At 50.2% G+C, this 72,089-nt stretch overlaps 2 protein-coding genes across 2 annotated transcripts in view; both read right to left on the bottom strand.

Annotated features, from left to right (window-relative positions):
- Positions 1-2,180, bottom strand: part of LOC144737210 (cornifelin homolog) — a 6,542-nt gene extending 4,362 nt beyond the window's left edge. The window contains exon 1 of the mRNA XM_078619935.1: positions 2,063-2,180. Within this exon, the coding sequence (XP_078476061.1) occupies positions 2,063-2,180 (118 nt within the window). The remainder of the gene's footprint in view (positions 1-2,062) is intronic.
- A 24,071-nt stretch (positions 2,181-26,251) lies between these two features.
- On the bottom strand, positions 26,252-60,722 carry LOC144737209 (cornifelin-like). Its single transcript, XM_078619934.1, has 4 exons — positions 60,645-60,722; positions 46,323-46,465; positions 30,667-30,803; positions 26,252-28,768 (listed from the first exon to the last, which is right to left on the bottom strand). Exons 2-4 carry the CDS (start codon positions 46,441-46,443, stop codon positions 28,622-28,624), a joined length of 405 nt encoding a protein of 134 aa, XP_078476060.1. The 5' UTR covers positions 46,444-46,465; positions 60,645-60,722; the 3' UTR covers positions 26,252-28,621.
- Positions 60,723-72,089: the final 11,367 nt, after the last annotated feature.

Raw genomic sequence — 72,089 nt, 5'->3', positions numbered from 1 at the left:
AGCCTCCTCCACAGAGGCTGATATTGACACCGCTGGGACCATTCTTCATCTGAAAATCCAATCAGCTCCACATCTCTCTGAACTACATCAGCCCATCGTTTCTCGAGCCTATGCAGTGCCCATTTAGCCCCCTATATCAGGTCAAACAGAAGCTGCTTGGGTATGCGGTGGTTGGGCATGTGGGCTGCATGACCCAGCCATTGCGGCTTCGCCTGTCGGGGCAGCTCAGTGATGGGTCTATGTCGAGATCTTTCAAGGATCTGTGAGCTCCTCACACAATCCAATCTGGTTAAACCCAAAATGGATTGTAGGCAGGCCAGCCTTATTGTTTCAAACCGGTGCAGATGTTGCTTTAAAGGGCTCCACATTTCACAGGCACAGAGAGGGGAGGGGATAACTGTGGCCGAGAAGACTCGGAGCTTTGTGTGAATCGACAGGCCAGGTAGCTTCCACGCAGCGTTACGCAGCTGATGCAAATTTAATGCCGCTCGACTGCTTCGAAGTTAGACTGGAACTACTGCCAAACTAGAGCTGGTCATAAGCACACTGCTCGAAGTATGGGAACATCTCAACTCTATCCATAACTGCCTCATCACTCGTGCAGAGGTTGAGGGGGGTGGAGTATTTGATGACATAAAATACCCAGGCAAGTGTCGTATTTTAGTGGGGCTCATGTGGTGCATCGGCCAGTCATTTCAGTCAGTTAATCCATGGCACCTGGGTCTCTTCCGTGACCTCTTCACGTGGCCTTAACGTGCACATAACCTGGCAAAAGCGCCGTGGTGATGTCACCACCACTTAGTGGCGAATTGGCGGTTGTTGTTGAACTTCTTTCGCACCGGACGCAGCTAATCGGAGGCAGTGGCTGCGAACACGCCATGAAAGTAATGGCTGTTCATTCATAACAACAACTCATTGCTCACAGCAGACCTCGGTGATTGCCAACACAGTCTGTTCTTCTATAATGCGGTAGAAGTTGCGTTCCCAAAGGACACCGCATTATGGAAACATCGCGTTGCAACAAATAATAAAGGGGGTAAAGCACAGCCTGCGATAATGTGTGAGTTGCGTAACGCACGCCAAACAAAGACAGAGGTGTCGTGGTTCGTGTCTAGAAGCATCCAGCAATATCCCGCATTGTGATGCTACGCTGAGGCAGCCGTATGACGCTTATTCCTACTTGCACGATGTAGTTCCGTTCGCTCAATCGCGTTATATCCAATTCGCGATCTGAAACAAGCAGCATTATTGTAGAACAGATTGCACATGTATATGTAACAAACACATACACATGTGCATTGTGTGTAGGTATGTCTGGGGGAACGGTAGTGTAGCGGTTAGTGCACTGTGCTACAATCCCGGCGACCCGAGTTCGATTCCCGCTCACGGCCACCAACACCAGTGACGATTATTTAAACCAGTCCTGGGCCTCCCTTAGGTCGACTCAGCCTCAAATGAGTACCTGGTGTGTTGTGTAAACATTGCCACTAGGGAGACAAAGGCGGTCGGGCGTGCCAGCCTTCATAGGTGCTGTTCGCTAACAGCAATTGCCCAAGGGTCTGTTAAGGCTACACGGGGGATTTTTGTCGCTCTGACGGCAGTGACCCATGGTTCTGGTGGCTTGTGGTGGCCGGGAAACTCACGAATGGAAAAACTAAGAATAGGTTTTACCCTTTCTAGCAACAAAACAGGAGGTGTCATGAAGGTGTTCAAACACCTTTTGCAAGGCATCAAGTCTGCATTGATGCTTTTTATAGATAGTTCCTGCAACTTAGGAGCTAGGATCAACAAGTCACGAAACGAATACTGGATACTCAACACTCCCCCCCACCCCCCATGAACTGGCTTTGGAACCATACAACCACATACAGAATAGCTGAATGAAACAAGATCACAGAGCGATACAACAGGCCTATACAAACATATAATTGCCACGGTTAGCTATGTACGGTGTGAAAGAAGATGCCTTTTACAAGGCATAAAATCTGAAGACCAATTTTTATTTTTCATCATTTTGTATACTGGACAACACCAAAAAAAGATGCCATAGATACAAACTCACAGATCTCCGTATCCTGGAAGCAATCCATCATGTTGGATGACCACTGGGCCTGCCCCTGTGCATTCACCGTGTGCACCACGGGCTGCGCCACCAGCACGGGGTGCTGCGTCACGATCATCTGCAACATAGCAAAGGAGCAGCCGTAACATTACAAACGATGATGACAATAATCATAATGTAGTAGATTCAACTGATTCTCAGACGTCCTCCTTGGAGGCAACACATTTATTGATACAAACACAAAGGGGTAACTGCCCCTTTACCAGATAACAACCTGTGGTGGTGGACCACCAGGCTCGCTACACGAGTTACACTGGGAGTAGCTACAACGGACCGGAGCCCGGCTTGGGTCCAGGTCCACGTGTTGGTGACTCTTCTTGGATGTAGAACGTAGAATGTAGATCTTCAGGATTAACAATAGGAACGCGGAACTCCGGTCCCTCTGGGGACCCGGCTGATATCCTCACTGGTCGTGGCTGGCCCCGCCCTTGGCCACGACCACCTTCTCGAATCCTCTAGCAGGATCTCGCCCCGACACATGACCACCCCTAGCCCCCACTTGGGGCCCCTGTTTAGATCTTACTCGTCACGTGCCTGCCAGGGTCAACCAGAGTGCCATGGACTTTATTCACCCCACTCATGGCCGGCACTCTCACACCCCCTCCTATAGGGGACAGCACTGCACGCCGAGCGGGGTGCCACTCAGCGCTCTCTATCAGCGCTCACCGAGCCCCTCTAGGGCTGGTACTACACCCACATGTACGGGGTGTCCACGATGTCAATACATCGCACGCCGTGCCTCGCTAGAGCCGGCATTACCCAGGGACAGCTAATAATGTCGCTAAATACCTGATGTCCGCGATGTGAGTACATCGCACGCCGTGCCTCTCTAGGGCCGACACCACACAGTGACATCCGCGATGTCACTAAATAATAATACTTATTCTATTAGACCGCACACTCCGGTTAGCACGGTTGGGTACGTACAGTGCGAACATTTTACATACATACACTACACTCTACACTACAATACACTACACTACTATACGCTACATTATACACTACTATGCACTACATTGTACACTACACTATACACTACTATACACAGCATATCTATACAAAACATATCTATACACAACACTATACTCAACACCATTATACTAAATTGAAAACTCGTTTTTTTCGAACTGCTTTTTGTGTTTAGTTTTTGCCCTTCGATTAGCACGGTTGTCTGCGTATGGTGCGAAAGAAGTTCAGCATATGTACTATATATATACGTAGACCAATATCCTCAGCAAGAATGAGAAGAACACCTGCACTCCCAGACTTATATAAGTATTACCCAGCTATTGGAAACAAATTCAATCAAACAAATGGGTGAATGCGGCAGCTCGAGATACCCGAAAAACACTGGGAAGGGGATCCGCTAGGTCAGGGGTCTGCAACCTTTAAGACATAAAGAGCCACTTGGACCCGTTTCCGAAGGAAAAAATAAACTGGGAGCCGCAAAACCATTGCAACATTTAAAACAAATATAACACTGCATATATTGTTTCTTACCTTATTGCTATATACAGGATCGTGCAGTCAGCTGTCAATCTGAATAAAAAAAGGACTTTTTCACTTAACAATGTAAAATATATTTTTGCAAATTAATAGCTAAATTACCTGGTTAATGGGATTTTTGCTCCTGAACCTCAGTGCACAGTGTCTGCACATCAGGGCTGTAAGACGTCACCTTCATTTTCACACAGGCTTGCAAGCTGTCATCTGTGAGGCGTGATCGATGTTTGTTTTTAATATAGTTCATGTTGGAGAAGACCTGCTCACATACATATGTGGAGCCGAAGATCGACAGGACTCCAAATGCATACTTTTTCATGTTTATATAAGTGTTGGGGATGGCATTCCATGTTTCGAATACAAGTTTGTCCTGTTTGGGAAGGTTTTCAATATCACTCCATTTATGATTCTGAGCCAGAATGGCCTTCTGACGGGCAACATCCTCAAGAGTAGCGGTCAAGCATTTGAACTTGGACACCCATATATCTTTGTCGGCTATATCGGCCAGTTCCATCTCAAGATCAGGTTGACTTACACCTGCAAATGCAGTCATATTCAATAGGGATGGATCGATCGCCAGGGGAGTGACAGGGAAGGATAATGTCGTTTTTTCCTCTCTGAACTCACAGAATCGTTTCCCAAACGAACTTTGCATTGTGGTGATTGCAGACTTGAAATATTCCAAATTTATCGTATCATGACTTTGTTTGAACTCTCTCAAAGAGGGAAAGTGAGACAGTGTACCTCTCTGTAAATCTTTGACAAACACTGTCAACTTGCGCTCGAATGCCAAAACCTCCTCCAGCATGTGCAGGGCTGTGCCTCCTTTCCCCTGAAGGGTTGTATTTAGCGTGTTTAGATGTGCTGTCATGTCTACCATAAAATGTAATTTTTCCAGCCACTTTGGCTGTTCCAGCTCAGCAAAGGTGAGCTCTTTGCTGCCCAGGAAGGTTTTTACTTCTTCCAAACATGTGACAAAGCAACGGCAACGTTATTGCCTGTCACCGGGCGGGCAGTGTGGAGCGGAGCGGCGACCTGTCAGCAGCGGCAACGCCAGAGCAGGTGTCACAGTGCGCCTCCTCCCCTCGCTAGCATCCGCCCCGGAGCCGCGGTCAAGGTTCAAAAGAGCCGCATGCGGCTCCGGAGCCGCAGGTTGCCGACCCCTGCGCTAGGTCCATGGCGACTAAGAGGACACAACCTCTTCCTCCTTCCCAGACCCACCAAATGTAAGCAAGAATCACCTGGAGACTGGTGTTGTACCCCCCCCCCCCCTTATGTGTCCGGCCACACTTGGTTTCTAGGGGACCTCGTTCGGTATATAGGAGGTCGTGGGTTCGATACCGACCCTGATGCCTGCTGTATATTTGGGAGTTTGTGGTGTTCCCTCTCTCTTCACGTGGTCGTGTCGATTTTTCCCCGGGTCCTCCGGTATTTCCCTCCACATTTAGAAGATAGCAACTGTGCTAATCAACATACGTTTAGAATATTTGGATGCTATACATTTCCACGTGATGATAATCCACTTCGTCGAGCTATCATTTGTGGTAGCCAGGTCGCTTCTGAAAAAGAGCTATAGTATCGCTCAGTGGTGCCTTAAGCTGGAAAAAAAAATGCTTAATCTAGATTTGAAGTTTTCGTGACTGCAGGGATCCATACTCTTTGGTTCTTTCGGTAAAGTCACGTAGGTATAAAATAAAATAAATTAAATCACGATGTTTCGGGCGCAACACAAGCGACCGTCATCAGGTAGGACAACCACTCTCACTCTACAGACAGGAGGAGAGCATACAAACTCCACTCACTCTCACTCTACAGACAGGGAGACATCATACAAACTCCACTCACTCTCTCTCTACAGACAGGGAGACATCATACAAACTCCACTCACTCTCTCTCTACAGACAGGGAGACATCATACAAACTCCACTCACTCTTCAGAGCAGGAAGGAGAACACAAAAATGCGCCCAGGTCGGGAATCGAACCTCGGTGTTTAGTTTGACTTGCATATTTTGTTAGGTGATTTGTTTACCTTTCCTATACCCTTGCACTGCTATCGTGTTTGTGTGTCGTGTTTGTTGTTGTAACCTTCTCACCCGCCCCTATTGGGCATCTGTGGGGCAAAAAGTGCTTCGTAGCTCATCGGATTCCTGCCGCAGCGCCAATCTACGATTCCCGATTCAGTTCCTTCTCCGTGAGACGCGAAAAAAAAGAGAGAGGGGGAGCAAAGAGAGGGAAGAGGTAAGAAGGAGAGCAGAGCATGAAATCTTTCATTTCAAAAAGGGGGGGGGGGGCACATAAAGCAAAGCATTGGAAATAAAACGCAATGATGAACGAAGCAAAAGTGCCGACTACACCGAGCATCTTCTTGATTACTCTGATCGTAAAAAAAAGAGACGCGACTACTACCACTGCCAGTGACGCCGACGCGCGTCGATGCGACGAGCGGCGTGGCCGCAGAGCCCTCACCTTGGGGACGGCGTTCCGCGTGCAGAGCCTCCTTCACGCGCCCTCCAGCTCGCTGCTGACAAGGCGAGCAGAGGAGCAACGTTGGACGTTATAAACCCACGGACCACAACACGAGAGAGCGAGAGAGAGAGAGCTCAGATTAAACACGCACGGAACAATAGCCACGCGCAATTTTGCTCGTCAAACAGAGTCGCGTGTTCTCGGGCACACGAACGGGATACACGGCAGCAGGGCGTGTCCACTCAGGGCCATTGCTAAGGCGAGGGCCGGGTGTGGCTCTGTATGCACGTGTGTGTGTGATGCACTTCTTTCGCGCCGTACGTAGCCAGCCGTGCTAATCGGAGGTGCGGGGGAAGGACAACAAACTGACACACAAAAAGCAGTTCTAAAGAAAATTAGTTTTCAAATTAGTATAGTGGTGTTGTGTAGTGTATAGTGGTATAGTGTAGTGTATAGTGCAGTGTATAGTTATGTAGTGGATAGTGTAGTGTATAGTAGTGTATAATAGTGTATAGTGTAGTGTATATTGAACTTATTTCGCGTCGTACATAGCCAACCGTCAGTTTAACACGTAGGCTTTCGCGACCAATATTGTTCATAATCAACGATTTTTGGGTTTAGATCGCGTTATTTATAAATGTGTCGTAACCCTCCACCACCCGACACGGCCAATCAGTAAAAAAAGTGTCACGTTGACAAAAGACAAATAGTTCACTGCTTTAGCCCACCGGTGTGTTGAAGCGTGAAACCACAACATTTACAATTTGAGTACGACGTTTCGCTGGTAATTGCATCCAGCATCATCGGGCGAATTGCCCGATGATGCTGGATGCAATTACCAGCGAAACGTCGTACTCAAATTGTAAATGTTGTGGTTTCACGCTTCAACACACCGGTGGGCTAAAGCAGTGAACTATTTGTCTTTTGTCAACGTGACACTTTTTTTACTGATTGGCCGTGTCGGGTGGTGGAGGGTTACGACACATTTATAAATAACGCGATCTAAACCCAAAAATCGTTGATTATGAATAGCCAACCGTGCCAACCAGAGGTATTGGGGGGGACAACAAACGAAGCGCAAAAAGCACTTCTAAAGAAATTAGTTTGTTAACCTATATTATTTAAAAGTGCACAGCTCCAGTGGCTTCATAATATCGATAAGAAAGAGTGTCCCAGACGGCTGCAGAGCGTATCTGAAAACCGCGCGATGTAGTGACCGTCTATCCCAAGGGCGTCGAGGAGGAGCCGTACCCTGCCTCGCCAGGAGAAGGCGGTACGACACACACGTGGACTACATCTGTCCCATTTGTGCGAGATAGAGCGTTTCCCCCCCGCGTGCGTGGGATTTATCCGTATGCTCCGGGTTCAGCTCACCGGCTCTCTCGCTTGTGCGTGGTTCCTCGCACCTCTGAGTCGTCCTCTCGCTTGGTAGAGTGCAGCAAGGTAGGGCCGTGCGCGTTACCCAGTTGGACTTTGTTCGCACCGTACGTAGCCAACCTTGCTAATCGGAGATGCGGCGGAAGTACGAGAAACTTAACACACAAGCAGTTCTGCAGAAGTGGGTGTTCTATCTAGATTTAAAAGTGCATGGCTCCCATTGGCTTCCTAACAACGTGGGCGCCGCGGTGGCTAGGATATGTTAACTCCCTCGCCTGGTATACAGGAGGTCGTGGGTTCAATCCCGACCCTGACCAGCTTTATATTTGGAGTTTGCGTGTCTCTCTCACCCATCGTCGCGTGGATTCACAGTAGGGTGGGGGAGGGTGGCGATGATTGCCACTGTGTGGTCGAGCCTAGGAGCACCCCCAGTGGTAGCTGCCCCTCTGTGACACAAGGCGATCAGCGCGAAGGAAGGCACTGCTGGTGTTGTTTGACTGACACCAGTCTGCGGTGGTTTCATAGAGCAGGGGCGATGTTGCTGCTGTGCGACATACCGAGCGAGTCATTGGCTATGATCCTCTTTTTAAATACCATCACAGACAGGATCTTTAATAAGGGGATGGTTTGCATGGGGAAGAAAGCACGTATTTTACATAAAAAGTACTGGGTTTTTCTACATGGAGAGACCGATTTATGGAGGAAACATTGTCTGCGAATGTATTGTTTGTTTAATACTTAGTAGTGGCAGGCTTTCGTGATGAATATTATCTACAAGAGAGGGTTTTTTTGGGTTAGATCGCGTAAAATTATAAATGCGTCCTTTAAATCCGCCACCACCACCCGACACAGCCAACTAGTAAGGGTTTTTTTACGTAAACAAAACGTGTCCAATCGTTACTAGTCCAGCACTCACCAGTTGTGTGTTGGAGAGTAAACCCACTGCAACATTTACAATTCGAGTACGGCGCCATTGAGGCTGATGGCGAGAGTGAGATGCGGGATCACGAACCTGTGCCTCGGGTTGCGCTCTGCTGATCTCGCTGATGCTGTTGTGGTGGTGGTCGTGGTGGTCCATCCCTTCTCCCCCCCCCCCAACTAGCCCACACCCCCCTCCCCCCCACGAGCCCACACCCTCTGCCATCCCTGCCCCCACTAGCCCTCCAGCCCTACTAGGCCACACCCTCTCGGATCACGTGGATCTCCACGTGAGTCCACCCATGCTTCTCTAAACCGAGTCGAAGAATGTCGATGCGAGCCTCAGGCTGAATTATATCACCACTCTTGGACCCGCGATCAACAGGCGAGGGTCAGACCTGTATAGGCCCAGTCCACCCGAACGGTTGTGACCATCCCCCCAGTGTTGAATGGAACACAGTAACGTGTCCCCATCGGGCATCCCTGTCGACAGAGAGCTCTTGACCGGACGGTGCTTCTATCATCTCCTGACGACAGCACACCGTCCATTGTGGTGTCATGTAATGTATAGTGTAGTCTATGGGTCCCTAAGTAAGTCTTTAGATCTCTTCGTGAGCCTGTGGGTCTCTATGGGAGTCTATGGGTCTCTATGTGAGTCTCTGGGTCTCTAAGTGAGTCGTTAGATCTCTTCGTGAGTCCATGAATCGCTATATGAGTCTATGGGTTTCTTTGTGAATCAATGGGTTTCTAAACTAATCTATACATCTATGTCAGTCTATGGGTCTCTATGTGAGCCTATGGGTCTCTATACGAGCTTATGGCTCTCTATGTCAGTCTATGGGTCTCTATGTGAGCCTATAGGTCTCTATGCGAGTCCATGGTTCTCTATGCGAGCCTATGGGTCTCAATGTAAGCCTATGGGTCTCTATGCGAGCCGTTGTGTCTCTATGCGAGGCTATGGCTCTTTATGTCAGTCTATGGGTTTATATGTGAGCCTATACAGTGAGGGAAAAAAAGTATTTCATCCCCTGCTGATTTTGTACGTTTGCCCACTGACAAAGAAATGATCAGTCTATAATTTTAATGGTAGGTTTATTTGAACAGTGAGAGACAGAATAACAACAAAAAAATCCAGAAAAACGCATGTCAAAAATGTTATAAATTGATTTGCATTTTAATGAGGGAAATAAGTATTTGACCCCTCTGCAAAACATGAATCAGTACTTGGTGGAAAAACCCTTGTTGGCAATCACAGAGGTCAGACGTTTCTTGTAGTTGGCCACCAGGTTTGCACACATCTCAGGAGGGATTTTGTCCCACTCCTCTTTGCAGATCTTCTCCAAGTCATTAAGGTTTCGAGGCTGATGTTTGGCAACTCGAACCTTCAGCTCCCTCCACAGATTTTCTATGGGATTAAGGTCTGGAGACTGGCTAGGCCACTCCAGTACCTTAATGTGCTTCTTCTTGAGCCACTCCTTTGTTGCCTTGGCCATGTGTTTTGTGCCATTGTCATGCTGGAATACCCATCCACGACCCATTTTCAATGCCCTGGCTGAGGGAAGGAGGTTCTCGCCCAAGATTTGACGGTACATGGCTCCGTCTATCGTCACTTTCATGTGGTGAAGTTGTCCTGTCCCCTTAGCAGAAAAACACCCCCAAAGCATAATGTTTCCACCTCCATGTTTGACGGTGGGGATGGTGTTCTTGGGGTCAAAGGCAGCATTCCTCTACCTCCAAACACGGCGAGTTGAGTTGATGTCAAAGAGCTCCATTTTTGTCTCATCTGACCACAACACTTACACCCAGTTGTCCTCTGAATCATTCGGATGTTCATTGGCAAACTTCAGACGGGCATGTATATGTGCTTTCTTGAGCAGGGGGACCTTGCGGGCGCTGCATAATTTCAGTCTTTCACGGCGTAGTGTGTTACCAACTGTTTTCTTGGTGACTATGGTCCCAGCTGCCTTGAGATCATTGACAAGATCCTCCCGTGTAGTTCTGGGCTGATTCCTCACCGTTCTCATGATCATTGCAACTCCACGAGGTGAGATCTTGCATGGAGCCCCAGGCCACGGGAGATTGACAGTTCTTTTGTGTTTCTTCCATTTGCGAATAATCGCACCAACAGTTGTCACCTTCTCACCAAGCTGCTTGGCGATGGTCTTGTAGCCCATTCCAGCCTTGTGTAGATCTACAATCTTGTCCCTGACATCCTTGGAGAGCTCTTTGGTCTTGGCCATGGTGGAGAATTTGGAATCTGATTGCTTCTGTGAACAGGTGTATTTTATACAGGTGTAGGACTCGTACTCGGGTTGTCTTTCCGTTCCGTTTATTCACACTTTAGAGTTCACCTCCTCATCGTCACCGCTCCGGGTCTCCCCGTTCGCTCCGTTCCACCATCCGTCATTAACGACACTCACTGTCTCTCCGTTCGCTCGCTCCGCTCCGCGATTCCGCTCCGCTCTCTCTCCGTCTTTCCCAAGGTCCGTACACTCCGCTGCTACCCTACTCTGCACCCCTCAGATGCATGGCTACAACTGCTACCGCACACCGTGTTCTCTCTATCTACTGCTACCATACTCTCTGTCCTCTCTATCACTGTTACCGTACTCTCTGCTCTCTCTATCACTGGTACCGTACTCTCTGCTCTCTCTATCACTGTTACCGTACTCTCTGCTCTCTTTATGACCGTTACCCCTATCGTATCTCCCTACTTATTCCTGCTCCTCTCTTCCCCGGGCACCATCACTCCAGCACCAACCAAGACCCCTGTCTCTCTGTTACGCTGTGCCTTTTATCCCCGCACCAATTAGTTCCAATCAATTATCTCACACCCCGCTTTACCACTCGCCCCCAGGCCCCCAGCCTCACGTGACCTTGTTATTCCCGCCTGAGCGGCGCCAGTCATTAAGCACTCACCCTCCAAACCAATCACCGGCCTGTGTCCCCGGTTACCCCTAACACCTGTCGCGCCTCTTAACGGCGTCTCCCTCACGCCCCAACAACAAGAACACCGTCCTCAGATACCCCCCACTGTACACTGCTCGCTGGCATAGCAACAGCACAAGAGAACGCGTGGCGCATCATATTTCAAGTCCTACATCACCCCTCCCCTGTTGAAAAAGTTAGCCGTCCCGGCTAAACACAACACACCACGCGGAAATCACAACATACAAGAAAACCACAACAGACAACAAAATGTACACAATCCCCAACTCCCCAAAGTTTTAAGAAAAAGTCAATCTTCTTGAGCGGGTTCCCGCGGCCGGTCCGTCACCCCTACTCGACTGAACAGGGGCCAGGGTATCTCTGTCCGTGGGCGCAGGGCAGCGTCCTGCCCGAAACGTGCGTCCATCTCCGTTACACTGTCCATTCCTCGATGAGACCCCAACGTGGCCTCGTGTGTCCCGGGGTGTCCCCTGACTCAAAAATGGCGATCCTGCAGACACACGGGGGGTAAACTGCTGAGGTGCGTCCTTCCGTCGTCGCACAGCACACTCGTTGGACACATCCAATACAGGCCGTTCTGGGATGGGAGATGACGCATCATAAGGCAGCACATATCTCTTCAAGTGCGACGGGTGAATGTGCCACAATCGGCGACCGTATCGAATCCTTACACTCTGATCCCGACGAACTTCCACAATCTCAACGGGCCCCTGCCAGGGCCGATGGAATTTCGGTGATGTGCCCACCGGCACCATCGGACAATGCAACCAGGCCTTGTCCCCCACCAGCCATGGTTCCCGTGGAGCCTGTGTACCGTGCAGGCGCTCATTAGCAGCCTGTCTTCGTTCCGGATTTCCCAGCGAGGCCTCCCTGGCCTCTTTCAACCGATCCAATGCCTCACGCATGGGGACAGGCACCGTTTGCGACTTATCCTTAGATTTCACACCCAGCCTGACCAGGGTCGGGGCTTCTGGTTCCCGACCATACATCAAATAGAAGGGTGAATACCCTGTTGAAGCGTGTGGGGCTAATCTATAAGCGGCCAGGGCCGCCGGGACATGTAGATCCCAATCTGTCTGAGTCGAATTAACCTGTTGGCACAACATAGATGTCAATGTTCGATGAAGACGTTCGACCATCCCCTCGGTTTGCGGGTTTCCGAATTTTCCTTGTATCCAATGCGTCACACACTTCCTTCAATAGGCGGGACGAATTTTTTTTACCCTGGTCCGTAAGCAGGTGCTCCGGGGCACCTTTGTCAAAAACGTAACCCAGCAGGAAGGCCTCCACGATTGATCCTGCCGATTGGTCCGCTAGCGGCCATGCCATAGGCCACCGAGTGAGGTACTCGACCCCCACAAGCAGGTATTTGTGACCCGTGGGGTAACGAGGAACGGTCCCAGAATATCAAGGGCCACAATCTCGTTGACCCGTGAAACACGTATCGACTGCAATGGTACCCGATATGGCTGTGCCAGCGCCTTCCGCCGTGCGCACTCGTGACAAGCTTTAACATACAAATGAACATCATTCTGTAATCCCGGCCAATAGAAATCGTTACTCAAAGTCAAAGCCGTTTTCTTCTCCCCCAAGTCCATCAATCGCTCGTGTGTGTCGCGAATAAGTTCCCCTCTCAAACATAGTGGTACCACAATACAAAACTTCTGCAGACGACATCCCATCTGACCAGGAGGTCGTCAACGAGTCGAAGAAAGGCCCGATCATCCGACTGTTTGGAACGAGAGGCCCGTAGCCTCATTTTGGTAAGCGAAGGATCGTCCACTTGCAAGCGCACCCAACGATCCCGTGACAATCCCAGCAACCCAGGCTCATTAGCCGGTGCTTCATCAAGCTGGTCCAAATTGGCTGCAGCGGCCATGGCCGGAATGCCCTGCAGAGGCGGCCCACAGCGCAGCGATCCCTCGGAGCATCTACACAAGCCCGATGACTGAGGCAATCGGGACAGAGCATCCGCGTTAACGTGACGCGTACCTTTCCTGTGCTGGACCGTGAATGAGTATCCCTGCAGGACCTCAAGCCAGCGGGCCATTTTTCCTGAGGGTTGATCGATCCACAAGGAGTACTGCAGTGCCGCGTGGTCGGTGCGGACCAAAAATTGTCGCCCGTATAAGTATGGTCGATACAGCTGCACAAAGTGTACAATCGCCAACAATTCCCTGCGTGTTACACAATATCTTTGCTCTGCCGGGGACAGTACCCGGCTGCCATACGCGACAACCCTTTCAACTCCGTCAATTGTTTGCGACAATACAGCGCCGATGCCCATATCACTGGCATCGGTGTCCAAAATAAACATTTCCGCAAAATTTGGATACCCGAGCGGCGGTGCGTCCGCCAAAGCGTCCCGGAGCGTTTCAAACGAACGCTGTTCCTCGTCACCCCACAGAAACTTCTTACCCTTAGCAGACAGCGTGTGCAGCGGCCTCGCAATTGTGACAAAGTTTTTAACAAATCGACGGTAGTATGACGCAAATCCCACGAAGCTACGTACTTCTGACACTGTCGTAGGCACTGGCCACGCACGTACACAACTGGTTTTCTCCGGGTCTGTGGCGACCCCCGCTTCGCTGACCACATGCCCCAAATATTTAACTGACGTTCTCAACAGATGGCATTTTTGGGGTTTAAATTTCAAATTGGCGTCCCGTACCCTGCCAAACACAGCCCGTAGCCGCTGCAAATGTCCCTCAAAATCCTTACTGAACACAATGACGTCGTCAAGGTATATTAAACATGACTCCCACTGCAATCCAGACAAAACAAGTTCCATCAATCTTTGAAAAGTGGCTGGTGCGGAGTGCAGCCCCATCGGTAGTACATTACATTGAAACAACACTTGCGGCGTGCGAAAGGCCTTCTTTGGTTTAGATTCCTCGTCCAAAGGCAATTGCCAAAAGCCAGACAAGAGGTCCAAAGTGGAAAAAAACTTTGCACCGGACAATGCATCCAATGAGTCATCAATGCGCGGGAGCGGGTATGCATCCGCCACTGAAACCTTATTCAATTTACGGTAATCCACACAAAATCGCAGAGAACCATCTCGTTTTTTAACCAACACGATCGGAGCTCCCCATGGGCTGGAAGAAGGGGAGACAATATCCGGTTGCAACATCTCGACAACCGTTTTCCGAATGCAATTCTTCTCCAGCGGGCTCACACGGTGAGGATTCAATCGAATAGGGGGCGCATCCCTAGTATCAATGTGATGTCGCAATAACGTCGTGCGACCAACATCAAACTTCCCTGAGCTAAAAACGTCCTTGAATTCCCAAAGCAACTCCCTTAACCGCGTCCGCTGCTCGGGTGTCAAATCGTCGTTGCATTCATACAACTCGCGAAACCAGCTCGGTTCCTCCTCCGCCCGTGGCAGCGTGTCACCACCCCCAGTTGCCAAACACGCATCTCCTTCCGAACCCCGCGTGACCGACGCGTGCGTCAACGTCGTCCCTTCTTGAATAACAACCGGCTCGTGCCCCGTGTTCACAATCTGAATGAACGGTTCGGCCGTCGCTGGCACCATCGTAAAAGCACCCACCAAGGAGGGCATTCGTGTCACGGCATTTGAGGGCGACAACAGAATGCCTTCCCCCAAGTTACCTACTGACAGCCCTTTTTTCAATCTTAACGGGACAAGCATCTGCGTCGCAAGAGTGTGATCCTAATCTCAGCTCGTTACCTGTGTAGGACTTGAAATATGGCGCGCCATGCGTTCTCTTGTGCTGTTGCTATGCAAGAGAGCAGTGTACAGTGGGGGGTATTTGAGGACGGTGTTGTTGTTGTTGGGCGAGAGGGAGACGCCGTCAAGAGGCGCGACAGGTGTTAGGGGTAACCGGGGGACACAGGCCGGTGATTGGTTAGGAGGGTGAGTGCTTAATGACTAGCGCCGCTCAGGCGGGAATAACAAAGTCACGTGAGGCTGGGGGCCTGGAGGCGAGTGGTAAAGCGGGGGGTGAGATAATTAATGGGGACTAATTGGTGCGGGGATAAAAGCCACAGCGTAACAGAGAGACGGGAATCTTGGTTGGAGCTGGAGTGATGGTGCCTGGGGAAGAGAGGAGCAGGAGTAAGTAGGGAGATACGATAAGGGTAACAGTGATAGAGAGGGCAGAGAGTACGGCAACAGTGATAGGGAGAACACGGCGTAGGGTAGCAGTCATAGCCATGCATCTGTAGGGTCTAGAGTAGGGTAGCAGCGGAGTATACGGACCCTGGGAGAGATGGAGAGAGAGCGGAGCGGAATCGTGGAGCGGAGCGAGCGAACGGAGAGACAGGGAGTGTCGCTAGTGACGGACGGTGGAACGGAGCGAACGTAGAGACACGGAGCGGTGACGATGAGGAGGTGAACTCTAAGTGTGAATAAACGGAACGGAAAGACATCCGGAGTACGAATCCTACACCTGTATAAGACACCTGGGAGCCAGAAATCTTTCTGATTGAGAGGGGGTAAAATACTTATTTCCCTCATTAAAATGCAAATCAATTTATAACATTTTTGACATGCGTTTTTCTGGATTTTGTTGTTATTCTGTCTCTCACTGTTCAAATAAACCTACCATTAAAATTATACACTGATCATTTCTTTGTCAGTGGGCAAACGTACAAAATCAGCAGGGGATCAAATACTTTTTCTCCTCACTGTAGGTCTCGATGTAAGCCTATGCTTCTGTATGTGAGATTTGTGACGTCACATTTGAGGGGGGTCTGACTTTTTGTGGCGTCGTGTGACGAAGGGGGGGGGCGGTCATAAATCATCCAAAATTGCGTGACGTCATTTATGGTTGGCCCCATAGTTCCCAGTGGCTTCCTAACAACGTGGGAGCCGTGGTGGCGAGATGTTAACTGCCTCGCCCGGTATACAGGAGGTCGTGGGTTCGATCCGGACCCTTACGCCTGCTGTATATTTGGAGTTTGTGTGTCTCTCTCTCCGCATGGATTTTCTCCGGGTCCTCCAGTGATTTCCTTCATATTTAGAATCAACGTCACGCTTTTAGAGTATTTCTCTGCTGCTATAAATGTCCACACGATGATAATGATGATGAGCCACTTCGTTGAGCTGTCATTTGTGATCGCCAGGTTGCTTCTGCAGTGGGCCTTAACCTGGTAAAATGAAAATAAAATTATTTCGTTTGTGCTCTGGACCAGAGAGACAGAGAGCTAAGCTTCCCGAGATATTATTCTGCTTCTTTACCCCAGCAATTTAAGCCTCACTGGGTCTCGAGGCTTTTTGTTTCTTGCATGAGGGGGCGATGTTGCTTCTGCTGCTGTGTAATCCCAGTTAAGTTTTCTGCAGGCAAATTTGTTAACGCTGTGGATGTATTGGCGCAAGCCGGTTTACACACTCGCTATGGGGGAGCGACAGAGCAGGGGTTAATGGCGCTGCGCTACGAACCTGGCGACACGAGTTCCAGCCAACACCAGTGACAATTATTTGAACCGGTCCTGGGCCTCCCCTAGGTCGACTCTGCCTCAAATGAGTACCTGGTGTGGTGTGTAAACATCGCCACTGGGGAGACAAAGGCGGCCGGGCGTGGTGTTGGCCACCCACCCCCTCGTGTGCCATGCCGGGCTTCATAGGTACTCGCTAACAGCACTTGCCCCAACAGTCTTTTAAGGCTATAAGGAGGGATCTTTGTCTTTGTTTAGCTATGGGAGGAATCTGTAAAATTGGAGGGGGAATGTACAAGCTCCAAAGACAGTGATCGCCGGTATAGCCTAAACAGACTGTAGGGGCAAGTCCTGTTAGCGAGCGCCTATGAAGGCCGGGACGGCACACGAGGGCGTGGGTGGCCAACACCACGCCCGGCCGCCTTTGTCTCCCCAGTGACGATGTTTGGACATCACATCAGGTACTCACTTGAGGCTGAGTCGACATAGGGGAGGCCCAGGACCGGTTCACATAATCGTCACCGGTGTTGGCCGTGAGCGGGAATCGAACCCCGGGTTTCCAGGTTCTGAACGCAGTGCGCTAACCGCTACACGACCGCTCCCCACTCACTCCACTCACTCATGCACATTCTCGACCTCACAACTCTGTAGAACAAGGGGAAAACATTCGAACTCCATCCACTCAATGTCATACCCACACTCTGCAGAACAGTGGTAGAACGTACAAACAACAACAACAATAACAGCCGCCATTCGCCACGAAGTGGCGGTGACGTCGCCACTTGCGCCTATACCAGGCCAGGTGCATTTTGAGGCCACGTGAAATGTCGAAGGTTTGCTGCTGAAAGAAGTTTACGGGAGCAACCCAGGTGCCAAGGGTTGATCGACTGAGATGACTGGCAGATGCACCATCTGTGCCCCCTATGAGCCGCCTGGCGCTCCGCTCGTTGTTGTGAGCGTCGCTCCTCCGCTCTCCGTTGTTGTTGGAGGGCAACTGCCTTCAACTGCCCAGTAGCAGCGTCCTTCACGAGCCTCCTACATAGAGGCCGATCTTGACGCCGCTGGTACCGGTCATCGGCAAATCCACTCTGCTCTACATCCTCCCGTACCGCATCATCTCCATCTCTTCTCCATCCCGGGTCGTGCCAGTTAGACCCCTCGATCCGGCCAAACAGAAGCTGCATGAGCGTGCTGTGGCTGGGCATGCGGGCTACATGAACAATCAAACTCCACTCGCTCACACTGCAAAACAGGGGGCGGAAGAAATGACTTCCAAACATTCACACTGCAGAACAGGGGACAGAACATATAACCTCCATACACTCACCCACACTCTGCAGAACTGGGGGGAGAACATTGAAAAAACTCAATGCTGAAATGCGCCTTAGTCGGGAATCAAACCCAAGCACGCGGAGGAGAGTGGCCTCCCTGAGAATCGCGAGGAGTCGCCGCTGCGCTCCGTGAAGTCGTCACCCACACGGAGGCTGCCGCACTGATCACAGTGCTCGCTATGCGACCCCTAGTGGGGGGAGGGCGCAGCTGCACACTGGTGGGGGGAGGGCGTGTGGGGAGAACCCCGCCTTCATTCCCATCGCGGGCACCTCGCGTTGACTATGAACCAACGCTCCGTTCTTGAAACATGAATTGTCACATTCATCCTAGGAGACCGTCCATAAATGACGTCACGCACCTGGGGGGGAGGGTCAGACATTTGTGACGATGTGTGACGAGGGGGGGGGGGGGTTTGAGAAATGTGACGTCACATCAAAATGCGCAACTTCAAATAAATATAGACAAGACGTTCTACTTATTTAAATAGACTTAAAAAATGTTTTCTCCTATAACATCAGAGTGCAGCGCCACGTTAAATACGCGCTACATTGGCCATAGTTTAAAGCGATTTGAAGCATGTTTTATTTGGGGGGGGGCAGAGCTTTGTGACGTCATATTTGAGGGGGGGGTCTGACTTTTTGTGACGGCGTGTGACGAAGGGGGGGGGGGGGGGTCCTAGTTAAATTCGTAGTATCACTGCGTGTCTCATCACGTGTCCGTGAATCGTCGACGTGAGATGGAGTGGCCCCAGGGATCGGCAACCAGAGCACCAACCAAGAATAGGCGTTCTTGCTTCGAATTCGGTAACAAAAAACATTGGCTCGGTATTTGACAACAACCCGCAACGCAACCTGGTGGTGGTTCCCTAATAAATATAATTGTCCATAAAGAGCCGAATGCGGGACTCGGGAGCCCCCCCCCCCCGTCACTCAGTGGCCACAGTCCCCTCCTCCTCCTCATTCCACGGGCAGCCGCCACGTAGCGCTGCTGCACGGTCTGTTGCTGGTCCTCCTTCTTCTTGTCGTCGTCGTCGTACAGCCAGTGCCGGATTATTCTAGGAGCTAAAGTAGCTGCATATGTAGTAGCTACTACACGTGTAGTAGCACAGGTGTGTGCCTTTTGGCGTCATCTGGTCGAACACCATATGAGACGAGGCTCCAAAGAAAGCTGTCTCTGGTGTGGACCAATCAGTTTCAAAGACAATGCATAAATTACCAGAGTATTATGTTTTTGTTTGCACTTGACTGCAAGTATTGCGGTTAATGTAGACATGATTCCTTGCAAAAGGTGTCAGTTTTGTTGCCAGAAAAAAGGGGAAAAACCCTATTGGTATATTTTGGTACTGGCAAAGGAGGTCCCATGATGAAGTTGAGTGTGCTGCTGCTTCATGTTGCACGAGATGGCAGCAGCAGCAGAAACAGCAGCAATGAGCTCAGCAACGAGATTATGATGATTACGATATCAGTGTACGAGACATCTGTTAAAAAAGCGCTTGATAGGCTCATTGGATTCCTCCAGTATAAATACATGTTCTGATTCTCAGTGTCGATGTCTGCTGCTGGCCAAGAACAGAGGAAGGGCTTCAACAGAGAAGAGAGTTCGTGTGGTTTGGCGTCACAGTTGATATGAGATGTTAACTACCTCGCCTGGTATATAGGCTCGTGTCTTAAACGTTTCATTCATGGATGCGATGTGCTCATCACGCCTGTTGATGTTCTGATGCGGTTGATGGTTACGCCACCATTATGCCTGAGCAATGTCAATTGCAGGAGGTGCGATGCTTGGGTCTCGAATGAGGTGTTTGTTCTGGATGTCCGCGTTGTTCCACTCTGTCCGCGTTCTTCCGCACTGGTTGAGATTTTAGGAAGGTGACAGTGCGAACCCAGAATCAGAATATGTTTTTATCCTGGACGAAGTTCTTTTTTCACAGATCGGGACTTTGAGTCATCCACACAGCTGGTCACGAAAATACACGTATCCTGGAAGAGTCGGTGGCAAAGTGATATTGCTGAAGGGCTTAACCCCTATTAAACCAATCTAAACTATTAAACAAAATAATTGTTAGAATGTTAACAGATAAGGCCCACACTGAGCTATGTGGCTCTTTTTGAGAAGTGAACTGGCTATCACAATTGATAGCTCAACAAAGTGGCTTATCACGTGGAAATGTATAGCAGCCAAATACTCTAAATCAGGGGTCCTCAAACGTTTTAAACAGGGGGCCAGTTCACTGTCCCTCAGACCGTTGGAGGGCCGGACTATAGTAAAAAAAACTATGAACAAATTCCTATGCACACTGCATATATCTTATTTTGAAGTGAAGAAACAAAACGGGAACAAATACAATATTTAAAATGAAGAACAAGTAAAGTTAAATCAACAAACTTGCCAGTATTTCAATGGGAACTATGGGCCTGCTTTTGGCTAATGAGATGGTCAATGTCCGGTTCCATATTTGTCACTGCTAGTCGTAACAAGTGATGCAAGTGTGCATCCGTTAGTCTAGATCTGGTTGGAGATTTCAAATGTTTCATTCTTGAAAAAGTTTGTTCACAGACATAAGCGCTGCCAAAGATGGTTGCCATTTTGAGTGCATGGTTCCTGAGATGAGGATATGTCTCAGAGGGGAGAAATGCATAGAAATTATGAAGGCTGCTTGACTTGAATGCGTCTTTCAGAGAGTCACAATTCTGCAGTTCAGCCAGTTCCATTTGGTAAATTGTATCCACATTTTCAATGTCAATAGAAAATGGGTTACGGAAAAGCTGTATGTCCTGTTCATGGAGATGAAGCTCTTTAAATCTAAATTGGAACTCCTTTTGCAATTTTTCCAGTGAATTTACACATGTTTTGTTTGGGAATGCAACCAATGGTTTTTCCGCTAACAGATTTTGAGTTGTGGGGAGATGGCAGAAGTTTTCCTCCTTCACTTGTTTGATGAGGAGGCCTAATTTTACTTCAAATGCTTTGACATGTGATTGCACATCACAGATGAGCTTCCCCTTTCCTTGAAGTTGCACATTGAAACTGTTGAGTAGCTCTGTTACATTTGTCAGAAAGGCAAGGTGCCATTTCCATTCTGCATCATTGAGCTCTGGTACTTCTTTGTTTTTTTAAAACAGAAAAGCTGTAATCTGTGGAAGTAAGTCATAGAAACGTTTCAAAACTCTCCCTCGACTCAGCCAACGGACTTCTGTGTGGTACAGAACATCTTCATAGTCATCATTTAGCTCAGACAGAAATTCCTGAAATTGTCTGTGGTTTAGTGCATGAGCTCTAATGAAGTTAACAGAGTCCCACTTCAGTGATGTACTATACAGCGCTTGTTGGTGGATGAGGCAGTGTATGGCTATTGGATGAGAATGGTTATGTGTGTCCATCTCTTGGTTAATGCGAGCAATAACTCCTTTCTTAGACCCCACCATGCTAGGAACACCATCAGATGGAAATTGTCTCCTATTTATTCAATCCTCCGTGTAATTGTAGGTCCTGAAAGACTCACTGTACTAAATAAATCGGCCTTCTCTGGACACATCTCTTTGGCAACAGAAAGAAGGCATTCTTTAACAAATTCTCCCTCAACGAATGGTCTGCCAGTGCACACTATTAGCTTGGCAACTTGAAAACTTGCTCGCAGTGATGAAACATTTAGCTGCTTCTGCTTCACAAAAGTATTTTGCTGAGTTGTTAATGTATTTTTCAGTTTTTATATTTTATCTTTTCTCACTTCTCCGACCAAACAATCATATTTATCTTTATGTTGAGTTTCATAGTGTCGACGTAAATTGTATTCTTTGAACACAGACACTATATTCTGGCATATCAAACACACAGCTCTTTCCTTGTACTGCATGAAAAAGTAATCATAAGTCCACTGTTTTTAATACCCTACACTCCGAGTAAATTTTTCTCTTTCTTGACATCATTGTTTCCTAGGGAGTCAAAATTGCTATTAGTAAAATACCAATATATATACAACGCTACAAAAACAATATACCAGCAATAACTTTGCCCACACAGAGACATACAGACTGCACTGCCCATCAATGCAGTCTGATTGGGGGAACTCCGCTTTTACCCCAGGCTCACACTGGTGCGGGTGCCATTAAAAAGTTAATTACACCTGCAGTTTTGTTCACAGATCGCAGCCCAATGAGTGCTCACCAGCGCAGCCAAATCAGTGCTCGCCACCGCAGCCCAATCAGTGCCCACCACCGCAGCCCAATGAGTGCTCACCAGCGCAGCCCAAACAGTGCCCACCAGCGCAGCCCAATGAGTGCTCACCAGCGCAGCCCAATCAGTGCTCACCAGCGCAGCCCAAACAGTGCCCACCAGCGCAGCCCAATCAGTGCCCACCACCGCAGCCCAATCAGTGCCCACCAGCGCAGCCTAAACAGTGCCCATCAGCGCAGCCCAAACAGTGCCCACCAGCGCAGCCCAATCAGTGCCCACCAGCGCAGCCCAAACAGTGCCCACCAGCGCAGCCCAATCAGTGCCCACCACCGCAGCCCAAACAGTGCCCACCAGCGCAGCCCAATGAGTGCTCACCAGCGCCGCCCAATTAGTGCTCACCAGCGCAGTCCAATTAGTGCTCACAAGCGCAGCCCAATTAGTGACCATGGGCCGGATAAATGCCCTCGGTGGGCCGCATGTGGCCCGCGGGCCGTAGTTTGAGGACCCCTGCTCTAAATGCACGTTGTTTATAAATGTGGCGGGCAAAAACCAGAGGACCCGGAGAAAAAACCACGCGACCACAGTGTTAGAGACATGCCAACTCCAAATATACAGCAGGCATATTCTTAGGTTTTTTTCAGTAAAGTCACGTAGGTAAAAAAATAAAATTAATAAAAGTAAAATAAAAATCACGTTTCGGAGGCAACTAACTAGCGGGGTGGTGGCTTAGCGGTCGTTTACAATGCTCACTTGAAAATTAAAGAGCTCTATCTACCAATGGCTCCCGCCACCTTCGAGGTCCAGTCTGTATCCCTTACTACTAACAATCAGTGCTTTTCCATCATTTACATCTAGCGCCCTCCAGATGGCAGCATCAACACCTTCTTAAATGAGCTTTCAGAATTCCTATATCTGATTCCTAACCCATCTCACAGGCTCGTGCTTACATGTGACTTTAATTGCCCCGGCAATACCCCAGCCTCCATCGATAGTCACCTTGAGTCAACTTTGGCCTGCCAAGAGTTGGTAAGGTGTGGCTGATGTAAAGGTGCGGCCGCTGTAAATGGGACTGAGCCTTTGTTATGTAGAGGTGGTGCGGCTGAAACCGCTGCTAGGAATGAGTCTTTGTTGTGTAGACTGGTTGAACTGGAAGGTTCCAAGAGTTGTTAAGGTGCGGCTGATGTAAAGGTGCGGCTGCTGTAAATGGGACTGAGCCCTTGTTATGTAGATGAAACAGGACTTTGCTACGTTGCTGGGATTAATTCTAGATTTGCCAAATATGTGTGGTAAAACTGTGTGAATAAGAAGAAGCAACTATACGGTAACTGAAGAATAGTGCCTGTCAAATAAGATGGTCTAAATATGTGTAGTTAAATCTTTTTTGCATGGTTAATAACATCTCTCCAATGATTACTCAGTTTGTACCCATCATCACGGTTGAAATTATATCTGTGTTTGTATATTTGGATGGCTTCGTGTACAAACATTTGATGGTAGCCAGGAGGTTTGCAGAGCACCTTGGTCTCGGAAAAGACAATTTCATGAGAGCCCACAGCGTTGTAGCAATGATCGGCAACGGTGGAAGAATCAGTTTTGCCGTGTTTCAGATCTGACTTGTGCTCGCGGACACGATCAGAGATATGACGTTTCGTTTCTTCAATGTAGCAATCACCACAACAGCAACTCAGTTTGTAGACTCCAGGGTATTGTAAGTCAGGAATGATATATTTCACAGATGGAATTAGATCACGGATTTTATGTACTGTACTGAATCGGACTTGGATCTTATGTTTGTTTAGAATTTTGTTCAACCAGTCTACACAACAACCAGTCTACACAACAAAGGCTCATTCCTAGCAGCGTGCTTCAGCCGCACCGAACCTCACAATAATAATATCCGGGTGCCTGCTTTGGCTCCTCCCACCCTCAACCAGTATATATACAAGGACTGCTTTCTTGGAATTTCTCTGACTTGATACAGCAATCGTGCTGTGACGATTCCACCTGAAGACGGAAGCTTGTGTTGCCTCCGAAACGTCGTGATTTTTATTTTATTTTTATTTTACAATTATTAATTTTTAATTTTTACCTACTTGACTTTACCGAAAAAACCTAAGAATATGAATCCTTGCAGTCACGAAAGCTTCAAATCTAGAATTTATATAGCAGGCGTCAGGGTCGGGATGGAGCCCATAATCTCCTGCATACCAAGTGAGGTGCTATAAATGTCACACTGATGAGCCACTTTGTGGCCAGGTCGCTTCTGAAAAATAAGTTAATACCTCAGTGGGTTTTGCCTGGTAGGATGGGGATGGTTTAGTTGTATTTGTATGTGTTTGGGTAATTTGTTTAACTTTCATAATAAAGGTTTTTGGGATAGATCGCGTTATTTATAAATGTGTTGCAATCCTCCACCACCCGACACGCCCAATCAGTAAAAAATGTGTCACGTTGACAAAAGACAAATAGTTCACTACTTTAGCCCACCGGTGTGTTGAAGAGTGAATCCACAACATTTACATTTTTAGTACGACGTTGAGCTGGTAATTACATCTAGAATCATCGGGCAATTTGCTAGAATATTGAAGCCCTCCACGAATTTGTAGTGTTGTAAAGGACGGACTCTAAACTTCTTTATGGCACACACAGTTTATTATCTTAATACACAGTCCCTATCACACTAAGGGGTATATGGTCCCCTCACCCGTTACCCTCAGAAGGTACAGCCTCCGGACCTTGTAGGCTATCTAATCTCCCTGCTATCCCAGCGTCCTCTGGCTGGACCTAGGGGATCTCTCCCCGACCACTGGTTACTCTGAGCCCTAGCCCTGATAAGGGCTGGAGGGCTTGGTCCAGGGTCCTAGATGTCTTCGACCGACTTGGGTCTTCGTGTAGTAGAACTCTCCCAGAGCTCTCAGTGCTCTGGCTTTTATACCTGTTCGTGGCCGGGTTGTCCAATCCCCGGCCACCCTGTGGGACCCTCTGATTGGTCCTTCCCAATCTGGCGTTTGGATCCTACCTCACACCATTTGACCCTGACCGTTTGATTGAGCGGGATAACCTTGTTTACGATCTGCTCTCACAGTTTGCGAACAGCGAGTAGCTAACACCACTACAAATTTATAAATAACGCAATCTAACCCAAAAACCTTTATTATGAATAATATTGGTCGCGAAAGCCTACTGTACATGTTAATTTGTTTACCTTTATTGTACTTTGCACTACTATCATGTTTTGTACTGTCTCTTACCCCCGTGCCCCGTCTTGACATTTATGAAAAAGAGCTTTATAGCTCATCGAATAAACCTCCCACTTCCAACAGATCCAGTGTAGCCTACGGACACTGCTGGGGCAAATGTTGTTGTTATGCCCAGGTACACACACACACAACAAAGATCTCCCATATCGCCTTCAACAGATTGTTGTGGCAAATTCCATTAACGGCCAGCATAGCCGCACCATGAGGTGTTGTGGCAAAGGATCGTGCCCCTGGCTGCCTTTTTCTCTGCAGTATTGGCGATTCATTCTAGATTTGAAGTTTTCGTGACTGCAAGGATCGATATTCTTTCCCCTCCACCCTCCCCTCTCTGACTTATTTAACTGCCATAACCCTGGCATCTCTCCCACTTCAGTAAAACAATTCTTGCTGTGGTTGCTTGTGTTGCAATCGAAACGTCGTGATTGAATTTTATTATTTTATTTTATTATTTTTTCACCTACGTGACTATACCGAAAGAACAAAAGAATATAGTATTGGCGATGTTTAACGCAGAACATTCGGGAGATGTTAGCCGTGCGGCCAGAATTAAATCAAACTGGAGTCACCACTGGCCGCTCCACCCACGTATGAACACTTCAACACGAATCGATGAATAAAAATAATAATACAAAAACTGTATTACAACTTTGATAGGGCTTCTTGTTGCTGGCTGCTTCGCGTTTCTGGCAATTGTGCGCGGTGCAAATCGATTGACAAAACAAAATCGATCCAACACAGGCAAGGTTCAATGTATTTATCAGATCAGAATCTTTTTATTTATTTATGAAATCGTATGCACTCCAAACATCACACAGTAATGAAAGGCAAAGATCCCCCCCTATAGCCCTCAACAGTCTGTTGAGGCAAGTGCAGTTAACGAGTACGGCATGACACACGAGGGCGTGGTTGGCCAACACCATGCCCGGCCGCCTTTGTTTCCCCACACCAGGTACTCATTTGAGGCTGAGTCGACATAGGGGAGGCCCGGGACCGGTTCAGATAATCGCCAACGGTGTTGGCCGCGAGCGGGAATCGAAATCGGGTCGCCGGGTTCGTAGCGCAGCGTAGCGCTGACCACGACACCACCGCTCCCCAAGCACGCACACACAGTCGTCACGCACACAGTCGTCACACACACACACTCGTCACGCACACACACTCGTCACGCACACACACTCGTCATCGCGCAGTCGTCACGCACACAGACGTCACGCACACACACTCGTCATCGCTGAGGCACAGATCTCAACGTGGCGGCCTTCGTAGGCACTCACTGACTGCACGACCCACCTTGTGCTCAATCCACGCCTTCGCCATTTCTCTCTCTTCTCGCCCCCACCCAATCCATTCAATCAAAGTCGTCATGCTCACACATCATCTACTGTCAGAATAATAATGATTGTTCTATTTATACGGATGTAGTGTAGTAGAACGACACTACTGCATTGCCTCGATATGGGGGCTGTAGGCAGGTGTCACGGGGTCGTGTCGGGCCGTGACACACTCTGCGTGAACCCAACAGGACACGTGACTGGATAAAGGGGGGCCAGGGACCCCAGGGGGGTCACGCGGTTGGGACTCGGGCCTTCACGAAGGATCGGGAAGGGGCGCGTGGCCTGGGGCGGAGCTGGCCACGCCGGAGTGGTTATAAGCGGGGTGTGGACAGACAACTGGGCTGTTCTGTGCTGTTCTGATATGCTGCTTTGTCATCTCTAAAAACTTACATATAAATTGTCTTATGGTTGTTATTGTTTGACTTGCATGCCACTGAAATTTTTTCACACAGCATTGATATATGGTGCTTTTTCTGGAAGACTTTGCTGTTTTTCCTGGATTTTTTTGTTTTGCGCGTAGTCACTTTAAGATGTTTCTTGTTCATGTTTTGTTTGTTGCGGTTGCACCCGATTCAAGAGCCGAATGGCTCACAGGGCTATACCAAATACATGAAACTGAAACTCTGGGATGAAGCTCTCCGCTAGTCGACCAGGAAGCGTGGTGGGCGGTCCTGGTCCAGTGATGTAGAACCCCCGTGGGTTAGCTAAGTTAGGAACGGTGGCTACCACTTTAATTCGTGATGTTAAGTGTTAGCTAATCAATAGTGTTGCCTCCAAAGTCCAGTGTGCACCTCAATTTAACCCACGACACGGCTATCACTCATTAACCCAATTCATTCAATCCATTCACCATCGTTATTTACTGTCATCAATTTTGCTTTCATCGAATTGACGAATCATCATCACCACAGATTCGCCCCCATTGCTTCATCTCATCTATTTCATTCACCTCATTTCCCACCATTACATTCACACACGCGTTATTGTTGTTGTATCGTTGTTAATTATCCGTAAAGCACGTTGGTTAATGCGCTATTTAAATCCCGTTAAGATAAAATTCCAAAACGTCTGTTTGGTAAGCCAAATGTAAGTCTATCCGTAACATTCACGCACGCACCACCACCACCACGAGCAGCTTATGCCCCAACGCAAAATCAAAGAGGACAACATACGGTGAGATTCAACTTGGGATGCCAACAACAACAGCAATTCCTTGAACAGAGTTCCCAGATCCATTTTACGGCTCAAAATAATGGTGGGCTACTGCTGTGGCTACTGTGGATGCTGATGTAGCTACTACTGTGGCTATTGCTGTAGTTACTGCTGTAGCGACTGCTGTGGCTGCTGTAGCGACTGCTGTGGTTACTGCTGTGGCTTCTGCTGTAGCTACTACTGTGGTTACTGCTGCTGATACTGCTGTATCTACTACTGTTGCTACTGCTGTGGCTGCTGCTGTATCTACTACTGTGGTTACTGCTGCTGCTAGTGTGGTATCTACTACTGTGGTTACTGCTGTGGCTACTGCTGTATCTACTACTGTGGGTACTGCTGCTGCTACTGCTGTATCTACTACTGTTGATACTGCTGTAGCTACTACTGTGGCTACTGCTGTTGCTACTGTTGTATCTACTACTGTGGCTACTGCTGCTGCTACTGCTGTATCTACTACTGTGGTTACTGCTGCTACTGCTGTATCTACTACTGTTGCTACTGCTGCTGCTACTGCTTGTATCTACTACTGTGTCTGCTGCTGCTACTGCTGTAGCTACTACTCTGGATGCTACTGCTTCTGCTCATCGATGACGGCGGTTCTCACGATCTGCATGGGGCCGGGCTGCTTCGTGTGGAGTTTGATCTCTCGCGCCATCTGACACGAGATGCAGCAGAAGCAGAAGATGTGCATCGCGCAGTCTTCACATATGGAGCCCTGGAACACAAAATTCATGAACAAACATAAAATTAAACGGAGACAAAGATCCCCTGTTATGGCCTTAGGGGCAGTCCATAAATAACGTCACGCACCTAGCGAGGGGGGGGAGTCAGACATTTGTGACGATGTGTGACGAGGGGGGGGGGGGGTTTGAGAAATGTGACGTCACATCAAAATGCGCAACTTTAAATAAATATAGACAATACGTTCTACTTAATTAAATCGACGCTTTAGCAAATGTTTTCTCCAAAAACATCAGAGTGCAGCGCCACATTAAATACGCACTACAATAACAATAGTTTATAGCGATTTGAAGCATGTTATATATTTTTTTTGGGGGGGGGGGCAGAGCTTTGTGACGTCATATTTGAGGGGGGGTCTGACTTTTTGTGATGCCGTGTGACGAAGGGGGGGGGGGTCAAAAATCGTCCAAAATCACGTGACGTTATTTATGGACGGCCCCTTAACAAACCGTCGGGGCAAATGGTGTTAGCGGAGCAACGAAGGGGTGGGTGGCCACCACCACGCCTGGCCGCCTTTGTCTCCCCAGTGCTGATGTGTACGCACTGCGCGTGACGTGGAGCAATCATCCGTGTGTGCGGCTGATTCGATTCGTGAGAAGTACTTTTGAGTTAAATTTTTTTTGTCAATGCGGAGGCAAGAGGGTTGATGCCCCGCTCATCTCTTTCGTTGCATTTTATATCCTCCACAGCAATGATTCCGTCCAATGATTACGACAACAACTAAACAATGGTTGCGCGTGAAGTCCTTCTTTTCTACATTTCCTGGCCGCTGGTTCCCGACGGATGTCGAGTATAACCCCTCTCAACGACCACCCTTGTTAAGGACTAATCGCTTAACGACGGGTCTCCATAGAGCCCAATGTGTAGTGTACAGTGTAGTGTATAGTAGTGTGTGTCTATGTTGTGTCTCTTTCTGTATGTCTCTGTGTTGACTCTCTTTGCTTGTGTGTTTGTCTGTGTGTCTCCGTGTCTATATTCTGTCTCTCTCTCAAATTTAGTTCTACCTGATTACGACTGCTTGTGTTGCAATCGAAACGTCGTGCTCTATTATTGAATTTATTTTCTTTCTACGTGACTTTACCGAAAGAACCAAAGAGCAATTCCTGCAGTCACGACAGCTTCAAATCAAGTTTATAGTAGTGTAGTATATAGTGTAGCACCGCTGCTTACGACGAATCGTTTAGCGACAGGCGCAGGACGCGGCTCGCTCTCGGAGTGAGAGAGAGGGGGGGAGAAGGCAAATCAGGGGCGCAAGGAGGAGGAACCACACACCAGCAGGAAGGCAATAGCAGAAGCCACCAACTATTACTCCAAGCTCTGCGGCCCTCTACATATCACGGTGTTATTGGCCAATTAATGAGTGCTAATGTGTGAGAGGAAACCGGACAGCCTGGAGAAATACCCTCACGTGCCAGGGGGGCAGAGATAAAAAAAAGACTCTATCCACATACATACGGAATACGTGGAGTTGGAACTCCACGTATTCCAATGTGGACATTGTTGCTGTACCGCCTTCTCCTAGAAAATGCCAGGGCACGGCTCCTGCTCGACGCCCATAGACTAACGTTGTTTCCCAAACACCTGTGAGCTTGAGACTCATCACACCCTCGCGTCGATGGTGGCCCGGAACATAGGACACGTGCAATATTCCAGTCGGTGGGTCCTCTTGTAGCACTTTATCCTGGCACACGCAGGCTATGGCTCTCGCTCGAAGATGCCCACGGGAATAAGATAAGTTATTTCCCAACAGCTGTGCACATGCGATCCATCAAATCTTCGCCTCGACAGTAGCCAGATCACAGGACACGTGCAATAAGTCAGTGACAGGGCCCCCGTCGACAAGAGCTCACCGCTGAGCTGGCGTCTCCTCACCTGGATGTGGTAGCGCTCACGTATGGCGGTTCTCAGCGCCACGGAGCTGCCGGGCAGGAGGGGCAAACAGATGCAATCGCCAAAGCCCTTGGCCATCAGGCAGTGGAGGCAGGGCATGCAGAAGGTGCCGCAGAGACCTGGGCACGCAGCAACGGCATCGTCACAGCAGAGTCCACACCAACGCTCGTTAATTGGCCCGACAGTAGAGCCCCTCCTCTTAGCGACGGTAATTGGTTCCATGAAACTGGTCGTTAAGTGAATCGGTCGTTAAGCGACTCAAGAAAATGCAACTTAAAGGCTTTATTCGTTCCGATAGCATCGAGTTACCCTTTTTCACCCAAAAAACGTACTTCATAATATTTAAACAATGGATATTAATACATAAAGATACTAACAACAACATTAACGCATCATACTAAAATAAACGTGGTTAATCAATGCATTATTAAATATTTACCGTACCTACAACAGCCCGTCTTTAACAGGGGAATGATCACTACGTGAACACATTGGGCTATATGAATGCACTATACTATACACTACTATACACTACGCTATACACTACTATACACTACGCTATACACTACACATTAGGCTCTTTGGAGGCACTACACTATACACTACTATACACTACGCTATACACTACACATTAGGCTCTATGGAGGTCCATCTTTAACGATTAGTCGTTAACAGGGGTGCTCGATAAGAAGGGTTCTACTTTACACTACTAAACACTACTCTACTGTATACAACACTACTATACATAATCAACGTTTTTGGGTTAGATCTCGTTATTTATAAATGTGTCGTAACCCTCCACCACCCGACACGGCCAATCAGCAAAAAAAAAGTGTCACGTTGACAAAAGACAAAAAGTTCACTGCATTAGCCCACCGGTGTGTTGAAGCGTGAAACCACAACATTTACAATTTTTTAGTACGACGTTTCGCTGGTAATTGCATTTAGCATCATCGGGCAATTTGCGATTTAACCCAAAAACGTTGATTATGAATAAACTACACTATATACTACATTACTATACACTACTATACACTACACTATACACTACACATTGGGCTCTATAGCAGAGGTGTGGACTCGAGTCATGTGACTTGGACTCGAGTCAGACTCGAGTCATGAATTTGATGACTTGCGACTCGACTTGGACTTGCATAACAATGACTTTGTCCCACCTATGAGAAGTGGACTCGAGTCATGTGACTTGGACTCGAGTCAGACTCGAGTCATGAATTTGATGACTTGCGACTCGACTTGGACTTGCATAACAATGACTTTGTCCCACCTCTGCTCTATAGAGGAACGTTGTTAAGCGATTAGTCCTTAACAGGGGTGCTCGTTTTAATGGGTTCTACTCGACACTACTATACACCACACTACTATACACTACACTATACACTACACTACTATACACTACTATACACTACATTACTATACACTACACTATACACTACACTACTATACACTACACTATACACTACACTATACACTACACTACTATACACAACACTATACACCACACTATACACTACACTACTAAACACTACACTACTATACACTACACTATACACTACACTATACACTCCACGACTATACACTACTAAACACTACACTATACACTCCACTACTATACACTACACTACTATACACTACACGTTACACGACATGACTATATGCTACACTACTATACACTACACTATTATCCACTACACGATACACTACACGACTATACACTACAATATACACTACTAAACACTACGCTATACATTTAAATTTTATACGCGACTATATACTACACTACTATACACTACATTGTGCACTACACTATACACTACATGACTATACACTACACTACTATACACTACACATTAGGCTCTTTCGAGGCCCGTCGTTAAACGATTAGTCGTTAACAGGGGTGCTCGTTGAGATGAGTTCTACTATAACGTCACACGATTTTGGACGATTTTTGGATTCCCCCCCCCCCCCTCTTCATAGGGCGTCACAAAAAGTCATACCCCCCTCAATATGACGTCACTAAGCTCTGCCCCCCCCCCCCAAATAAAACATGCTTCAAATTGCTTTAAACTATTTTCATTGTAGTGCGTATTTAATGTGGCGCTGCACTCTGATGTTGTAGGAAAAAACATTGATTAAAAAGTATATTTAATTAAGGAGAACTTGTTGTCTATATTTATTTAAAGTTGCGCATTTTGATGTGACGTCACATTTCTCAACCTCCCCCCCCCCCCCTCGTCACACATCGTCACAAATGTCTGATACCCCCAAGTGCGTGGCGTCATTTATGGACGGCCCCTAATGAGGGCCCTGCAAAGATTGGGTCATTGTTTGGTGGTGCCCAATGGCGTAATTATTGGGGGAGGGGGTGTGATGTGGCAGCGTTACAAGGGGCCACCCGAATCAACAGATAAACATGTTAAGAACAATTATTCGATTTTTATGTTCAATTAAAATACCCTGCGGTCTACCATGGGCAAAGCCCGATGATTAAGCCACCCTGGCTATCATCGTATCAATAGAGCGGCATCAAGTTGCGCGATCCACCCCGTTTGAGGAAATCCTAGATCGATGGGGCCGGCATGAAAGCAAAGACGCACGATAACTCCTGGACGGGTTATCACGCGTCCTGAACGGAGATCCCAATTCCTGGACTTTTTGGCTGCAAACTCATTACAGGTGGCAACCCAACAAATGGTTGAGAAACCCGATGAGGATGATGACGAAGACGACGATGATGAGGATTGTTATTGTGATGATCGACGGAGTTGATTCCTAGGCGGGATGTGCACTTGCCTCCTTCCGATCAGGAGCCAAGTGCTCCCGATTCAAGAGCCGAATGACTCACAGGGCTATACCAAATAAATGAAACTGAACCACCCGTAGTAGAATGTATCTCTCCAAAGTAAAGCCACTGCAACTTTCGCGTTGCACGCAACTTTGCTACTTTCTTCCAATGTTGCGTGACTGGTCCACCTTTAAACTCCACAGCTTAATTGATTTCCGACTAACCCCGTAACTGGCAAAAGGCTCAAGCCTTACAAAGACCTGGCAAGATAAGATTACATGACAGGTGATCCGTTCTTTGACGCAAACTGAATGATAACACCCTCCCCCCAATATAAAGATAGCAATACTGGACATTAGAGCATGTTAATCGTTTACAGGTTTCACCACTGGCAGCAGGTATTCCGTTCGTGAGCATGCAGCAACGAAGACAATACATGCCTGGAGAAGGCGGCATGCCCACAGCCGCAAAACAGCTCACTTGGCTGTTTTTTATCATCACAATGACGCCAGAGATTATTGGACCAAGGCCAAGTAGGGTGTGAGATAAGAGGCCTACGTTGGATACACTCCTTATCTCGTCGTCCTCGTGCTTACGCCTGGTTTGTCTGATGAGCTGTAACAACTTTGTATTTATCCATAAGAGGTTTTTATGCATAATATAAATAATAAGAGTTTTTTGTGAATCCATAATATAATAAATTATGTATGTTACTACCAGGTAAGGCCCCACTGAGCTGCTATGTAGCTCTTTTTCAGAAGCGACACTGACCATCACACAAAACAAAGTGGTTTACGGATTATGTGTGAAATGTATTCAAGCCAAATGCTCTAAACGCGTGATGTTGATTCTAAATGTGGAAGGAAAACCTGAAGGAACCGAAGAAAAATCCACGAGACCACGGGGAGAGAGACACGCAAACTCCAAATATACACTCTTTGGTTCTTTCGGTAAAGTCACTTATAAAGATAAAATAATTAAATAAATACTAGCATACGACGTTTCGATTGCAACACAAGCAATCATCATCAGGTATAAATGAAACAGAAACACAAATCTAGTATACTTAAAAATGAAATGTAATACAACAGAGAGTTGGATAACATAACAGTCAACACCAAATATACAGCAAACGGTGGCTTCTGGCGTTTGCACCATCTGTGTCCGGGCTGGTAGAGCAACGACGATAAAAGCACCACGCGAGGTCGCGAGTCTTTGGATTGACTGAGTGGGGGATGCAGTGACACCCCACCGCCAACCAAAGTGAGCCTCGGTCATAACGCGACACGAGCCAAACGAGCGTGGGAGACGGGAGAGGAGAGTTCATTGAAGACGAGGTTTTGGGATCATCAAGGATGGTGTTGGAAATTCCACGTTTAGCATGTTGGGGACCAGTCGCTCTTGTGGGCAACTCCTGGTTACTGATTTTTTTTGGTTTTTAGTTCGCTACGCATTTTAGCGGCTCCACAGAGATGATGATGATGTTGTGCATGAGCTAATCCAACGAGGGTTTGACCTCACTAGCTTCCAATTATGCCTCGAGTGTTCTGACCCCGGTAAGTAGAGGGCAGTTTGCTGATGCACATTGATGACATCGCACCACGTGCAGGAGATGATCGATTTTCCGGTTGCTTTAGGGGTGAGGCATGGGGCGCCAGAAAAAAAAAACGTTCTGACCTCGCGCCCCGACAGGATATCTGTGGAATAAAGAGCTTCATAGCTCATCGGATTCCTCCTGCAGAAGAAATATCCTGATTCTAATTCTGATTAAGACAAATATGGCCGAATGCATTTCTCTCCTGAGCATCCCCCAGCCTCAAACACCCTCTTCTTTTCTTTACACGCGGGCTTCCCTTTTGTCTCTTCATATCCCACAGCAAATAACAAAAAAATAATCATAGAGTAGAGCATCGATTATTAAGCAACTTCGGGGGGGAGGTGGCGCCGGATTTTCAAAAACGCAAGATAATCGCCACATCATTAACATTTAAAACAGCTTATTTTTACATATTCTTGGGTGTTTTGTATCGGTTATTTTTTGTTTTAAATTTGTTTACCATATGAAATTTGGATAAATAAACAAATCCACAAAATAAATATCCTCCTTTGAAAAGTGACTATATTACTGTACCAGACTTAAATTCCAATCTCGAAGACTCTGCAGCATAGGGTGATATCTATACGTGCAGTATTTTCATCGTTTAAGTTGTATGTATAGTGTATAATGTACTCTATATCATATTTAACACTGAATTCAACCGTAGCCTCTTTCTTCGTCACGCACGTGGTGCTGCCGATCGCTGGACTGGGTCACAGCCGTTCAGCGGTTTCCTCTGATAGGCGCCAGGGACCGCTGAATAATTTTGGAAGCAGCAGCCGGATGATCGCGCGGTGCCGGATAATCGATTATCTTACCTAATATTTATATAGCGCCTTCATCTAAGGAATGTTACAAGGGTTATGAGTAGTATAATGAGCGTAGCTAAAATGATGTGGTGAATAGGGATGGGGTATGGGGAGGGAGGTTTGTGGGTATGGGAATTACGGGGGTGCCGCGGGATGGTTGTGTAATGTAGTAACTCGGCGGGAGACGACTTCACGGGTAACACACTCTTTATTTTATCAAACTCGTTTACAGGTGACTAACACCTACTTTGTATCTCGGGTGACAAACACCCACTTAGTATCTCGGGTGACAAACACCCACTTAGCTACTTGGCGACTAACGCCCACTGAGCTACTCGGATGACCAACATCCACTTAGTATCTCGGGTGACAAACACCCACTTAGCTACTCGGCGACTAACGCCCACTGAGCTACTCGGATGACCAACATCCACTTAGCTACTCGGCGACTAACGCCACTGAGCTACTCGGGACACTCCCTGCCCGGGGTATCCGTCTCGACTGTGGGTCCCCAGCCCGACCCACGGGGGCGTCGGACCCCGGGTCCCACAGCCTCGCCTCCGAGCCACACAGGGCCCCGGTCCCCACAAGGACGGCGGGACTAGGGGTCTCGTGGCACTAGGCCTTCAGCTCCGTCTTCGGGTCTTCAACTGGGTAACTCTCCCCGAGTGCTCTCGCGCGTCCCCCTTTATACCCCACCTGCGGACGTCGCTGCGAGCACCCACTTATTCGACCAATCGCTGGGCGCTGGCTACGATCCTCTTTTCCCACATCTCATCGTGCCTCACCACCCACGCCGCGCCGCCCTGTCATCTCTCACTCCCGGCGCGCGCGTCCACACCACGCCCACAACGCGTGCCCAACCCCGCACCCCGCGCCGCCCCGTGATCCATCACTGTCACAGTCGGCGCACGTCAATACCACCACTACATCACCCCCTACCACATAGCTCGCAGCCGCCCCGGCTGCTATAAAAATATACAAACCCCCCTGTGTGCCCCGTAACACAACACAACAACAAGAACAACAACTAACCTAACAACACAACACGACGCGAACACTACCATCCGCAACCCTCAACCAATGCCACCGCGACAATAGAACAATATATACAAACCGGCGAGTGACAATAGCAATGTGTATGCAAAAAGGAAAATAAATGGAAAATTTTTTTTTTTTCTTTCGACTCGTGCAGTGTCCCCTTTTTCTTCCGAGCGTCCCTACAACGGGACATTACCCCGGCAGAGGGGAACACCGGGCGAGCTCGGTGTAGAGAAAAAACGTCTTCATGAAAATTGTTGAGACCTAGCCCGAGTCCGCCTTGCCGGTCCGTCGTACGGCACCAGACGCGGTTGAACGTCCGGTGGTGCCGGCGGTTCAGGAAGACATCGGCCAGGCATCGAGGACTCGTGCGTGCCCCGGGGTTCAGGCTCTCGACGGTCAGCAGCCGTCAAGCCCGAGGCACCTGGGGGTGGGTCAGGTGGAGACACGTGAGGATCAGCCTGCGACACCTCCCTCCCCGAGTCGACGGTCACATCACACGCCCGGTCGTCACGGCACAGAACGGGGTCACACGGTGCCGCATAGGGCTTCAGTCGGGAGGGGTGCACGTACCAACGGCGTTTCCCCCATTTAATCTGTATACTCTGGGGTCGTGCAACCCGCACAATTTCCACCGGTCCCCTCCAAGGTCTCAACAACTTGGGGGACGTAGCCAACGGTGCATGTGGACAATGCAGCCAGGCCTTATCGCCTGGTTTCCAATCATGCGTATGCACCCTCCGCTCATGCAATTTCTCGTTTGCAATTTGCCGCGACCGCGAATTCAACCTTGCCGCCTCCCGCGCTTCAGTCAATTTGGCGATATTAAATTTGATGTGGTCTGCCAATTTAGATTTTGCACGTGGCTGGGAAATCCCCAGTTGGACGTCCATGGCCGGATCGGCCTCCCGCCCATACATAAGAAAAAATGGGGAAAACCCCGTCGCCGCATGAGGGGCCATTCGATAGGCCGCGAGTACCCCCGGCACCTGTAAGTCCCAATCAACCTGATCGTCGCAGACCTGTTGGCACAACATAGACGTAATCGTCCTGTTCAGACGCTCAACCATCCCGTCAGTCTGCGGGTGGTAGGGGGAAGTACGCACTTTCTTTGTACCCAACAGGTCGCACACCTCGCGCAACAAAACGCTCGAAAAATTCTTCCCTTGATCCGTCAGCAAGCGTTCGGGGGCGCCATTGTCCAACACATAACCCTGGACAAAGGCGTCCGCCACCGCCGCAGCCGACTGGTTGGCGAGCGGCCATGCCATAGGCCATCGGGTGAAGTATTCCACGCCAACCAGCAGGAACCTATTTCCCCTTGGTGTAGCCGGAAAGGGCCCCAAGATGTCCAACGCTACCAATTCGTTTATACGCGAAACCTGAATGGATTGCAGCGGTGGGTTAGCTGCCAATGGTGGCGGTTTCCTTTTGGCGCACCCTACGCATCCCTTAAGAATATTCGCCACGTCGTTACCCATCCCCGGCCAATAATAGTCTCGCTGGAGTAGGGCGAGCGTTTTGTGAAAACCCAGATGCATGAGCCGTTCATGAGCTGCCAGAACAACCCTACCCCGCATAGCAACAGGCACAACGAGCACGTGACGCCGGGACATGTTGTCCCACCTCATCAAAAGGCCCTGTCTGCACACCCAGGAACCGACCAGCGCCTCCCCTTCTTCGGGAGCGCCAACTTTCCGACGTAGCGTAAGTAGGGAGCTGTCGGACATCTGGAGGCGGCCCCACTCAATGAGGGGCAACGACAACAGCGAATCCCTCCCCGTGGGGGCGTCCTCTCCCGGGGTGTCAGTGGCGGCGAGCGCAACTCCCGGGGTGCCGGCGACCGGGGGTTTGCACCGCGCCGATCCCAACAAACATGTGCAGTCCGTGCACGGCGGCAACCGCGACAAGGCGTCCGCGTTTGAGTGTCGCAACCCCTTTCGGTAAATCGTCGTGAATTGGTAGTCTTGAAGGACCTCCAACCATCGGGACAATTGGCCCGATGGCTGTGCCACGCGCATAGCGTATTGTAGAGCCGCATGGTCCGTCCGGACCGTAAAATGACGGCCGTAAAGATACGGCCTGAATTGCTGTGTAAAAAACACAATGGCTAACAATTCACGACGAGTTACGCAATAGCGTTGTTCTGCGGGGGAAAGAACCCTACTACCGTAGGCGACCACCCGTTCAACCCCCCCGACCACCTGTGAGAGCACCCCCCCGATACCCGTATTGCTGGCGTCCGTGTCAAGCAAAAACGGTTGTGTGAAATCGGGGTAACACAAGGGGGGAGCCTGCACCAAGGCGTCACGGAGGGAGCAGAACGCAGCCTCCTCTTCCGCCCCCCAGTGAAACCTCACACCCTTAGCCGTCAAAGCGTGCAGGGGCTTGGCTATGGTGGCAAATTGCTTGACAAAACGACGGTAATAGGAGGCAAAACCAATGAAACTACGAACCTCCGTGACCGAGGTTGGCGTTGGCCATGAGCTGACGCAATGCGTCTTAGCAGGGTCCGTCGAGATCCCTGAACGACTCACGATATGGCCCAAATACCTGACCGATTCCCGAAGCAGAAAACATTTAGCCGGTTTAAATTTAAGCTTAGCGGAACGCATCCTGAGGAACACCGCTCTCAGTCGCTGGAGGTGCTCCTCGAAAGTCCGACTAAAGACGATGATATCGTCAAGATAAATCAAACAGGTATCCCATTGGAGGCCCGACAAAACCAATTCCATGAGTCTCTGGAACGTGGCGGGAGCGGAATGTAAGCCCATGGGCAAACGGTTGAATTCAAATAGGCCCCCAGGTGTCCGGAAAGCAGTTTTAGGTTTAGACTCGTTATCGAGTGGCAATTGCCAAAATCCAGAAAGCAGATCGAGTGTGGAAAAAAACTGCGCTCCCGCCAAGGCATCCAGCGACTCATCCATCCTGGGGAGCGGATACGCATCCGCCATCGAGATTTTGTTTAAGCGGCGGAAATCGACACAAAACCGCAAGGACCCGTCCTGTTTCTTTACTAGGACAATAGGAGCACCCCACGGACTAGAAGAGGGCGAAATGATATCGGCCGCCAACATATCATTAACCGCCGATTGCACATGTTCCTTCTCGGCTGGGCTGAGCCGGAAGGGATTCTGACGAATAGGGGCCGCGTCCCCTGTAGCTATGTGGTGGCGCAACAGGTCAGTGCAGCCGATATCGTACTTATGTTTGCTGAACACGTCAGCAAACTCGATGAGCAAACCCCTCAATGCTCCCAATTGCACCCCGGACAAGTTAGCAGAACCCGCACACAGCGAGTCCAACCACTCAGTCCCCTCATCACTTTGAGGATGCGACTTGACAGTGAAATCTGCTTGAGCCACGAGCCGTTCCTCAACGGGTAGCGGCGCGGCGTGAGCCAGCACCGTTCCCTGCGCAATTACGGCCGGCCGCGACCCCGTATTCAGGACCATTACGAACGGCTCACTGTCCCCTCTCACCATGGTTTGAGCAACCGCTAAGTCGAGGCCCTTACTGGCTCTGTTTGACGGCCCCAACAGCACCCCCTGTGCCTCCGCACCCACCTCGAGTGGCTTCCTGAACCGAAGGGGTACTAACATTTGCGATCCCGGGGGCACCCGTACAGTGTGAGTCGCCAGCGCCTGCACCGTCGCACAAACCGTGCGCACTTTGGTAGGGCTCGACAAGAACGCAACCCGCCGACCTGACGGAAGCTCTATGCAGGCCTGATCTATAAGAATTTTGATGGGCATTTTGGACAAAAAGTCCGTACCTAGCAAACAGGGAACGGCCAGCGATGATGATACAAAAATAGGGCCCGCTAATTTAATGTCACCAATGCAAATAGTCGCCCGAATCTGGCCGATGATCCCCAGGGATCCCCCATTCGCCGCATAAAATGGCACGTCTACTGGCAGAAGGGGTCTACTTTGGACGGGAAGAATGTTATAAATAAGGTCCGAGATGATGGTGGCCGACGCACCCATGTCAACAAGCACCCGGACCTCAACCCCGTCAATGAACCCCGTTACCACGGACGACCCGGCCGACGCAGCCACGATCCTGTGGGCCAATTCGGACCACTCGACTGCTTGCGGGCCGCGTACGGACCCCCCTCGCCGAATTGAACCCCCGGCACCCAGCCGCGAACCCCCCACCGCGAAGCGGCGACCCGAATGTGCCGTGTTTGTGGACCGAACGTGTGAGGTGCCGCGACTTGCCGGGTTTTGTTGGGATGACTTGTGGCCCTGGTCGTCGTCCCGACGTGGTCCTGTGGCGCGCTGACGCGGGGCCCGGCACCCGGCTGCGACGTGACCCCGAAGGCCACAGTTGTAGCAGACGACGGACGTCGTAGGTTTCGGTTGCTCCAGCTTGCGGGGCGAACGTGTGGGCGAACGACCTCCCGTTCTCCACTCCCCCGGACGCGATGCAGCGAAGGCCTGCTCCTGCACCGCAGCTGGCTGAGGTTCGGCGATCGTGGCGGCCAGTGCCGCGTTCCCCGCCCATTTGCAGACGACCCCCGGCTTGCGTTTGAGGACCTCGTACGCGTGAATGCTCGTGGCGATCGCCAGGGAGCAGATATCCATCTCGTCTGCCACGTTGATGGGGACCCCCAACTCGTGGGCCAACACCAGCAGCTGCTCCGTCACCATGGCGTCCTTCCCCTCCTTATCCATGCGGGGAAAAGCTGCGTCCGCCAAGGCGAGTAGTGCCGTGCGGTAGGCTAGCGTCGTTTCCCCAGCCACCTTCCGCCGATCGTAGAACTGGTGGCGACACGTGGAGGGCGGCCCGAACACCTTCGCCATCAGGTGTAGTGCGGCCTGGAGCGTAGAGCGGGACGACCTTGCAGCAGATGTGAAGGCTGCAAGCGCGTCGTCGTCAAGCATCGCTGGCAACGCACGCAGGGCAGTGGTGTCGGACCACCCCGACATCTCCTGATGAGCGAGGAACCTTCGTTGGAAGGCTCCCCAGTCGCCCCCATCCGCCTTGAACGCCGACAGCGCGGGCAATCTTTGCTGGAGGACCCGATCGTCGTCGACGTCGGAGAGATTTTCCCGCGCTCCGCTGGAGTTGTGTAAAATGTCGGCTCGGTTGTCAGGCGCAAAATGGAGGGCTCCGGCGCGCGCTGATGACGTGGGCTGCGCTGCGCGGAGGTGTCCGGCCACATGGCGTCCGTCTTTCCCGCCAATCGGTGGCGGCCCCCCAAAAACGGCGGCAACTTCCAGACTTTTGGCGCGAAGCGCCTTTTGGCGGGAATCCTCCAACGTCGCTTCCTCCACGACCCCCGCAGCCGTTTTTCCGCTCGCCGGAATGGAGATGTCGGCCAAGACAGCGGCGGCGGCGAGTAGCAACTCCGCCAACCGGGAGTGCGCGTCCTGGAGGCTGGTGTCGGAGGCAAGCGGAGCGTCGGCCATCACCCCGAAGTGCTGCATCGGCGGCAACTCCTCGTCCTCTACTCCCGAGGTCGGTGTCCCCGGTACGCCGTCGTCATCCCGACCTCGCTCGTGGGTACGGGTAGTCTTCCTTGTGTCCATACTTCTTGAAGACAGGACCCCACTTCTGACACCAGTTGTAATGTAGTAACTCGGCGGGAGACGACTTCACGGGTAACACACTCTTTATTTTATCAAACTCGTTTACAGGTGACTAACACCTACTTTGTATCTCGGGTGACAAACACCCACTTAGTATCTCGGGTGACAAACACCCACTTAGCTACTTGGCGACTAACGCCCACTGAGCTACTCGGATGACCAACATCCACTTAGTATCTCGGGTGACAAACACCCACTTAGCTACTCGGCGACTAACGCCCACTGAGCTACTCGGATGACCAACATCCACTTAGCTACTCGGCGACTAACGCCACTGAGCTACTCGGGACACTCCCTGCCCGGGGTATCCGTCTCGACTGTGGGTCCCCAGCCCGACCCACGGGGGCGTCGGACCCCGGGTCCCACAGCCTCGCCTCCGAGCCACACAGGGCCCCGGTCCCCACAAGGACGGCGGGACTAGGGGTCTCGTGGCACTAGGCCTTCAGCTCCGTCTTCGGGTCTTCAACTGGGTAACTCTCCCCGAGTGCTCTCGCGCGTCCCCCTTTATACCCCACCTGCGGACGTCGCTGCGAGCACCCACTTATTCGACCAATCGCTGGGCGCTGGCTACGATCCTCTTTTCCCACATCTCATCGTGCCTCACCACCCACGCCGCGCCGCCCTGTCATCTCTCACTCCCGGCGCGCGCGTCCACACCACGCCCACAACGCGTGCCCAACCCCGCACCCCGCGCCGCCCCGTGATCCATCACTGTCACAGTCGGCGCACGTCAATACCACCACTACAGTTGGAAGGATGGGCCAGGGAGCAGAGGTGGTGGTCTTGAGGGAGGAGCGGAAACTAGAGAAGGAGGGTGCTTCTCGCTTAATGTGGAGGGGAAGTTTGTTTCAGTGTAAGGGGGAAAGTAGGAAAAAGGAGCGGAAATGGTGATTGTGCACAAGGAGAGGGGGGAACGGTGAGGAGTGGGAGAGATTGAGATCGGAGTGGGCGAGGCAGGGGGGGGACATTAAGTGAGACGAAGAAAACGTAGTACGGTGGGACAAGGCCACGAAGTTCAAGACTGGAGGACAATTTCTACAATTCTGGCAATTGCCTGACGATGCTGGCTGCCACCATCGGCGTTGCATCAAACTCTCCGATTGTTTAAATGCGCGTCAGATAAACTCTCTAACACGCTCACCGCTCGATTGGTGGTCTTGAAGTGGTCACAAAACCTGGACCTTTGCTCACGTGACAAACTTTATTAATTGGCTGTGTCGGGTAGAGGAGCGTGTGACGACACACATTTTTTTCAATTGTCAAATGTAAACGAGGGTATCTTTCAAGTGACTGAGATTATCTAGGTGTTAATACAATCCACTCTCAATTATAATAATCACTAATCTGAATAAGAATACAATTTTAGTTAATTTTGTGTACCAAGAAAGCTTCATCGAGTCTCAATGCTATTTCCAGGAGGGTCCTGCAACACATCGAGACGTTTGTTGGCTTAATTCCACTGATGGAAGTTTGGCTTCAGCACTGCGGAGGCAGCGGGGTTGGTGGATCAAACCCAGATGTTGCATAACTCCCTTCCCATAGCTCACCAGAGGAACGCAGTATGTCTATATTAATGTCTACTATACAGCAGACTCTGGATGATCCACGTGCACTTTAGCCGATTTGCGGATTAACCGCGCACCTGAGACTTTAACAGAAATTCATAACTCATGCATTTCCCTTTAAGCCCAAATTAATAATCTAAAAACAATTATACATTGTTATTTATGGAAATATGTATTACAAGTCACGTGCTTAAACCGAACTCAACCTTCTCGTGATAGAGACCCGTGGAAAATGTATATTTTAGGATTATCCGCGATTTTGAATTATCCGCGGCCATCCTCCCAGTCATTCGCGCGAATCATCGAGAGACTCCTCTATGTTGAATTTCTTTCGCACCGTACATATCCAACTGTGCCAATCGGAGGTGGGGGGGAAGGACAACAGACTAAACACGTGCACTTCACAACCTGCCCTGTCTGTGTGGATCTTCTCAGGGCACTCCAATTTCCTCCCACGTGTAAACACTGAAATTGTCTGGAAAACATCTTAACATAGATAGGGGACCGCAGAGTTTTGGACATTGTTGGCAGCCACGGCTCACCACCGCCTGGCTGCTTTTTATGCAATTCCTCCTGGCGATTCTGAGTTGTTGAGTGAATCCTCTGCTGCGCATTACAAATGTAGGGGAGGCTATTATTAATTGTATTTTTAATTGTATTATTAATTGTATTATTAATTGTGTTTCACCTCAATTATTTTGGTGGGGGCAAACCTGCTTATCAATGGACGAATGCCCTAATATTTATTTGCCCCGTGAGTGATTGTCGGGGAAAAAAAGTGTGCGACTGTGTGCGAGACGACTCACTTGCGTGAGAGGTAGGTAATGTATTAATATCAATTGGCCCAGTGACACGAGCAGCGGATGACATGGAACAGGAGGGGGTACTTTATTGCTGCTGTGGCCGGACAAGATGGGGTTAGAGTGTGACTCGAAGCGCTTTGTGTGTTTTTGTGTGCGTTTCAGGGCGTGTTTGTTTGTGTCGATCCAGCCTCCTCATATGACTACCTGGTGCCTGTGTGTAAACATCGCCCCCCCCCCCATCAAACCTTACCTGCATGGTGCTTGCCATACCAACCCCTCGTGTACCGTGCCGGCTTTCATGGTTTCTACTCGCTAACAACACATGCCCCAACAGTCTTTAGAGGCGATACGAGGGCAGCGTCGTCTCTGTGTGTGTATGGGCAGCGGTGGCGCAGTGCTGCGCTACGAACCCGTGGTTTGATTCCCGCTCACGGCCAATAAACAGTGTCAGGGAAAATTTGAAGCGGTTCTGGACCTTCCCTATAATGACGACGGCCTTGAAATCATTAGTAGCTGGTACGTACGCTGTGTAAACATCGGCATGGTAGAGAGACATCGGGTGACCGGGCGTGGTGTTGCCCCCCCACCCCTATTATGCGGCGAGATGTTAAGGGCGCAACGGTGGCTCAGAAATGTTGACTACCTCGCTTGGTATACAGGAGGTCGTGGTAGATGTTGACTACCTCGCCTGGTCTACAGGAGGTCGTGGTAGATGTTGACTACCTCGCCTGGTATACAGGAGGTCGTGGGTTCGATCCCAACCCTGACGATGCCTGCTACTGCTGTATATTTGGAGTTTGTGTCTCTCTACCCCGTGGTCGCGTGGATTTTTCTCCGGGTTCTCAGATTTTCCCCTCCACATTTAGAATCAACATCACGCGTTTAGAGCATTTGGCTGGTACAGTATATATTTCCAAGCTATAAGCCACTTTGTTGTGCTTTAATTTGTGATGGCCAAATCGCTTCTGAAAAAGAGCTATCGAGCTCAGTGGAACTTGCCTTGTCAAAATAAAAAATAAAGTTCATAGTTTAGTATGCCGTGCCGGCCTTCATAGGTTTTGCTCGTAAACAATAATTGCACACAACAACAACAGCAGCAGCCTGTTAGAGGCTTGTGGGGGGGGGGGGGCGATGTTTGTCTTTTGCTGCATGTGGGCCAGGAGCGGTGGGTTGCAGTCAGCTCGCGACTACCGAAGTTCTATTCCATGGTTGAAGTTTGGTGGGGATAAGGAGCCAGTAGAAGCCGGGACATTGATACATTGATGAACTTCGAGAGAGGTAGGGGGCACAGCTCACGGCTTGTTTCCCGTAGGGGGAGAGCCCCCCCTATCAAACATTCCCTGCGCGTACCACCCCACCACCCGTGCCCCCCCCCCCCCACCGTGCACCCCCACCATCCACCTCACTCCCGGCCAGTGCTTACAAACTTCCATGTCGCTACAGCAGTCGCAAATGCCGGTAGACCACTGCATCTTCTGCACCGCGTGGGTCACTTGCAGCTCGGACTGTTGCTGGATCACGGGGTACTGCACCTGGAATTCCATAGCGAAATCCTACACACAGACACTACACACAGACACCACACACAGATAAACACACACAGACACCACACACAGACACCACACACAGACACCACATACACAACACAAAGATCCATGGCACTCGGTGATTCAACTTACAAGATGGTCCGGATGTCTTGTGACTTCCTTCAATGAATTTCCCCCTACATTTTTTTATTTTCCCTTTTTGCATATTCATTGATGTTTTAAATTAAACCTTACTTTAAAAAAAGGATTCTTATATATTACTGGTAGGAACCTCCTGGTTACACCAGCCCACAGTGGATTATTGTGTCCGTCCGTCCGTCGTGCAGGGAGGGGCTGGTGGGGAGGGAAGAGTGGGGAGGGGCTGGGTGGGGAGGGTTGGGCTGGGTTGAGGGTGGGAGGGGTGGGGCTGGGTGGGGAGGGGCTGGTCACCCCGTGGTGCCCTTATAAAACTCAACGTTTAACCTACTCACGCCGGCTTGTGCCCGCCCTCACAGTCGGGAATATTTGCGGAATACACCACGCCGCCATTGACCCTGGCCATTGACCGAGCAATCCAACGTTCCTACCAGCTCCCTCCGCAGGAATGTGTTTAAATGGGGAGGGAGGTCGCAAGACAATCGGAACCACCGTGTACATTGACTATCTGTCCGCATGGTCAAGTACTGCTTAGCGGGCACCTATTAAGGTGGACAGCCATCAGTTATATTTGCACCATGCCTGACTTAGAGGGAAGGCTCAGAGGAGTGGTTCGAATATCCTTGGTCATCAATATAGATTTGAAGCTTTCGTGACTGCAAGGAATCCATACTCTTTTGTTCTTTTGTTCTTTCGGGAAAGTCACGTAGGTATAAAATAAAATAAATCACGACATTTAGGGCGCTTGTGTTGCGCCCGAAACGTCGTGATTTATAAAATTTTAAACCTACGCGACTTTACCGAAAGAACCAAAAAGTATCCTTGGGCTTATTCGATGGCTGTGATTTCACACTTTGCATCTCATGTGATGCAAACGTAAGAATATATTTTACCCTTTCTAGCAACAAAACAGGCATGGTGTCGAGTTGTTCAAACACCAAATGGGCTCACCTTTTGCAAGGCATCAAGTCTGCATTACCCACACACGTTACGGATAAAAAGTGCAAACAAACATGTTCTGTTAATAATGTGTACATTGTCTTTGAAACTGATTGACCCACACCAGAGGCATCACCTCACCCCCTGTCAATGTCCCAGGGGGTGGTACGCGAGGTGATTTATAAATGTGTGAAATTACATCGTACGTGAGAGTCATTGGTGAATAATCATGTTGTACGGATCTGCCAATAATAAATAACTATGATAACATTGTAATCCGTTTGGTAACCTAGAACGACGTGAAATACCTTTCTAAACTCATTGATTGGAAACAATGTTGGTTTCCAAGAGTAACCGTCGAGCGTGAACACATCGCGTCACGCACGCAGAAAGTCCGTAGAATGTTTTTGTATTCGCTTGCAAGTAACTCGCTCGTTCGGATAACCCCCACAAGATTAAAACATTTACAAAAAATTGTTTTGACAATGTTTATCATTCGTTACATTTATTTATCAAAACCGTGTTGGGTAAGACAAGGGGGGGAGGGGGTTGTCCCACCTGATGACGGACACTTGTGTTACGCCCGAAACGTCGTGATTTTATTTATTTGGTTTTATTTTCTACCTAGGTGACTTTACCGAAATAACCAAAGAGTATGGATTCCTGCAGTCACGAAAACTTCAAATCAAGATTGAGCCAAACAAGGTTGATAACCATTGCACTGCACCATTACATTAACTCACAATACACGACACCACTGCTGTACACGACCACCACATTTCACGACACCACTGCCACACTACAACACGCAACAACACCACACCACTAAACGACACTCTCAACTACACCGTGCACTACAGCACACTACATCCTGAACCACTCTACCACATGAGTACACCAAACCAATACAGCACACCACTGCACCACATCACTGCACGAATACATTCCACGACATCATCATATCGCTATAGTACACACGATGCCACTTGTGTACACTACTACACCATTACATTACACCATTAAACCCGATACTACACAGCTACACCACTAAACCCTATACCACACAGCTACACCACTAAACCCTATACCATACAGCTACACACTAAACCCTATACGACACAACTACACCACTAACCCTATACCACACAGCTACACCACTAAACCCTATACCACACAACCACACCACTAACCCTATACCACACAACTACACCACTAACCCTATACCACACAGCCACACCACTAACCCCTATACCACACAGCTACACCACTAACCCTATACCACACAACTACACCACCAAACCCTATACCACACAACTACACACTAAACCCTATACGACACAGCCACACCACTAACCCTATAGCACACAACTACACCACTAAACCCTATACCTCACAGCCACACCACTAAACCCTATACCACACAGCCACACCACTAAACCCTATACCACACAGCCACACCACTAAACCCTATACCACACAGCTACACCACTAACCCTATACCACACAACTACACCACTAACCCTATACCACACAGCCACACCACTAAACCCTATACCACACAACCACACCACTAACCCTATACCGCACAACTACACCACTAACCCTATAGCACACAGCTACACCACTAACCCTATACCACACAGCCACACCACTAACCCCTATACCACACAACTACACCACTAACCCTATATGACACAACTACACCACTAACCCTATACGACACAACTACACCACTAACCCTATACCACACAACTACACCACTAACCCTATACCACACAGCCACACCACTAACCCTATACCACACAACTACACCACTAACCCTATACCACACAACTACACCACTAACCCTATAGCACACAGCTACACCACCAACCCTATACCACACAACTACACCACTAACCCTATACCACACAACTACACCACTAACCCTATACCACACAACTACACCACTAACCCTATAGCACACAGCTACACCACTAACCCTATACCACACAGCCACACCACTAACCCTATACCACACAACTACACCATTAACCCTATACCACACAGCTACACCACTAATCCTGTAACTTGCACTCAGAGCGGAGCAGCAGTGGGGCTGCAGGGCGGAGCAGCAGTGAGGCTGCAGAACGTAGCAGCAGTGAGGCTGCAGAACGGAGCAGCAGAGTTGCTGCAGGGCGGAGCAGCAGTGAGGCTGCAGAGCGGAGCAGCAGGGTGGCTGCAGGGCGGAGCAGCAGTGTGGCTGCAGAACGGAGCAGCAGGGTGGCTGTGGAGTAATCGACAGAGGAGAAGCGGGCCTGAGCGAGGACGCTGTGGGAGCGAGATTACACGAACCCACATAAAGGACAACGGAGATCGACACTGTGAAAGAGTCCTTTATTACACTGGTGTCAGAAGTGAAACGGCATGTCAAAACAGCTCAGAAGAAAGAACGTCCCTGCACCATCTTCTGCAGCATCTTCTGAAGACGACCTCCCTCCAGTGGTGGCGCTACCAACGATGGAGGGGGGAAGCGACGCTGGGATGAGCGACGGTCCGGGGTTGCAGGACGTTGCCGCTTCGGTGGGTCCATCCGCGCAAGTGGACACTGATGAAGGATGGCGACAGGTGACGGCCCAGCTGGAGCCACTTAAGGCGGTGCTGACGCAGTTGTGCGGCCTCGTGACGCCGGCGACGACTTCGGGGAGGCCCAGCGGGGAACAGCGGGCCGGGGCCTTGCCGACGCCGTCAGTCCTCTCCACCACGCGGCACGAAGCCGCCATCTTGGGCGTGGCCGAGGAGGAACGGCGGGAAGCCGCCATCTTACGCCCTCCACCGCGGGGAGCCGCCATCTTGAACACGTTGCGGAGTGACGCCATCTTGTCGCTGCCGCACGAGTCACCATCGACGGAGGACGGCGGAGCAAGGACCCGCAGCCATCATTTAACAACTGTTAAAGAGTTCTCCATCGGTGGCGATTGGAGCGCGTCCGCCTGCCGTTTTCAAGCGGTTGTACGATTCGCCAAATGGACGGACGCGGAGGCCCTGGAAGTCCTACCAACACTTCTCGACGACGAGTCTGTCAGGTTCTTCCGCTCCATCAAGGCCGAAAAGAAGAGGACGCTACAGGGGGTCTTTGAGGAAATGGCGGACGCGTATGAGCCTCCGGACGATGCTCATCGTAGATTCGTACAGCGGCAACGGGCGCCTGATGAATGGCATTCCGAGGCGCCATTCTGGAACTGGCTATGGCCGCATATCCTGAGACGGAGCCTGATTTGTTGGAACCCCTCGTATTGGGCAAGATACTGGAATTATCGAGAGACTTGGGGATCCCCATGCCGGTGTGCGGCCATGATAAGTTGACGTCCCGTGCTGCAGCTAAGTGCTTAGATGCCCAATTTAACCTTCGACGGTGGAAACAGGTGTCAGCTTGGATGGGGGGCCCCATCGTCGAAGGCGGTGCTACAGGGTGGGATCCTAAGAAGGCGGTCTACGTTCCTGACGACAAGGGTCCGCAGGAGTTGACGGCCGCTTCCGCCCAGTGGCCTGCTCGAGGGGGAGCGGGGCTGGGGTCCGGGCCGCCGACGCGGGAGCGTCGGGACAGAGGGGGTGCCGCGCGCCGAAACGACGTGGAGTGTTTCCGTTGTGGCCGTAAGGGCCGCTTTGCCAGGGATTGTTGGGCTCGCATCCCGGGACCGCCCCAGCAGGAGGCCTCGGCCACGGACGTGACGCGAAAGGACCATCCAGGACAGGCAAGTCGGTGCGCATCAGACACCCGGCAAGGCCTGTCACCTCATGCATCACCATCGCCGCGCGGTCCGTGTGTCGTTAACAACGGGGGGCCGCCGATTGACCCATGTCTCTCGCTGACGCAGTGGCAGAGATTGGCACGAAGGGTGGTTGCGGCCGCTACTGGGTCGTCCACTGTGCCTGGTTCTATTCAGGGGGTCGAGGTGCGTATTTTGGTGGACTCCAGTGCGTCCGCGACCATTATCTCAGACGTCATTTTCCATCTCTTGGGCATTCCGCCGGGGAGAGTGCGACCGGTTTATGACTCTTGCATAGCGGCAAATGGGGAAGTATGGGCATTGTGGGCCAGGTGGATGCCAACATATCGATTGGGGGGGGTGTCGGCTTCAGGGACCGTTTTGATTTCCAGGTCCCTCGCGGTGCCCTGTTTGTTGGGGACCGATTTCCTTGCAAAAATGCCCATTCAAATAAGGGTTAATCAAAATTGCATTGAACTGCAATTTTGCTATAACGGGCGGCTCGGCACTAGTTGGGGCACAAACGATTGTCCGGCCGGGTCAGCCTCCGTTTTTACAAGTGCTGAATGGGAGTGCGGAGAATGTTAGCGTACCGGCCGGAACGGATTTGGCTCATGCCACGACTGCGTTCACGGCCCATGACGACCGGGGCCGCCGGGACATGGTAGGGGGGGGTTTCGGGCCCCACGGGGCAGGATGATCGATGGGTTGGCGAGTTGTGCGGGGAGAACTCATCCCTGACCGGGTAACAACGGTCCGCGCTTCGCGCGCTGTTGCTAAGCTATTCCGACGTGTTCAGCTCGGATGATTTTGACTTGGGACGCACCTCCTTGCTTTCCCACCACATTGATACGGGGGACGCCGCTCCGATTTGGTTGAACTCGCATCGGTTGAGCCCGACGGAGCGGGATCATGTTCGCGGTGCAGTGGAGGACATGCTGGCTGCTGACATAATATCCCCGTCTAACAGTCCATGGTGCGCGCCGGTAGTCCTTGTGAAGAAAAAGGATGGGAAACTGCGATTTTGCGTTGATTTTCGCAAATTAAACAAAGTGTCCATGGCAGACGCGTACCCCCTGCCGCATATGGATGATTCCCTCGATGCCTTGTCTGGGGCGAAATATTTTTTTAACGCTTGATCTCTCCTCGGGATTCTGGCAGCTTTCCCTGGATGAGTCCTCGAGGGAAAAGACGGCTTTCCGTACGCCGCAGGGCTTATTTCAGTTTAATTGTCTTCCGATGGGCTTGAATGCTGCCCCCGCCACTTTTCAGCGGTTGATGGAGCTGGTGTTAACGGGTCTGCAGTGGGAGACATGTTTGATATATTTAGACGATGTCATCATCTTTAGCCGCACATTTGACGAACATCTATAGAGATTGGGAACGGTGTTTGCTAGGATGCGCTCCGCCAATCTGAAATTTAAACCCAAAAAGTGTCACCTAATGCAACGATCCGTGCGTTATTTGGGACACATAGTCAGTGGGGACGGGGTGGCCATGGACCCAGAGAAGACGGCGTGCGTTCGCAACTGGCCAACCCCGGCCTCAGTTGGGGACGTACGTCGCTTCCTTGGGTTCGCCTCATATTATCGCAGGTTCGTTCCGAACTTTGCTATGATCGCTAGACCCTTGCACCTCGTTACGGGAAGGGTCGGAGATTCAGTTGGGGACCGCCGGAGGAAACGGCGTTTGAGGGCCTATGCGATCGTTTGGCGATGGCGCCGACATTGGACTATCCGTATTTTGATCGCCCTTTTATTCTGGATACGGACGCTAGTGACACCGGGATCGGGGCCGTTCTGTCACAGTCCAAGGGCAGCGTGGAACGCGTGGTGGCCTACGGTAGCCGCGTACTGTCCCCGGCAGAAACCCGCTACTGCGTTACTCGCCGCGAACTATTGGCTATTGTCTATTTTCTCCACCAATATCGGCGTATCTATACGGCCGTTCGTTTATTGTGCGCATGGACCATGCGGCTCTGCAATATGCCCTGAGAGTTGACCAACCATGTGGCCAACTGGTACGATGGTTGGAAACCCTGCAGGAATTTTCCTTCGAAATTCAATATCGGAAGGGGTCGCGTCACGCGAACGCGGACGCGCTCTCCAGATTACCGCAGGGGTCCCCTTGCACTTGCGCGTCGGGTACGAATAGGTGTACGCCGGTTCAGCAACCCCCTTGGCCTGTTGTGTCAGCTGTCGAGGTGCCTGAGGCTCCAGTGTGCCCAGGACCGGCCGATGGCGTTCTGAACCTGCTGCGCTCGGTATGGATTCGCGAGCAATTGCTTGATGACTCGTTGGGGACTTTACGGAGTCAGGCTGCGAAGGGAGCGGGGGGACTGCTGTCCGGTGGGACGCCGGGGGCCGCTCTCCGGGATGGGTTGCTGATGTGGAGGGAGGGGTTGCATGATCGCTGGCGTCTGGTAGTACCGTCGTCGTTACGGTACGAATTGATTCGGACTCTGCACTGCGACACTCTATTACATCTCGGGGTGCAGAAAACTTTGTTGACGTTGCAGCGAGACTGCTTCTGGCACGGCATGACGACGAATATCGTCGGACACATTCGGGCGTGTCCCGAGTGTGCCCGGCGGATTCCGCCTAAAAACCCATATGTGCCGCCGGTGCAGTCTATACAGGTGTCTCGAATTAACGAGTTGGTGGCGTTGGATATTTTGGGACCCTTCCCGCCATCCGCTAGGGGCAATACATTTTTGCTGGTCGGGGTGGAATATCTTTCCCGCTGGCCGATGGCTTGGCCCTTACCCGACCAGTCGGCGGCGTCTATCACGGACGCCTTCCTGTTTGGATATGTAATGGACAAAGGGGCGCCGGAAAGGCTGCTCACGGATCAGGGGCGAAATTTTTCTTTTAAATTATTGGCGGAAGTGTGCGCTGCTCTGGGAACCAAGAAGGTTCGTACGTCTCCCTACCACCCGCAGACGGATGGCATGGTGGAACGGCTTAATCGGATGCTGTCGGCCATGCTATGTCACACGGTTAACGATAAACAAGCTTATTGGGATTTGCATATCCCTGGGGTACTCTCCGCGTATCGGATGATGCCTCATGCGTTTACAGGGTATTCTCCATTTTTTCTAATGTACGGCCGCGAGAATGTGGCGCCGGTGGACGTACAGCTGGGTACGGGGGCGAAGGGTCCTGTTAAGCCTCTCCCCGAATACATTTAAGACACTATTTGACGCGTCACCGAGGCACGGGAGGGGGCCCGATTGGCTACTGCCAAGACCCAGGCACGGAATGAACGTTGCGCCCGGCGCTCGAATGGTAAATGCCCCTGGCGAGTGGGGGACATGGCCTGGCTGCACTGCCCGCAGGTGCGGGCGGGGTCCTCCCCTAAGCTGCATAAACCATGGCAGGGGCCGGTTAAGCTTATTGAGGTTCCTAACCCGCAGTCCGCGCGTGTTCGGTTCGGATCGCGGCGCTGGTACGTCCATACGTCTCGGTTGAAGCCCTACGTGGCCCCGCTGACGGATGCGTCATCTCCTGATGTTGCCTTGCCGGTGTCTGTTGCATCTGACACACCTCTGCCTTTGCCTGTTGACCCTGCAAGCGCGCCTGTCGTGCCTTCTACAGACGAACCGGCCGTGACACAGGCGGATGCAACGAATCCTGCTCTGGGTGGGCCTACCACGGCGATGGGGAAACTTGACCCCGCTGCCCTTCCAACCCCACCACAGACACGGTTGCGGGAGACCCGGACTCGGGTCTCTCTGGGGAACGGGACCTTGGTGTTGACGGGCCTCCAACAGCGGCGGGCGGTTCTAATCCCGTCGCTCTTGAAACCCCGTCGCATTCTCGGTCTGTGGGGGGGCCGCCGCCCAATCGGGACTGGCCGCCGGCCCGCACACGTTCCAAATCCCTTTCCTTTCGTTGATTGTTGTTCTTGTTGTTCTTGTTATCGTCTTGTTATAATCTCCGTTGTCCGGTGATGCCCGATGGTTAAAAAGTTGCTTGCATTATTTTATTCTGTTGCAGCCGGGGACGGCTGGGTTTTTCATCGGGGGGGGGGGGGGGGGTCGTGTAATGCGAGCAAGGATTGAGGGGGGCGGAGTCTGGGTCACGTGAGGAGAGGGAGGAGTTAGGGTCACGTGGGGGAGAGGATTTAGGGAGAGAACCGGAAGGGGATCGGGGAGTTGAGACGGAGTGAAACGGGAGGAGGCCACGCTGGGCAGTACGGGGAGGGTGGCACGATCGCCACGTGTTGGGAGACCTGGGCACCGTCGGCCAACGGTGTCAGGGCGCAGGGGGCTAGCGGGCTGTGGAAGGCTGGCTGCAGAGCGGAGCAGTAGTGGGGCTGCAGAGCGGAGCAGTAGTGGGGCTGCAGAGTGGAGCAGCAGTGTGGCTGCAGGGCGGAGCAGCAGTGGGGCTACAGAGCGGAGCAGCAGTGTGGCTGCAGGGCAGAGCAGCAGTGTGGTTGCAGAACAGAGCAGCAGGGTGGCTGTGGAGTGATCGACGGAGGAGAAGCGGGCCTGAGCAAGGACGCCGTGGGAGCGAGATTACACGAACCCAAATAAAGGACAACAGAGATCGACACTGTGAAAGAGTCCTTTATTACACAGGTAACAAGCTGACATTAGGAGCACTCCCTTTAAGAGTGTGCTCCTAATCTCAGCTCGTTACCTGTATAAAAGACACCTGGGAGCCAGAAATCTTTCTGATTGAGAGGGGGTCAAATACTTATTTCCCTCATTAAAATGCAAATCAATTTATAACATTTTTGACATGCGTTTTTATGGATTTTTTTGTTGTTATTCTGTCTCTCACTGTTCAAATAAACCTACCATTTAAATTATAGACTGATCATTCCTTTGTCAGTCGGCAAACGTACAAAATCAGCAGGGGATCAAATACTTTTTTCCCTCACTGTATGTACTTGTTCTGGCACTAAAATAAGAGACGGGTGTTATTTTCATGCTCTACTCTCAATCTTGCAGTTGGAGCACTAATACACTTTCTACGTAATGATATGGCAAGATAATATGGCTTGTGAGCATTTAAATGATATTCTGGCGAAAGAATTGCGGTTATAGGAGCGCAGATTAAAAAATTTGAGGATTTTTTTAGTTCGAGCATATCTCTTCTGCAAATCAGTTCAACATTTATATGTTACACGGAAAATCCCGTGGAGCCAGTTACCCAGCTAGTTTGATGGCAATGACCCGCAGCAGCCACTAACAATCGAGTTATTGTTGGGCTGGAGAGGTGCCCAGCTAGCAGTCAGCCAGGAAATTCGACTCTTTGATCGTTTCTCCACAGTAGAGGAGACACTTGGATATGGGGGGGGGGAGGTTACGTTCTTGGAAAGTGCCACGATAGCCAAAACCGCGATATTCAATGCCTTACCCTAAATAACGACGTTAGGTACACGGCATCCAACAATAGGCAACATCACAATTTAAATAAGTACCATAATGCGTGACAAATAAACAAAAAAATAAATCATTTAAGTAAACATGAAAAAAAACCGTTACAAAAAATATTCCTAGAAAATAAAAAATCTTTAAATACTCAATACTTTACTGATGATGATCCAAAGCGGGTGTGTTTGTTTGTCCATGAGTGGGAAGCGGTCGTGCTAAGGTTAGCGCTACGCTGCGTTACGAAACCGGCGACCGAACTCGACTACCGCTCACGGCCAACACCAGTGAAGATAATCTGAACCGGTCTGGGTCCTCCCCTAGGTTAAATCAGCCTCAAATAAGAACCTGGTTCTATATATATATGTCGCCACTAGAAAGACAAAAGGCAGCTGACCACCCACCCCTTACGACCTTAAAAGGTGCTCGCTAACAGCACTTGCCCCAACAGTCTGTTAATAGGCTATACAGCAGGGGTGTCCAAACTTTTTGCAAAGAGGGCCAAATTTGATAAAGCGAAGATGCCCGGGGGTCAATAGTTCCTTCCGACATTTTTTTACCACAAAAGTTACGTGAAAACACACACTGTTATAAAACAATTTTCATTGTCACAATTACCTTTATTTTTCAAATGACAATGTAACCAAATATAAGTCACTCAGGCAGACGTGAACAATTCTAAAAACACAATTCTGCCTTTCATTCAGTCAGATAACATTGAACAAACTGTATAGAATACCTTAAATTTCCATGAATTAAATATCTTTACCTCATGAACATTTTAAACAGGAGTTATAAGTAATGCAAAGTGGTCTGTTATCATTAAACTTTTAAATGAGTGAATTTTGCCCTTGCCTTTTACAAGATCTTTCAGAAAGCAATAGTTTGTGTCACATCTACAGGTACATAACATCAACAGTTATAACCAAATCTTATTCAAGCGTTTAATAAAACAAGTGCCATAAGTCCAAGTGCATTAGTGTGCTTTAGGCTTTTCACTGTTAATAGTGACAGATGTTACCGTTCAAAACACTCAATTTCAGATTGATCAAGGAACAGATAACTTGCTGATACTAATGAGAAGGGTGATACTGAGATCTAGATTTCAGTAAAGAGACCAGGTCTGGCTTGAGGGCAGTGGTTGAGATGCGTAAAATGTCATGCAAGTGGGAGTCACTCATCGTTGACCTCAATTGGTTCTGTTTTAAGTTCATGACTGAGAATGTTTGCTCACACAAATATGTGGAGCCGAATAAGCTCAGCATTTTCTTAGCGAATGACCGCATTTCTGGAAACCTGCTTTTGTCCAGCTGCTGGTAAAAGTCAACAAGATAACACTGCTGGTGTTTTCCGCGGCACTTATCGTCACACTGCAGCTCAATGAGCTCCAGCTGCAGCTGTGGAGGAGCATGATCAGGGTTCACCGAGAAGGGAGAAGAGAAAAGCAACATGTCCTTTTCAATAACTGCAAAGTCCCGAAAGCGTTTGTTAAATTCCACAGAAAGAGTTGCGATAGCTGTTGCATAACTCTTCATTTACGCACCGATGTTGTCCTGTGGGAAACTGTCAATGACCTATTTCAAAGCTGGGAAGTGCACGGTGCAGGGCTCTGTTTGGGACAAGTGTCTTTGGAAAAGTTGCAGTTTGGTTCCAAAGGCCTTGATGTGAGCATATAGCTGGCTCACCACTGCATCTTTTCCTTGAAGATTAACATTCAGCGCATTCAGATGCTTTGTTATGTCAACCAAAAAAGCCAGATTTGCCAACAATATAGGATCGGACAGTTCTTCCATTGGTTGTCCCTTCTCATCCAAAAAATGTCCAATTTCCTCTTTGAGAGAGAAAAATCGCTGCAGTGCGGACCCCCGACTTAGCCACCTCACATTGTTGTGATATATTACGTCACCGTATTCAGCCTGGATGTCACGCAAGAACTGCTGAAACTGTCAGTGGTATAGAGCTTTAGAGCGAATATAATTGATTGCCTTTGCCACTGGTTTCATACCATCGTCAAATTTGAGATTTTTGGCGCAGAGAGCCAGCTGGTGAATGATACAGTGAAGTTTAAAAGCGTTGCCTGCTTCTTCGCTGACTTTATTGCAGATCAGTGTGGACAATCCACTTCGCTCACCAGCCATGGCAGGTGCACCATCGGTAATGATCCCATAAACTTTACTCCATGGTAGTTTCATATCATCAACAGCTTCACAAACAGAAACGAAAAAATCTGTTCCTCTGGTTTGCCCATTAAGGCTTTTGAGGTCAAGCAGCTCCTCTGTCACGTTCAGGTTGTCATCAACTCCGCCTTAAAAAAATAAATAGTTATGCAGTGTCAGATGCATCGGTGCTTTCATCGCAGGCTGATGATAAATAATCAAAAGCCACTCCCCTGTCCCCCAGTTGTCTCTGAATATCTGACGATATGTCCTCAATTCTCCGTGCCACAGTGTTGCGTGCCAGGCAAACATTCATAAATTCTTGCTTCTTCTCGGGGCAAATGTTCTACACCATTTTCATGACACAGTCTTTGATAAATGCACCTTCAGTAAAAGGTTTGCCATGTTTAGCTATTAACATGGCCACTTCGTAGCTGGCTTTGGTGATGTTTTTCTTTGACTCACAGGCCCGCGTGAAGAATCGCTGTTGCGATGCCAGAGCAGCACGGAGTTGCTTCACTTTTTCAGCGCGGTCACTCCCTGTTAGCTTGTCGTATGTTGTAGCATGTTTAGTTTTGTAGTGTCTCTTTACGTTGACATCCTTAAAAAAGGCATCCGTCTCTTTACAAATTAGACAAACACAATTGCCTCGATTTCCAGTGAAGAAGTATTGTAATTCCCACCGCTCCTGAAAGCGGCGGCCCTCACTGTCAACTTTTCTCTTTTTTTTGCAGTCGCCATGGCAGAAATAATTCGAAAAAGGTTCGCGGCACGTATGCAAAGCCAGAGGGCATTATAATGGTGCTCCCACCGTGTGGCAGAAGGAGGAAGTTTTATGATTTATTTTTTCTGACGATAGCGAGCCATGAATAACACATTATGAGACCGAAGCTGCGGGCCGTATGAAATCTGACCGCGGGCCGTGATTGGCCCGCGGGCCGGACTTTGGACATGCCTGCTATACAGGGTGATCATTGTCGGCGGGTCTTTGATTGTCTGCGAGATTCAAAGGTTGAGGTGGAGCTGACTGCCTCGCATCCCTCGCTCGCCCAGCCAGGCATCAGCCACATAGCACCATTAATCGAGAAGCTTCTCAAGTGATCCTTTCGGGCATGCCCGCGAAAGGCCAAAACGAACCCCCGCCATAACTAAATGGGTGTGCAGAGGTTGCCTGCGATAGGTCAAACCCGTGAGCGATAAACCCGCGAAAGCCAAGGGTCTGCTGCAGTATGGTCGATAAAGGAAGATTGATGATACCGTAAGTCGTCGCTTAACGCAAGCAATTGTCACGATCACGTTACAGTCATAGAATGTCTGTCTGGGAATGGATTTTTTTTTTATCTGTGAACATGTAATGCAAACTGTATCCAAACGTTAAATTCATGATAATTACATGAATAAAATTACATAAATGAGACAGAAAAAAATGAAAGGCAGTAAAAACAATTTTTTTTTACTGATTATTGAATTGAAAATTTAATTAGGAGCCACAATCACCTGAACAACCGCTTCTACAACTACAAACACCAACATCTCCACCGCCATCATCAATACCTCCATCATCACTACCTCCATCACCATCGTCACCACCACTATCACCACTGCTAGCACCACCAGCACCACAATCATAACCACTGCCATCATTACCACCTCCATCACCACCACTACTATTACCAATACCGCCACCATCACAACAATCATCACCACTCCAACCATCATCAATCACCACCATGATCACCACCATCACCAACTCGATCACCACCTTCATCACCATCGTCCCCTCCCCCCACAATGCTTTACCGTTGCCACCCTGCATGTGCTGCAAACGCCGCCACTCACCTCGGCACTCGACGAGAAGTGGAACGGAGGTGGGGTGCAGGTAGGACTGGGGATGCCCGCCTCACTTTTAAACCCAAGCTGCCCCCAATCCATGCTCACGTGACACGAGGGCTGGACACAGAAGGGTGTGTGTCAAGGTGGTGATAATTAACTTACCCCTAATCAATGTATTTTGTGGGGCTCATGATAGGACCACCGCTAGCTACTCCGTTATCAGTGATTTAGCATTCCCTTGATTTTTGTATATATTTTGAACTTCTTTTCTACCGTACATAGCCAACTGTGCTTTTTCAAAGGTGCGGTGTATGAATGTTTAACTTATATCGCACAATACATAGCCAGCCGTGCTTATTGGAGGTGCAGTGTATCTATGTATATTTATCTTATTTCGCACCGTACATAGCCAACCATGCTAATTGGAGGTGCGGTGTATGTATGTTGAACTTCTTTTGCACCATACGTAGCCAATCACCCTAATCGGAGGTGTGGTGTATGTATGTTGAACTTATTTTGCACCGTACGCAGCCAACCGTGCTAATCGGAGGTGCGGTGTATGTATGTGTAAAGAGTCCACCAGACGAAGTCCAAGAGGCCACACTTTTCTTTATTCTTGCGTGAGCTCACACCCCACGTGTCCACCTTACTCCGATTCCCTCCATGAAGAGCCCCGATCGCCCCACCTCACCCGATAACGTAATTTATCTCTCCTTGGGCGTTCCCTCTCGCTCTCAACTCACTGTCTCTCTCCTTCCCCCCTTGACAGCATTCTCGGATAATGTAAGTATTCGCACTACATAACCCCCCCGCCCCGAAGAAAAAGTCCTCAACTTAACACGAGCTGTGCATATCCAATGGATTCGCGGTAACCCTGATGGTAGGGGAGAAGGGAGAGAGAAACAACTCTTTTGTTGGTTATTAAACACTTTGTGTGTGTAGGTGTGAAGTGCATGTGTATACAGAACGGAATTCAAGACAGCAATAAACGAGTTATGATTGGAAGGTCTGCCGGATCTTCCAACCGTAACAAGCGAACAACCGATGATCAACATCTGGCACGAAGGAACAACGGTGTCATTTTCATCTGCAATTCAGTGGTCTTGCATGCGGTGGTTGTTCATAACCGTGGGAGCATAGCCCGGGCCCGTATCTGTTTCGGCTTCATCTTATTTGTTCCGTATTCCCCAAACCCCTTCAGTCCTTGATGGTATGATCGTGAGTTTTTTTTTAACTCCCTTCAGCTCTCCAATCTTCATCGGGGGGTTGAACTTGCATCGTTGAAGGTTAAGCCCATGGGGTCCAAAATGAGGCTTGCGTGGCTTGAAGCGACGACGAAGGGCGCTATTGAGGTCCTGATGTATGGAAAGCGGGCGACTGTTATCCTCCATTCGCAGGGCACTTCCCAGAGGGTTGCAGCGTAGCGGCGGATGGGTGTGGGGGGGGGAAGACGTGGTGATAACAGGGGCAGTCAAGGTGTTGGGGTCGACTTCAGGGTTCCAGTGATACACCATCGAATTGCGGTGTTCAGTTGGACATCAACAAGTTGAGTGTGCTGCTGCTTCTCTGTTGCACGAGATGGCAGCAGTAGCAGAAGCAGCATCAATGAGCTCAGCAACGAGATGATGATGACGATATCAGTGTACGAGACATCTATTAAAAAAGCGCTTGATAGGCTCATTGGATTCCTCCAGTATAAATAAATGTTCTGATTCTCAGTGTCGATGTCTTCTGCTGGCCACGAACAGAGGGAGGGCTTCAACAGAGAAGAGAGTTCGTGTGGTTTGGCGTCACGGTTGCTATGAGATGTTAACAACCTCTCCTGGTATATAGGACGTTGTGGGTTCGATCCCGACCCTGACACCTGCTGTATATTTAGAGTTTGCGTGTCTCTCTCCTCATGGTCGCGTGAATTTTTCTCCAGTTCCTCTGGATTTTCCCTCCACATTTAGAAACAACGTCACGCGTGGACCAATCAACTTCAAGGACAGTGCACATTATCAGAGTTATGTTCTTTTGTTTGTGTAATATCGTTGAGGACTCTTGGACGCCGGGGTTGGAGGCACACGTATTTATTCCGCGTCAGTTGGCACAATCACGGACATACAACATTGGAGGGGGTATCGGCCCCCTCACCCGGCTAGCTGGGGATACACTTGCTAGCTATGCCTAACCTACCTCCTAGTCCTCTACTAACGGGCTAGGGGAGGCTATCTGGCCCGACACTGGTAAGTCGGGCTTACGGTACCCGGAGTCCCAGAGCACTGGCTCTGGCTCTCGGGACCACGCCGCTGGCTCGGTCCTGTGCGGCCCTGATAAGGGCGGCGATCCAGGGGAGTCCAGGGCCCTATCTAGACGATCTTCGGTCTTCACTGGTTTAGCTTAACATATCTTCCCGAGCCCACCAGCTCATCCCCTTTTATACCAAACCCCCCGCTGAGGGGTGGGGCCCCGGGGGATCCCAGCTCCGAGTCAGCCCCCCAGGCTGCCCGATGCGGACGTCGCTGGGAGCACCTGCCCGTGCACCGACATAGCCACGCCCACTGTGTTTCTTTCCCATCTGATCCCATTGTATACAGCCCCTCCGTAACACCCCTACATTTGTATTATGACTGCAGGTATTGCGGTCTATGCAAACATGACTCCTTGTAAAAAGGTGTCAGTTTTGTTGCCAGATAGAAGGGTAAAAAACCAATTATCATATTTTACTGGCAAATGAGGTTCCCATAGTGTAGATGCTTGCCCCGAGCTCTCATACTCTGATAGTGCATTGTCTTTCAGTTGTGCGCCTTTTGGCGTCATCTGGTCCAACCCATGTGAGACTAGGCTCTAAGGAAAGCTGTCTCGGGTGTGGACCAATCAACTTCAAGGACAGTGCACATTATCAGAGTTATGTTCTTTTGTTTGTATTATGACTGCAGGTATTGCGGTCTATGCAAACATGACTCCTTGTAAAAAGGTGTCAGTTTTGTTGCCAGATAGAAGGGTAAAAAACCAATTATCATATTTTTACTGGCAAATGAGGTTCCCATAGGCTTAAACCCTATTAAACCAATCTAAACTATTAAACTAAATATTTGTTAGAATGATAACAGATAAGGCCCACACTGAGCTATGTGGCTCTTTTTCAGAAGTGACCTGGCTATCACAATTGATAACTCAACAAAGTGGCTTATCACGTGGAAATGTATAGCAGCCAAGTACTCTAAATGCACGTTGTTTATAAATTTGGCGGGCAAAAACCAGAGGACCCGGAGAAAAAACCACACGACCACAGGGTTCGCGACATACAAACTCCAAATATACAGCAGGCATATTCTTAGGTTTTTCGGTAAAGTCACGTAGGTAAAAAATTAAAATTAATAAAAGTAAAATAAAAATCACGACGTTTCGGAGGCAACATAAGCTTCCGTCTTCAGGTGGAACCGTCACAGCACGATTGCTGTATCAAGTCAGAGAAATTCCAAGAAAACAGTCCTTGTGTAATAACAGCCATAGAGGGTTCACGTGGGGATTGGCTTGCCGGTCCTGCTTGTAGCCAATAAGGGTTGAGATAGGGACCATGGCCCATGCGTCATCACCACAGGTCATCAGGAGTGATTGGCCTAGCCATTCGGGGCCCCAGCTAATGGGGAGCCGGATGAGGGGCGTGGTCCCGGGATTGACAGGGAACCGTCGAGAATGGTCGAAGCTGTCCATGAACGATTGGCTGGGGGAACCACGTGACGAAGGTATTAAGAGCGAGTGAGAGAGAACGATCGGGAGCAGACTGAAACTGACAAGAGCAGGGTCACGCGCGGACGGGGGCTCGGGATGCCACGTGCGCGGTGGGGACTGAGTGCGTAGTCTGTCCTCTCTCCGTTGTCTGCCAGCAACGGAGAGTGAGTAAGCAAAGTGTACTGTGGAGTGGAAATAAAAGGACTGATTCCGAAGCCGTCTCCCGAAGGATTATTACACTGGTGTCAGAAGTAATTCTGCGAATGTTTGGACGATCGTCAAGATGTCTAAACACCCCAGAAAAAAGAACCTGCCCGTGCCTCTATCGGAGGAAGAGGTCGAGACGGATGAAGATGAGCTGTTGGGAGCTACAGCCCTTATGCCGCCTGCTGATGACACTCTCCTCGACGCCTCTCAGCGTCGACCGGGGGAAGATGCGACCACCGCAGGAACAAAAGACGAATGGCGGCTGATGGCGGTGCAGATTGAGTCGTTACGCGCCATTCTGCTAAGCCTGGTGACCGCGGTGGCGTCCTCACCAGCCGTGGGTCGCCAGATCGCCGATCAGCTGGACGCCGCGGGAAGAGGTCCTGAAAAGGAATCGGAGTCCGTCATTGCTCCTGCCACGCAGGAGGACGCCATCGTCTTGGGTGGGGTGGCTGCGCCGGAGTCGTCAGACGCCATTTTGAGCGCACCTACCACCACGCGGCCGCCGGACGCCATTTTGCCTGCAGCGGGTGGAGAGCGGGAACGGCAGTCGGAGACGCCCGCGGCGCGCGCGTGCCACCGCGGACATCGCCTTCCACAAATGAAAGAATTTATCGCCGGGGGCAATTGGAGTGCTTTTACGTGGCGCTTCGAGTCAGCTTTTAGATCTGTGAACTGGACGGAGGAAGAAGCGCTGGGAGCGCTACCTACACTTCTCGATGATGTGTCTCTGGGAGTCTTCCGCTCCATCCCGGCGTCCAAGAAGAAGACACTGCGGGATGCGTTCGCAGAGATGGCGGAATTTTATGACCCACCGACATCAGCCACCAGAAAATTTATGTCGCGTCGCCGAGCACCAGAGGAATCGCCGTTGGCTTATCGAGGGGCGTTGATGGCGCTGGCCATGGCCGCCTACCCCGACGCGACGGCCGATCATTTGGATCCACTCATCCTTTCCCGCATGCTGGAGTTGTCTCAGGAGCTCAACATCTCTCTACCAGTGTGCGGCCATGAACCGCTTTCATCGCGATGGGTCGCGCGCTGCCTGGACGCTAAGTTTAATAGCAAGCGTTGGGACCAGATGGCGGCGTGGACGGGGAAACCCGATATCGGCGGGCCGCCTTTGGGGTGGTCTCCGCGACTGGTTGTCCACTGCTCTGACGACTCGGGCGACGACGACGTTGCTGGCTGCTGCTGTTCCGCACGGGATTCCGGGACGGCAGCTGCGCGACCAGCGTGGCGACTACACGGGCCGTCCGCGCGCAAGGGCCGGGTCGTCCGACCGCCGGCCGACGTCGGCCGCGTGTTTCAAGTGCGGCAGATGAGGCCATTTCGCCCGCGACGGCTGCTGCCGACCTCTGCTTTCGCCTCTTCCGCCGAGGGGACCTCCATCTCCTCCACCTGCTGCGGAACTGCAACAACCTCGGGCGAGTTGGCACAAATCGCACACCCGGCAGGTCATGTCACATCACTCATCCACTCGCACTCATTCTTACACTCCTAAGGGTAATTTTACTTCTCCTGCTCGATTGACACGCTCTGCTACACAGTGGAAGAAATTGGCTCGCAGGATTGTGGCTGCGGCGTCAGGCTCGTCGACGGTACACGGTACCATCGACGGCGTTGACGTCCGTATCTTGGTGGACACTGGCGCATCGGCTACCATCATTTCGGATGTAATTTTTCATTTGTTGTCCATTCCTGCGTCGAGAATACGCAAGGTTAATGATGCGTGTGTTGCCGCCAATGGGGGGAGCATGGGTATCTGCGGACAGGTGGATGTGAGCATCGCTATCGGAAATATTACCGCCGCAGGACCTGTGTTAATTTCTCGCTCGCTAGCTGTTCCATGCTTGTTGGGTACGGATTTCCTGCGCCGGATGCCGTTCCGAATACGGGTCGACCAGGACTGTTTGGAAATGCCGGGGGGTCGTAGGATGGCGTTCCTGCCTTCCCTGCTGGCCAAGGCGCCTACAGGTAACGCAGTTACTGCTGTAGTTGCGGCTACGGTGGAGGTTCCATCGGGAGCGCAAATGCTTATTCCGCTACGTTACCGAAAACCACTTCAAATGGGAAGGGGTGCGAAAGGCGTGCGAAAGGCGTGCTATTATCCCATCGAATACCGTATCGAAATATTTTTCTTTGGCGGCGGCACAAACGATCGTGCGCCCAGGTCAGGCACCTTTCATACAGGTCTTGAATGGGGGACCTGATCGCGTTGTTGTTCCGGAGGGATCGGTGCTGGCTCACGCCACTACCAATTTCGCCTCTTGTGAAAAACCGCCGCGCGCTCGGATGCCCGCGGATGGGCCTCCGCATGATCGTTCACAAGAACGCTGGATCGCGGATTTATGCGGAGAGAATTCTTCCTTGTCAAATGAACAAAGGAACGCCTTGCGTTCACTGTTGCTGCAGTACGCTGATGTGTTCAGCAGAAATTATTTGGACCTCGGACGCACATCGCTTTTGTCGCACCATATTGAAACCGGTGCGTCGCCGCCAGTCTGTATGCACCCTCACCGCATGAGCCCGGCGGAAAGGGAACACGTGCGTGGGGCGGTAGATGAATTGCTGGCGGCGGATATTATCTCGCCATCCAATAGTCCTTGGGGCGCGCCCGTCGTTTTGGTTTAGAAAAAAGATGGTGGTACGAGGTTTTGCGTTGATTTCCGCCGGTTGAACAAAATCTCGGTAGCGGCCGCGTACCCCTTACCGAGGATGGATGACTCATTAGATGCTTTATCGGGTGCTAAATTCTTTTCCACCCTTGATCTGTCCTCGGGCTTCTGGCAGCTTCCCCTCGATGACGAGTCAAAACCCAAAACGGCATTCCGCACGCCGCAAGGCCTCTTTGAACGCGGCTCCGGCCACGTTTCAGCGGCTCTTGGAATTGGTGTTGGCGGGACTGCAGTGGGAAACGTGCCTCATATATCTAGACGATATAATTGTCTTTAGCCGCACGTTCGAGGAACATCTCCAACGCCTTGAGACAGTTTTTCAAAGAATGCGTGCGGCTGACCTTAAGTTTAAACCGAGGAAATGCCACCTCCTGCAACACTCCATCCGTTACCTGGGTCATATTGTCAGTTCGGACGGTGTATCCACTGACCCTCTGAAAACGAAGTGTGTACGTGAGTGGCCCACACCCACTTCAGTGGGTGATGTTCGGCGGTTTATTGGATTCGCTTCCTATTATCGCCGCTTCGTTAAGAACTTTGCGACGTTGGCAAAACCATTACACGTTCTGACTGGCAAAAATCAAAGGTTTAAATGGGGGGCGGAGGAAGAAAGTTCCTTTATGGCACTTCGGGACCACCTTGCCACGGCGCCTACGTTACATTACCCAGATTTTTCACAGCCGTTCATCCTTGATACGGATGCTAGTGATATCGGCATTGGGGCCGTTTTGTCGCAACGTAAGGACGGGGTTGAGAGGGTGGTGGCGTATGGCAGCAGGGTTCTGTCCCCTGCGGAAACGCGATATTGCGTGACAAGGCGGGAACTTTTGGCAATTGTCCATTTTGTTCGATTGTACCGACCGTACCTGTATGGACGGAAATTCCTGGTCCGCACTGATCATGCGGCTTTGCAATATTCCCTCAAATTGGATCAGCCGTCAGGCCAATTGGCCCGGTGGTTGGAATCGTTACAGGAATTTTCCTTCGATATAACATACCGAAAGGGGGCCCGTCATGCGAATGCTGATGCGCTCTCAAGGCTGCCGCCCGTTTCTCCGTGCACTTGCCTGACGGGCACGCACCGCTGCGCCGCACCGCACACGTCGCCCTGCCCGGTTATGGGGGCGATAGCGAATGAGGACGACGCAGGGGCGAAAGCGAAATAGGAGGACCAGCAGGTGTCGGTGGACACCGATGATACCTTACGGCTGCCGCACGCGGTCTGGATGCGCGAGCAGGAGGCCGATGCCTCGCTGTCTCCGCTACGTAAATTGGTTGGGAAACAGAAATCGCAATTGGCGGGCTGGAAGTAGCAGATGTTCCGGGGTAAGTCGGGATTGCTAATGTGTACTGACGGGGTGTCTGACCGACCACGCTTGGTGGTGCCTACTTCGCTTTGCTACGACCTGCTCCGTGCTCTGCACGCTGATAAGTTGATGCACCTCGGCGTCCAAAAGACTGTGGCCGCGATGCAAAAGGATTTTTTCTGGGCCGGTATGACGGCGGACATCAATGATTTTGTCCGCTCGTGCCATGACTGTGCGAAAAGTAAGCTGCCTCGGAACCACTATGTACCACCGTTGCGTTCCATTGAAGTGTCCCGTATCAACGAATTAGTGGCTCTCGACATTCTGGGGCCGTTTCCCCCGTCGGCTAGGGGCAATAAATACCTTCAGGTCGGGGTGGAATATTTTTCTCGATGGCCGATGGCCTGGCCTCTGCCCGACCAAACGGCAGCGTCCATCACCGACGCTTTCTTGAACGGGTATGTCATGGACAAGGGGGCACCTGAAAGGCTGCTCACAGATCAAGGCCGGAATTTCTCCTCTAAATTGCTTAGGGAAGTTTGTGACGCGCTAGGTACAAAGAAAGTTCGCACCTCCCCATACCATCCACAAACAGATGGTATGGTGGAACGATTCAACCGTACCCTTTCCGCTATGCTTTGTCACACGGTCAGTGAAAAGCAAACCGATTGGGACTTGCACATACCAGGCGTCTTGGCGGCATACCGCATGGTTCCGCACACGTCCACGGGATACTCACCGTTTTTTTTTATGTATGGCCGTGAAAATGTTCCACCCATCGATGTGCAACTGGGTACGCCGAGTAAACAACCGTCCCGCTCCCTGCCTCACCACGTGCGTGACTCGCTTGAACGAGTAACGGAAGCGCGAGAGGCTGCCCGGTGTGTGACGGCCCGTGCTCAGGCAAGGAACGAACGGTATGCGCGTCGATCGCATACTCGCATGCCTTGGTCAGTGGGAGACCTGGCGTGGCTTCACTGCCCCCAGGTATCGGTGGGCACATCCCCTAAACTGCACAGGCCATGGCGGGGGCCTGTGACGCTCGTAGATGTTCGGAACTCGCAAAGTATCCGCGTTCAATACGGCAAACGTCGGTGGTATGTTCATTCCTCGCGACTTAAACCCTATGTTGACGCGCGTGTCGGTCCTTCATCCCCAATAGCTGACCTGCTGGGTTCTGCTGGGCCGACTGCGCCGCTTGACACGCCCGTTGATCCCAGGGGGGACTGTGTTGTGCCTCCTGCAGATGAACAGGTTCTGAGGGCTGAGGAAGCCCCCGCTGCCCCCCCTCCAACGGGGCCCGCCCTGGACGTGACCAAGCTCCAACAACCGACTTCTTTTTCGAGCCTGCCACCTCCTGTCCATCCGGAAGCAAAGCGACCTTGCGCTGGGAGCGGAAAGGGTCCCGTGTCGCGTACGCGGTCGAAATCTCTTCCGTTTCGTTAACGTTTGATCGTTCGCTGATTCCCTGTCTTTACCGCGCTGCAGGGGCGCCCTAATGTATGTTGTGATTTTTTTTTACAATTATTATGGGTGACTGTTTTACATGTTGTTAGGCGCGGGAATGCCGGTTCACCCTCAAATTGTTAAACGCACCTTGGTGCCCTAATAAGATGTTGCGGAATTGGTTCTTCACCCTTTTCCCAGCCGAGACGGCTAAATTTTTTCACCGGGGGGGCGGGGGGGGGGGTGATGTAATAACAGCCATAGAGGGTTCACGTGGGGATTGGCTTGCCGGTCCTGCTTGTAGCCAATAAGGGTTGAGATAGGGACCATGGCCCATGCGTCATCACGACAGGTCATCAGGAGTGATTGGCCTAGCCATTCGGGGCCCCAGCTAATGGGGAGCCGGATGAGGGGCGTGGTCCCGGGATTGACAGGAAACCATCGAGAATGGTCGAAGCTGTCCATGAACGATTGGCTGGGGGAACCACGTGACGAAGGTATTAAGAGCGAGTGAGAGAGAACGATCGGGAGCAGACTGAAACTGACAAGAGCAGGGTCACGCGCGGACGGGGGCTCGGGATGCCACGTGCGCGGTGGGGACTGAGTGCGTAGTCTGTCCTCTCTCAGTTGTCTGCCAGCAACGGAGAGTGAGTGAGCAAAGTGTACTGTGGAGTGGAAATAAAAGGACTGATTCCGAAGCCGTCTCCCGAAGGATTATTACACTTGTATATATACTGGTTGAGCGTGGGAGGAGCCAAGGCAGGCACCCGGAAATTATTATTGTGAGGTTCGGTGCAGCTGAAGCAGGCTGCTAGGTATGAGCCTTTGTTGTGTAGACTGGTTGTTGTGTAGACTGGTTGCAGTCACGAAAGCTTCAAATCTAGAATTTATACAGCAGGCGTCAGGGTCGGGATGGAGTCCATATTCTCCTGCATACCAAGTGAGGTGCTATAAATGTCACACTGATTAGCCACTTTGTGGCCAGGTAGCTTCTGAAAAATAAGTTAATACCTCAGTGGGTTTTGCCTGGTAGGATGGGGATGGTTTAGTTGTATTTGTATGTGTTTGGGTAATTTGTTTACCTTTCATAATAAAGGTTTTTGGGATAGATCGCGTTATTTATAAATGTGTTGCAACCCTCCACCACCCGACACGCCCAATCAGTAAAAAATGTGTCACGTTGACAAAAGACAAATAGTTCACTACTTTAGCCCACCGGTGTGTTGAAGAGTGAATCCACAACATTTACATTTTTTAGTACGACGTTGAGCTGGTAATTACATCTAGAATCATCGGGCAATTTTCAAGAATAGTGAAGCCCTCCATGAATTTATAAATAACGCGATCTAACCCAAAAACCTTTATTATGAATATTATTGGTCGCGAAAGCCTACTGTACGTGTTAAATTGTTTACCTTTATTGTACTTTGCACTACTATCATGTTTTGTACTGTCTCTTACCCCCGTGCCCTGTCTTGACATTTATGAAAAAGAGCTTCATAGCTCATCGAATAAACCTCCCACTTCCAACAGATCCAGTGTATTCATAATCAACGTTTTTGGGTTTAGATCGCGTTATTTATAAATGTGTCGTAACCCTCCACCACCAGACACGGCCAATCAGTAAAAATGTGTCACGTTGACAAAAGACAAATAGTTCACTGCTTTAGCCCACCGGTGTGGGCTAAAGCTTCTTTGCACCTGATGAGTTAATGAGTTAATGATGACGTCACCCTGCTGCTGCTCTATATAAGAACGGGAGACACAGCAGAGCCTCACCATTCTGGCGAATTGCCCGATGATGCTGGATGCAATTACCAGCAAAACGTCGTACTCAAATTGTAAATGTTGTGGCTTCAACACACCGGTGGGCTAAAGCAGTGAACTATTTGTCTTTTGTCAACGTGACACATTTTTACTGATTGGCCGTGTCGGGTGGTGGAGGGTTACGACACATTTATAAATAACGCGATCTAAACCCAAAAACGTTGATTATGAATAACATTGGTCGCGAAAGCCTACGTGTTAAACAGATCCAGTGTAGCCTACGGACACTGCTGGGGCAAATGCTGTTGTTATGCACAGGTACACACACA

Source organism: Lampetra planeri, chromosome 65, assembly GCF_965212315.1.
Source record: "Lampetra planeri chromosome 65, kcLamPlan1.2.h2, whole genome shotgun sequence".
NCBI lineage: Eukaryota > Metazoa > Chordata > Hyperoartia > Petromyzontiformes > Petromyzontidae > Lampetra > Lampetra planeri.
The sequence above is the reverse complement of the archived record's forward strand: the minus strand, read 5'-3'. Positions and strand labels throughout refer to the sequence as shown.

Bases quoted from the DNA above. Each gene is read 5' to 3' on its own strand.
- LOC144737209 (XM_078619934.1), bottom strand. From the start codon at position 46,443: ATGGAATTCCAGGTGCAGTACCCCGTGATCCAGCAACAGTCCGAGCTG. The intron at 30,804-46,322 runs GTAAGCACTGGC...CTGCGTGCCCAG, and splicing joins CTGTAGCGACATGGAAGTTT to GTCTCTGCGGCACCTTCTGC. The intron at 28,769-30,666 runs GTGAGGAGACGC...TTTGTGTTCCAG, and splicing joins GTGAGCGCTACCACATCCAG to GGCTCCATATGTGAAGACTG.